Genomic DNA, 71,738 nt, shown 5'->3' on the forward strand with positions numbered 1-71,738 from the left:
TGAATTCGAATTTGGTTCTAAAATTTGAATTCCAAATTGGTGCACCTAATTTATTGGAGTTGTTAAGCATATCATAACTCAAATAGAAATCCAAATCACATTCAATGTATGCAACACTTATTTGTTAGAATTTAAATAAACGTAATTAACTAATGACATGCCATGCTTACGTGTTAACTTGGGTTGGGGTTAGACCTAATGCATTTCTTAGGTTGGGTTACTATACATGACACTCATCATCACATGGAAGTTTTAAGAAAAATTTTGTAGTTGGCATTTTCAGTGTGTGGATTTTTGGGTTGTTACAGTCCTACCCCCTTAACAGAATCTCATCCCCGAGATTAAAGCGTAACGTACTCTTCGAAAAGGTAGGGATATCATAGCCGGAGGTCAGACTCTTTCTCCCATGTTGCTTCTCTCTCAGTATGATTGCTCCATTGGATCTTGCACATAGGGATAGTCTTGCTTCGGGTCTCTTTGGTATCTCTGCCCAGAATTCTGATAGGATGTTCTCTATACTCAAGTGTATCTTGAATGTCAAGTGTATCGGTCGGGATCACTTCATCAGGCACTCTCAAACATTTGCGTAGCTGGGATACATGAAATACGGGATGTACACCCAGTCAATTCCTCAGGTAACTCAAGTTTGTACGCGAGCTTTCCAATTCTCTTGCAAATCTTGTATGGGCCAACAAATCTAGGGGCAAGCTTGCCTTTCACATGGAATCTGACCGTTCCACGTAGCGGGGATACCTTGAGATAGACGAAGTCCCCCACATTGAACTCCAGTTCTCTTCTTCTTTTGTCAGCATAGCTCTTGTATCGACTTCGAGCAATTCTCAAATTCTCTCTTACCTGAGCAACTCCTTCTTCTGCATCTTGAATCTTAGCTGGAGTCGAAGAATGATCTTTCTCCCGGTTAGGGACCACATCAAAGGTGTCTTACAAGGTCTGCCATACAGAGCTTCAAATGGCAACATCTTGATACTGGCTTGGTAGCTATTGTTGTAAGAGAACTCTGCATAGGGTAGGCATTTCTCCCAATCAGAGCCGTAATTCAGTACACTAGCATGAAGCATGTCTTCTAAGATCTGATTTACTCGTTCTGTCTGTCCATCTGTCTGTGGGTGGTAAGCGGTACTGAAGTCAAGTTTGGTTCCAATGGACTGGTGCAGAGCTTACCTAGAATCGAGACACAAACTGAGGGCCACGATCGGATACAATACTAGAGGGAGCTCCATGCAATCTGAGAATATGTTCAATGTATAGATCCGCTAATTTCTCGGCGTTGGTCTTGGTCTTTACTGGTACAAAGTGAGCAATCTTGGTCAAGCGATCAACAATCACCCAGATGGAATCATTGCCTTTCTGTGAACGGGGCAATCCAACTATGAAATCCATGGATATGTTTTCCCATTTCCACTCAGGAACTGTCAAGAGGCTTTAGCAATCCTGCAGGCCTTTGATGTTCAGCCTTGACTCTGTTGCAGGTGTCACAACGTGCCACATGTCCTGCAATATCTGTCTTCATGCCTTTCCACCAGAAGTGTTTCTTCAGGTCTTGATACATCTTTGACCCTCTAGGGTGAATACAGTATTTGGAATCATGAGCTTCTAGACAGAATTTCCTCTCATAGTGCTAGGTCAGATGGAACACAGATTCTGTTCTTGAACCAGATAGTTCCTTATTCATCTTCCTAGGTGGTTGGTCTTGTAGCCTAGTTTCATCAGACCACGGAGATACTCAATCTCTTCACAACTTTTCTAAGCTTGACGGATGTGATCTGTGAGATCATACTGTATGCGGAGCTCATTCAACAAGTCATGCGGTAGTATCTCTAGTTGGAAATCATCAATCTCTCCCTTGAGCTCAGGTGGTACTAATTCAGTGATCAAGGTGTGATAGTAACTCTTGCGACTAAGAGCATCTATGACAACATTAGCTTTTCCTAGATGATAGTGAATTTCCAGGTCATAGTCCTTGATCAACTCAAGCCATCGACGTTGCCTCATATTCAAATCTTCTTGAGTGAAAAAGTACTTCAAGCTCTTGTGATCGGTGTAGATGTCACACTTGTTGCCTATCAAGTAGTGCCTCCAGATCTTCAAGGCATGCACAACTGCTGCTAACTCAAGATCATGAGTAGGGTATCGGTTCTCGTGTTCTTTCAACTGTCGAGAAGCATAAGCTATTACTTTTCCATCTTGCATCAATACACAGCCAAGTCCTTAACGGGATGCATCATAATAGACCACAAAATCTTTGCTGATATCAGGCAATGATAGCACTAGGAGTTGTGGTAAGCTTCTAGTTTCAAGTTCCTGGAAGCTTTGCTCGCACTGCGGGCGTCCATTCAAACTCCTTAGTCTTCTTCAGAAGGTTGGTCATTGGACGGGCTATCTTGGAGAAGTTCTCAATGAATCGGCGATAATATCCAGCCAATCCCAAGAAACTTCTGACTTCTATCACATTACGGGGTTGATCCCACTCTTTTACAGCTTCAATCTTGGCTGGGTCAACTATGACACCTTCAGCTGATAGTACATGGCCTAGGAAGGCAACTTCCTATAGCCAAAACTCACATTTACTGAACTTTGCATATAGCTGATGTTGGGCTAGTTTCTCAAGCACGGTTCTCAGATGATGTTCATGTTCTTCAGCGGTGGGTGAATAGACAAGGATGTCATCAATGAATACCACCACGAACTTATCCAGTTCATCCATGAAAACCTTATTCATCATGTTCATGAAGTATGCGGAGCATTCGTGAGTCCAAAGGACACCACGGTGAACTCAAACTGCCCATACCTAGTCACAAAAGCTGTCTTCGGGATATCACTTTCTCGAATCTTCATCTGATGATAGCCTGATCTGAGATCAATCTTGGAGAAATACTTTGCACCTCGAAGCTGATCAAGCAGATCATCAATTCTTGGCAGGGGGTACTTGTTCTTGATGGTGACTGCGTTCAAGTTCCGGTAATCAATGCACATTCTCATTGAGCCATCCTTCTTCTTGACAAATAGAACGGGGGATCCCCAGGGTGAAGCACTAGGCCTGATATATCCTTTCGAGATGAGCTCATCAAGCTATTTCTTGAGCTCAGTCAGTTCATCAACTGACATGCGATAGGGTCTCTTGGCAATGGGTCCCGTTCCCAGTAACAGATCAATGATGAACTCAACATCACGGTCTGGTGGCATACCCGGTAATTCTTTAGGGAATACATCGGGATAGTCTCTGACTACTAGCACATCATGAACTGCCTTCTCCTCTTTTTGTGATTCTGAACTTGCTTTAAGGGCACATAGGATAGAGGTGGACTTTCTAGACTAGGGTTCACATCTAACGACTTGGCCTGATGGGTGGGTCACTTGGACGTATCTAGGTGAACATGATATGATACCTTGGTGAATGGTCATCCAATCCATACCTAGGATGACATCTAGGTTAGTGGAAGGTAGCAGGGTTAGGTCGGCTCTAAAGATAAGACCCTCAATGGTAAGACTCACTCCCTTACAGATGTGGGTGCACTTTAGGTCTCCTAAGGGTGAGCTGGTGATGATAGGATCTTCACGTGGGGTTACAGATAGGTCATGATCTCGTGCAAACTTGGATGATATGTAAGAACAAGTTGCTCCAGAGTCAAATAGAACTGATGCAGTATTGCCATTAACTAAAAACATACCGTACACAACAGTCAGGGGCAGCTTGTGCTTCCTCGGTGTCCAGATGGTTGAGACGTCCACTGAGTAGCTGATCCCTTGAACTGAGACTTCTGTGCAGCTGAGTTCTGAGGGCATTCAGCGGCTTTGTGACCTAGTTGGCCACAAGCAAAGTAGGTGAAGGGCGTACCGCCTATAGGGGTTGACGCGGGTGCCTTCCAGTTTTCAGTGCTTGGTGCGGAGCAGTTCTATGCTGGGTGCTCATTCACTATGCAGGGACGGTTGAAACGGTCCTGACTGTTTCGGTCGTGAACATAACGGCCCCGGGTGTAACGATCCTGAGCAGGGCGGGAGTATTTGGCGGTGTAGCCTCCACTTCTCCTACTTGATCCAGGGTTGTCATCCCTATTATGGCGAGAGCGTTCCCTGGATGGTGCATCTCTGCGGAACCTCTTGCGATCACGATCATGACCATGGAGAGACTCCTTAGGCTTATGCTTCCTATCCCTGTACTCTTCTCCAGCTTCAGCATGGTCCTTCTCAATCTGGATGCAGCGATCCACCAGAGCATGCAATGTGTTGCTCTCAATACCGCCAAACTTCAGCTTGATGTGTGGGTTAAGTCCCTTGCGGTAGTAGTACAGCTTCTCCTTCTCAGAGTTCACAACATAGTAAGGTGCATAGCGTAGAAGGTTGGTGAAACGAGTAGTGTACTCAGTCACCCTGTCCTTTCCCATCTTGATGTTGCGGAACTCCTCGGCTTTGGCCTCCATGATACCCTTGGGAATGTGATACTCAGTGAATGCTTCAGCTGAACTCATCCCACGAGATGTGGGTAGGGTCCTCATGGGAGTCACTGAAACTATCCCACCAGGCGCTGTGCTGCACCTGTGAGCTGGTGTGTGGCATGCTCCAACACACTCATCATCAGTGAAAGTAGTGAGGTCAAGCTTCTTCTCCATTTCCTTGAGCCAGTCATCGGCTACAAGCGGGTCAGGGTCGGATGCCATCATAGGTAGGTGGCCTTAGCTTTAGAAATCCCTCTAGCTTCCTTTGGAAGTCATACTACTGACCTCCCTGGCTGATGGTTTGCTCCTTCAATAAGAGCTGCAAGAAGCTGGGTCTGTTGTGCCATCACTTCTGCCAGGTTCGGTGGTGGTGGTGGTGGAATGTTCTCCTCAGGCGGCGGAGTATTCTCCAGGTGGAAGGGTATCCCTCCATGTCCACAGCCACGGCCACGACCACGGTTGTTGCCACCACGTCCCCCATTGGGTTCAACTGGTTCAGGGGTGGGCGCACGTCCTCGATTCATTAGGCGATTTGAACGGCGGTTCGGCATCTGCAACGCGGATCATAGAAAGTTTAGTGCTTGTGCCATAGGTGCTTATAATTCAATATGATTACATGATTTTGACGATTTAAAGAAAAACATTTATGCTATCCAACACTCATTACAAAGAAGCAATAAGATTCATAAAGATGCAATAAGATCCGAAACATTCATTACATGGTTTTTATTACATAGCATCATCTCCAGTAGCTACACTTGAAGACGTGCGAGAATCGTTCTACTCATAGTGTCTCATAATACATCTCATAAGGGGTACATCATGGGGTACAACTTACGGAAGCTACTAACATGACTCATGACCATGTAGGGTCATCTACTCTAACTCGTACACCGCAGCTAGGATACGACTGTTCTCGATCTCGATCTCCTCGTCAGACTTGTGAAGTCGGGACACGTACTTCAAGGCCTCGGCGAGCTCCTCAGTAGGCTTTGCTCTAGGTAGGGTAGGGTAGGCGTCTAGGTTGAGGCGAGTCGGGGCTAACTCAAACTCCTCTATCCTAGGCTTCGTCTTGCTGCGAACCTCCTTGGGTAGCTGATCCCACATACCCTTCATCTCCCTGAGGCGCTTCCTGTCAGACTTCTACCAAGCCTGCCATGTCCTCTCACACTTGTCCTGTAGGTACTCGGTCTGCCTGAGTGCCTCGATCAGGTGACCCTAGTTGCGAACGGCCTTCTTCCTGAACTCCTCTAGCTCCTGAGTCAGGGTCTTGTTCCGAGATTGGATCTTCAGCATATCAATCCCCTTGGATCTCTCTCTGTCTCCTCTACGGTTGAACTCAGCCTTCTTGTCGTCCAACTCACTCTGCAACTCCAAGACCTTGCTGTCGAGGTAGCAGTTCCTGTTGCCTAGGTTGGCCTGCTTTGTCCTATAAGTCAGCGACCTTGGCTCTAGTGGTCCTCCTCACTGACGGTTGAGCTCGTCCTGTAGCTTGGCAACTGTCTCCAGTAGACTAGCTCGCTCCCTGTGCTCCCTGCGAGTCTCGCTCCTGGTACTCCCACCGGAGGGCCTGGTCCTGATGTCTCCTCTGCTCTAGCTGGGTCACGTACCTGTCCTGCTCCAGTAGGTGAATAGCTGAAGACACGAAGGCATCTATCCTCCTCGGCAAGGATAACTCTGCCTGCTGTGAAACTCTGCTCACTGGGGGTAAGGCTAAGGTCGAGGGCCTAGGGGAAGTAGACTGAACTCTGTCGTCTTCAGGTGCTATAGTGGTCCCTCATCACTCTGCGAAGTGCCTTGTGTGAGATAGCTCGCAGTCCCTCCTCGACTGTGTCCTCTATAGTCAACTCGGTGAAAGCTAGGACAGAAGGTAAGGTAGTGCTAGCTAGGAACTCCACTGAGGTGACAATTGGTCCTTCGATTCCTCCTTCCTTAGCTAGCTTCCTAGTGCAGGTGACCTTGACAAGCTCGTCGGGGACACCTAACATGACGAGAACTCGGCAGAGGGTCTGTGCAAAACCCCCGAGCTCACGTAGGTCAAAGGTAAGCTTGGCGTGGTCCAGAGGTAGCGGTCCTAGTGGCGGCCAAGTCGACGTTCGTTGCCAGTCTGCATGTTTCAAGGGGACAGGTGTTAGCAAGGTCCATAATAGATAAGCCTTGCATAAAAGTAAATGCAGGGTCGGTATATAACCGAAAGAAGGGCTGTTACGTCCTATTCTATCATCCATTTCTAAGGGTTTCGTCCTATGGTCAAGTATGGCTCTGATACCAACTGAAACGACCCCATTTTCCGCGAAGAGAAAACCACAGCGTCGAAGTGTAATAAGATCATTGTAGATCATATTACCCAAATTCCAGTCGAATATCACATCCATACAACGATAATATCAGAGTACAAATAGTGCGGAATTACATACTTTATTACATCGCCGCATTGGCGGAATCAATAGTAGCATTCATTCAGAACAGCTTGAAGATAAGATCGCCAAACTCGAGCATAGGTACGAACCCCTCATCCGTCAAACTCCTCGGAGCTATACTCCTCAGCAGAACCTGTGTGCCAAAATTTATCTGTACGATTTGTACTGGCCACTCCCAACCCTATGAGCATTGCTTTGTGGAAATTGGATGCAAGTTAGACATAGTCAATAGGAACCTATAAGGCTGGGGTCTCCTATTTATTTAGCATATCATGTATATATATATATATATATATAAAAGTATAGTCAAGTTTTATCACCCTTTCCACCCCATTCCACCCCACTCCCTTTTCTGAGCCAGGTTTCGATCCTGGGATCGATATACCACCATCTCCACACCATCGCTCAGTCGACAGGCCAACTCCCTCTCGGCACTGTCTCAAGGCTCGTAGCCCCTGGCTACGTCCGAACACTCACTCCCAGGGGAGAAAAGAAGGACTCATCTCACTATCTAGTTTAAGCGAAACCTAGGAAAGGTCCATAGCCGACAAGTCGGCACATGTATCGATCGATCAACCATACACTTTGCAGAGGTTTTACATAACCACAAGATCCGCCTTCCTCGCTGACCATCATCAACTAGGCTAATTCTGGCTGCTTGCTAGCCTAGGATAATGCCACTCTACCATTCAGCCCTGGTTCACCCCAAGTCAAGTCTGGGGTGGCTGAAACTGTGAGTCATGAGCCGGGTCCACAAGGTCTCCATGAAGTCTTAGAAGGGTGTGTGGGGGGGAATCCTCCGTGCCTCGTACCTCCTTACACTATCCGCTATCAACCTAGCAGTAGTGGCAATATCCTACCAAGTAGTCCAGCCGTCCCGCACCATATAGGGCGAGTGGTACGTAAGGCTTCCCGATGAATCTGAGTACTAGTAAGTCCTTAGGGGTGACCAAGCTAGAATGTCTCCATCAGGGTTTCCATTCATCGTGCCACCACAGCACCTCCATCCCGGGCTCCACCTGTCATAGGTTCACACCTAGGTCCACGTCATATACCATTTTACCCACCATAGGTATCCATTCCAAGGGTGCCTAGGTAGCACCCCATGGCAAGACTTGCCCTAGGCTCATCATATACTCCAACTTGGTCGACACAACCCTCACCCTCCACACACCCAAGTCACACACGCAGCACTCTCCCCATAGTCTAGGTAACACCAGTTCCCACCATGCACATAGTATAAGCATAGTAGAAGTATAAGTAATGAAATATATAGTAGCAAGCGTGTGTCTAGCCTAATAGCAGGGTATGCAAGGGTAAGGTTGCGTCAAGGTAAAGGCTTTTAAGCAAGCATACGACCATGCAAGTCCTAGCATAATATGATTGTAGTAGTAAAGTAAAGCGATAGCAGTTCTATATTAGCCATGCGTAATAGGTGCTACGAGATTTGGGTGGGATGTGGCACCTTCAGTGTAGTCATCTCTGTACTCCTCACGGTACTCCAGGGTCCCTCGTCTATCCAGTTGTTTCTCCTCCGAGTCCTACAACGTTTACATTGATAGTCGCGTGAGCGACGTCCTATAGAGTAGCACAAAGAAGCAATGAAATATTCAAAAGAGTATCAAAATCTGCACTCAAAACCATGAAGTTCACATTGCATAGAGCTGGATTTTTTATATGATTTTAGGTCCTGGTCCCCCCCTGGTCATAGTTCTATATTTTCCGAGGTTCATATGAATCTAGTTATAGAATTCTGAAAGTTTTAAATCCAATATCCTTTTCTGAAATTGAATAAAGTCTGAATTAATTCCTGGGCTTGACACAGTGTCACTTGTGTCCACTGGTCAACGTGGCATGCGAATGTTTAGCATGACAATCAGCATGACGTCCATCGTATGGGTTTCCGAGCTTGATAGGTTGGGTCCAGCGTGTCCTATGCTGCTGACAGATGGTGGGCCACAGGCAAGTTCAATGATTCATATTTGTATCGCTTCAACGGTCAATTACTGTGCCGGGTCCTCAAAAACGGGCCCTTGGTGGGCTTGGGTCGGGAGCCCCCCGAACACATGGACGTGCTGTGGCGCATCATATTTTTCCGAGGTCATATGAATTAGTTATGAATTCCTGAAGTTTAAATCCTTTCTGAAATTGAATAAAGGCTGAATTAATCCTGGGCTGACACGTGTCACTGTGTCACTGGTCAACGTGGCATGCTAATGTTAGCATGACATCAGCATGACGTCATCGTCTGGGTTCCGAGCTGATAGGTGGGTCCAGCGTGTCTATGCTGCTGACATGTGGGCCAGGTCAATGATCAATATTGATCGCTCAACGGTCAATACGTGCCGGGTCTCAAACGGGCCTTGGTGGGCTTGGGTCGGGCCGAACACATGGCGTGCTGTGGCGCAACCATGTCACAGCCGTGGGCTCTTATTGGGCTTCGTGCACAGCACGGCTCACACCGTGTGGCTCACGGTGGACCAGCGCTCCTGATCCATGGTCCTAAGGCAGGGTCCATGGTGGACCGAGCCCATCGTCATTTCTCCTCGGCTTGGCTCATGTGCACCAGGTGCAGGGCTGCGTGGCTCAACTTGCCCCTTCTCTGTTTCTTCCACGGTGCGCTCCCACCGACGACATGCTCACCGGCGAGCTCCCACAACGGCTCAGGCATCCAATAGAGGTGGGGAAAAGCCTCCCTGTGCCGTGGCGACTGCAATGGTGGAGTCCGGGCGACGGACGGTGCATCTTAAGTCACTGGTCACAGCGAACAGCGGCTCGAGCACAACCTGCGTGCGGGAGTGGCATGGGTGCAGCGGCAATGGCCGGCTCTATGGTGTGCATGGGTGTCACAATGCTCCAGCGGGCATGTTGGGTAGGTCGAGGGATCCTCCAGGGCCTCTGGTGGCTTTGGCCATGGCGGATGGCCTTCCGATCACGTCGGCAGCATCGGTGTGGGGGCTATGGCCTCAGAGGCATCATAGTGGGGCATGTAGGCTCCTACGGATCTGTGTGGACGCGGCGAGGGCGTCTAGAGCTTAGGGTAGGACTTCTAGTTTCTAGGTGGCCGGTGGGGTCTTCCTAGTGGCCACGGTGACATGGTGTCAACGGCGAGGCGCGCGGGTCACTGCGGGCTCCTGTAGGGTGGTCACGGCATGGGTGTGATTTACCCGTGGCTTCAGCGAACAGAACGGGTGAATCAAGGAGGCGCCAAGCGCTCCCAACGGTACTGGCCACGGCGGTCGGTGCTCGGACCGGTGGTCGGGTGCTCGGACTGGTGGTCGGGTGCTTGGACCGGTGGTCGAGTGCTTAGACCAGTGGTCTGGTGCTCGGACTAGTGGTCAGGTGCTCGGACCTATGGTTTGGTGCTCGGACCTGTGGTCTGGTGCTCAGACTGGTGGTGGCTGTGTCATGGCGGCGGCGTTGCGAGCATGGCATGCGTGCTCGGCTACGGCGTCTGGGGAACCTAGAGAGGCCTACAGCGTCCAAGGGCTCAGGAATGGTCACGGTCAACATGAGCGTGCTGTGCTGGTGTGCCTAGAGGCCGGGGATGGCCTTGGCCTATGCGCTCATGGTATGGAGCGCCATGGCCAGAGCAGCAAGGTCCAGTGGCGAGTAGGGAATGAACTAGGGCTCACCGTAGGTGTTGTGGAAGAAAGGATGGCGGTGTAGTGTCGAGTTGCGGCCATGTAGCTCCAGAAGCAGTGCCGTGCAGTGCCGACCCACGATCGTGATGATGACGACGGCGTCGCCCTCGGCTCCGACGACTTCGGCAGCGTGCAGGGGCTCCGATTCCCCCCTCACGATCTCCTTCTCGGCCCTCTACTCTCGATGTGGTGCGGCTGCTGGGCCACTAAGCGGCGGCGGAGGCTGAGGGAGAAGCTAGGGCGCTAGGCGTGAGCGGTGTGCGGGCTGGCTTTATAGCCGAGCGCCATGCCTCCCAGGCTGGTGGCATCGTGCGGTGGAGGCGGATGCATCGCATCAGACGGTGGTGTGGGGTTGCATGGGCGCGGCGCAAGGGGGACAGGGTCATGCCCTAGGCGTGACCCCCTCGCCCGCCCCTGCCACAGTTGTCGGGCACCGGTCGCGTAGGCGGCTGAGGCGTGGGTGAGGAAGACAACACTGTAGATGGGGGGTGCGGCTGACATGCGGGGTCCAGCGGCCAGTGGCTACGAGTGAGGCAGACAGGTGCGTGAGCGTGGGTGACGTGCTGGGCCGGCTCGTGGGCTGCGTACGGGAGCACCGGTGCAAGGTGGGCGCGGTTGGGCTGGCTGGGCCACGAAGCCGAGCAGCCTGGGTTACGAGGCCTTCTTCCTCATTTCCTTTTTCTGTTTTTCATTTCATCTCTTTTGTTTGAATTTGAATTTGGTTCTAAAATTTGAATTCCAAATTGGTGCACCTAATTTATTGGAGTTGTTAAGCATATCATAACTCAAATAGAAATCCAAATCACATTCAATGTATGCAACACTTATTTGTTAGAATTTAAATAAACACAATTAACTAATGACATGCCATGCTTACGTGTTAACTTGGGTTGGGGTTAGACCTAATGCATTTCTTAGGTTGGGTTACTATACATGACACTCATCATCACATGGAAGTTTTAAGAAAAATTTTGTAGTTGGCATTTTCAGTGTGTGGATTTTTGGGTTGTTACACCGGACCTAGGCCAGCACATTCTTGGTACATACTTGAGCGCACTTCTTCGTGAACTCTTGGAAACGAGTCAGAATCCGAGGAATGAACTGAGCCCAAGATTGCTCGTCATCCGTTGGTGTCCAGAGAACATCAGCTACTGAACGAAAAGATTTCCACAAAACGTTCCAATTTTCAGTAGCCGTCGCCAGCTTCCCGGACAAGCCTTCAATAGTTTTTTGGGCATGCACAAGATCTCTATCAGCTCCACGCCTAATCAGCTTAGCAAGGGCGAGTTCTTCCTCAGCATGAGTAATTACCTCCTCAGCCTTGTTATGACTAGAGCGGACAAGAGCCTTCATTTCATCGATACTCTCTGAGAGCTTCTGCTTTTCAACTCGGAGAACTAGATAAGACACCAAAAAACAAGTCAGCGAAAAAAGAAGTCAAAATACAAGAAGAAACAAGCAGAACCCGCGACACCTTTGCATTCATTCTTCGTAGACTCCACCGCGGCATCCCTCTGCTTCTCCGTCTCTACTACCCGGGCACGAAGGGTCTTCTCCTCCTTTTGGTGCATTTGACGCTCTATCTCCAACTCAGCCCGGAGGAGGTCCAGATCGGCTTTCAGAGTGTTCACCTTAGAAGACAACTTTCTCTCATTTTTAGATGAGAAAAAGAAGCCAGAATGATCACGAGAGAAAGACTAAGCAAAAAGAGACAAAGAGAAACAAGGCGTAAGGATAGAAGAAAAACGAGCATGCAAAGGAGCAGTGGCAGTAAAACTTACCTGGAGCTTTTCACCAAAAGAAGTCGCGAGGGTCGACAAGCTCCCCTAGGCTGCAGTCAGCTCCGATAGCCGATGGGTGGCATCGAACTGTTGCACCACGTCACCGGTAAAAGAGGGATCGCCGAAAGCAAGAGAAGGGGAAGGAGAGGCCGGCTGGGGCGAAGAAGGAATGACCAAAGCAACCTCTAGGGAAGCCAGAGCCAATCCCTCAGAAGGACCCGACGCGATGGCTATAGTCACCTCCGGGGCGGCCAAGTCCGCAACTTCGCCAGGTAGCTCCGAAGCCCCCACAGCAACTTCATCAACAGTATGTTGCGAGTCTTGAGGCTTGGAACTCGATGGCATGGCGGAAGGCTGAGAAGAAGTCGATGAAGAAACAAGAGAAGACGAAACACTGAAAATTGATAAAAGGAAGCACCGATGAGAACTAGAAGAAGGAAGATAGAAGCAAAAAAGATGAAGCCAGAATCTACTCACCCAACCACTTTCTTCTTCATGAAGCCAAAAGAAGGCCTCGCAGGGGGAACCACGACGGCGAAAACGTCCCCGCCACCCAGCGACGAGAGCGGGATAGCAGATAATGGAGCTGTGGAAGAACCCTGCATTGGAGGAGCGGTAGAGCTCGGTACTAAGGCTACCAAAGAACTCGACACCGGAGCTTCAGAAGAAGTCGGCGCAGAAGCCTCAGAAGAACTCATACCCGATGTTCGATTACTTCAAAAAGTTCAAGACTAAAAGTCAAGACAAAGAAGAGAAATTCAATGCAACAGGAATATGAAAAACAACTCGCCGCCGCATGATGAGGGGTACTTTGTCATCCTCCTCTCCCTCAGCCAAGGAAACCAGAGCACCTGCTGAAAAAAGAATAAAAAGTACTCAGTTCAAGATAGAAACAGGAAAACAAAGGAACAAAGAGTATTAAATGTGCTCACCTAAGAGCATGCTAGCAACAACTAGAGTACCTGAGGGAGTACTTGGTTTGCGAGGCTTCTTGGAGATGGGCAGGCCAGATGAAGACCCATCCATTCGCCCCCTCTTTGAGACACTGCGAGGACCGCAAGGGACTAGACGAGGAACATATTCTTCATATACATCAACAAATCCAGAAGAAACCCCAGGAAGGGCTGTAGAGGTTTGGAACTTACTAGTTGCAGAAGTTCCAGCAAGTTTATCCCCAGTCCCCGCCACGGCAGGGAGAACATCAAGAGGGATCGGGTCGACAAAGTTCCGCCCAAGCTCCTGCGAAAAAGGATAAAACAGCAAGACAAGGAAAAGCTAAGCAAAAATGGATGCAGCAAGAGTACATAAAGTACCCAAACAAAGAGATAGACAACTCATAGCTAGGGGCGGGCTGTTGGCAGAGAACTCAGAGACAACAGGAGGAATAACGCTCACTCCTTTCAGCATCTTCTGGAGACGCTCGAGTACCTCCTCACCGGTCAGCTTAAGAGCTGGGACCATGTGTGAAGGATCCTCGGCCCCAGAATACTCAAAGCCAAGATGCTCCCGCTCTTTCAAAGGCTGAACTCGGCGATGAAGAAAACTCGAAACAATACCAAAGCCGGTTAAACCCTGTTGTTTCAGCATACTAATCCTATCAAGGAGTGGCTGGATCACTTGAATCTCAGCAGGTGACTTAAGTTTCTTGTCCCATTGGTCATTCACCACAGGACTAGATCCAGAGTGGACGACAAGGGAAGGGATCAAATTGGCAGCGTAAAACCACTCGGCACGCCAATCTTTTACAGAATCGACCAAGTCATAGTCAAAAAACTTAATCTTAAGACCCTGGCAAAACTGAATCCCGCAACCGCCAAGAACGCTGGTTTCTTTGTGGTGGGGTTGAGGTTTCAGACGAAAGAAAAAGCGAAAAAGAGATAGAGAAGGAGGGATTCCAAGGAAAGCTTCGCAAAGATGAACGAAAACGAAAAGATGGAGAACGGCATTAGGGGTTAGATGGTTCAGACTAACCCCAAAATAACCAAGAAACTGATGAAGGAAAGCAGAAGCATGAAGGCAAAGTCTGGCGCGGACAAAGGAAACAAAGAGGACAATCTCACCAGGACCCGGAGCGAGAACCCGATGCTCGCCCGGAACTCTCCATTCAGCGATGACTTTGCTTTGGATCAAGCCATCGCTGACGAGCTCGTGCAGCTGATCTTCGCTTGTTGTTGGAGCCGGCCAAACCTTCTGAGCAGCCCTCATGGCCACAAACTCCTGGTTCTCGATCAAAGAAAGGGATGACTCCTCATCCACAAAGGTCGCCTGGGACTTGCTTGTGGTTTTCTTCTTTCCCATGAACTAGCGGAAGCAAAAAGGCACTAGGGAAGATGAAGCTAGGATGGTGGTGCTTGGGTGACGGTGACGATGACGGCGGCGGATTTCTGAAAGCTAGGGTTTAAAGGCAAGAGCTGGGCAGTAAAGGAAAGGAAGATAAAAAGTCTTTAAATAGATTTTTCAGTGATAAAAACGGCCCACAAGGCCCGTTAAAACACCGTGTGAGAACGCAACGGTCCATTTACCAACGCAGCTAAAACGACGGAGGGCACAAATCCACACAACGGTACAAACCAATGGGTAGATTTCAGACTTATCCGTCCAGCACCACGACAGGATTATTAGATCGCTACAAGAACAACCCGCAAACCTAGAAGAAAGAAAGGGCTACCTCGCAAGGAACAAAAGAACCTAGTTATTTAAGAAAGAACTCGGTAATCTCATGAACGACAGGGATCACAGCAGAATAGTTAAAGACAACTCAGAAGACAAGATTTGTTACATTACAAGCGACTTCAAAAATAGAAGATTACAAATCTTATAAGACCCAATGAACTCGGCACCATGAAAAGCAAAGTATCAAAGAGGAACACGGATACGGCTAGGCTCTAGAATGACTACATGTCCCAAATTGCTACTCGGAAGGACAAACTGCCATCAGCTACACTGTTTTCTTCAAAGGACGGACGCAGTGCATCCAAGGCGGAAATCGGCAGCACGGCAAGACAACATGGAGCAGAGAAGGCTGGCGGGCATCTGTCTACCCAAGACCGATGTGATGCTAGATATGGTGTTGATCTGCACCGGACAGTCTCAGGACAGGCAATGAGGATCAACCCAGAACTGCCCGATGAAGAAACGAAGCCCACATCACAAGACTTCCTCCAACTACCACCACATACATCCTGGCACAATGCTGTCACGGGATTAGCCTACCTCTAATCCCTATCACAAGACTTCCTCCAGCTACGACAAGACACACAGGAACTACAAAATATGCCCGGGGGCTGCTCTACTTCACAAACTACCATGTTCATGACCACGAAGGTTTCAACAGAATATCCACTGGATGAAAACAAGCACTCTAGGACAGTATTTATAGATCAAAGAAGCAGCGCACATGGACTAGGAGTATCAACGAAATAAGCCTAACAAAGGACACAGTGAAAAAATAGGACTCAATAATGGATGACTCAGGCGAGAGGGAACAGTACTCGAAGACGGGCATATTCGAAAGAATATACCAGCACAGTACAACCCATGAACAAAAGGCATTTACACTCAACCACCACCATACAACTACATCTAACAACAGCAGACTATCAAAGAATATCCGAGTTCTTCCTGAACAAAACAACAAGGATATACACTCGAAGGCTGCATGCTGCGAAACTACTCGGATGATGGTTTAATCCAAGACTAAAGGGCTACCTTGAAAAGATGCCGCAAAACTACTCAGATGATGACATAATCCAACTCTCAGGGACTACTTCAGAACACAAATTTTCAAACAACATAAAGATTCAAGACCCTCCAACTTTTTATTCCAAACAGCGAGAGGCTCGGAGGCTACACTCAGTGAGTGCACTTTTTCTTCAAAAAAGCGCACGTCACCAAAAGACTTCCTCAACTCAGACCACTTCAAGACATTACGACAAAAAGAACCCGGAACGAGCCATATTTGAGTTCTTTTTGATAAAACTTCAACGAACAAACAGAGCAACTTCAAGACAAGATCCTCCAGCTCCTTATTCCAAATAGCAAGAGGCTCGGGGGCTACAACCAGATGGATGTACTTTTTCTTCAAAAAAGCACTCACCACTCAAAGGTCCCAAGAAGCGCTACAAGGTTTCACTCCAGAAAGCACTCGGATGACATTTGTTCCTACTCAACAAGACTTGAAGGAGCAAAGCGAGACTTTCAAAGCTCAACCATGAAGTGCTCGAGGGCTTGTCGATGCGGGACCCATAGGATACCCCGCAAGGGAGAGAGAAGATCTAGTCCAACTAAGATTCTTCCTATGTAATCTTAGTAGTAGAACTATTCAGTAATCCTACTAGGAAATCTCATTGTAAACTGACTAGGACTCTGGCCTCCTGACTATATAAAGGAGGGCAGGGCTCCTGAGAGAAAAGAGACAGCAATTGTACAACACAACACAACACAATCAATACAACGCAAGGGCTAACACCGACTAGACGTAGGGCTATTACTCGACCACAGTCGAGGGCCTGAACGAGTCACCGTCGAGTTCCGCATACGCTGAAGCCTGAACATACTGCCCCGGGTACCCCTGTGGCAGGCTATCGGTGGTCAAACATCGATAGACACATGCTTAGTAATACTTTCTGCAGATGCAATAAACCCACAAGCCAAATAGCCTTGCATATCCTTGGAGTCTTTTCTTTCCTATCGGGTAAGTCTTGCTGAGTACAATTGAGTACTTAGGGTTTTATTTCCCCCTATTGCAGGTGACAGGTGATTGCTAGAGCTGACCCTTGTGTGTGGATTCCTCCTAGTGGGCTCTGAGAGGATTCCTTTATGCTACGATCATAGTTTTATTTATAACTCTCACTAAATGTTTTTATAAATGAAAGTTTTATAATCTGTTGTCATAGTTTATCTTTCAATGCTTTATCATGTTAGGAATATATATTTATTTCCGTTGTAACTCTGATCACATGTTTATATTCTGCTGTTAAATTAAATTGTTCATAACTCTGATAACATGATTACATTCCGTTGTTATAACAATAAATATTATACTCTGATATTGCATGAAAAGTGATGTAAGAAATGGCTAAAATGTTGTAAGCTTTATTCTCTCATTTGTGATCCTGATGAAAAAATGTGGATTTTTGGGTTCTCCCTTGGGGTGTGCTCGACAGAACCACACAATTTGGTGTCCTTCCTTGAGTACTTAGTGTCTAATGGAGATGAGTACTCCTGGGGGCATTAGATTAGACAGTTCTGCCATAGGTGGTATCAGAGCATAAATAAGAAAATAAAGCTTCGAAAACCTTTCCTGAAATAAAATTTGACAACAAATTCTTTTCAAAAGAATAGGATGTTTGCATGCGAAGTTATATAAGTAGTCCTATTACTATGGTTATATATCCAGGATAGATGGCACTATGCTGACTTAGATAGACTTAATCAATTTTTCTGCAGGTACACTAATCCCAAGCATAGTCCGATAGTATCGGCTAGCTACAGGGAGAGAACGTTGTGCCAAAAATCTGAGAACGGTTGCCCTATATGTTGGCAATAGTGGAAGGACGTATAGGACGTGCATTCATGCATATCCTATTTGTGCATTGTAGTGTCGTATGGCTTGCAGATACACTATCCATAGGTGTCACACATGTCGTATTGTGCATAACTGACTCGTTCCTGTTCTGGAGTTATATTCTGCACTGTGGCTTCGTGCTCCGCGTTCACCATGGTTCACGCCGGTCGTCACCCATGTCTCCCTGTACTCTTTTTCTGCACTCTTGTTGGATCCTTGCCCTGCAGTCGTACTAGTCAGTAATGGCCTCGAACATCGCTCGCCTCGAACACGTGAAAAATTGGTCGATTCATTCATAGTGATCCCGCGCAGGAACCTAGGTGGACCGCGCTAGGACCACTGGCCGCTCTGCCTTTATAAGCAAGGCCTGGCTTAGCCATTGGTACTACCCCTTGCGCACTTTAGCTCGTCTAGCTTTTCTTTTGAGCAAGCTTTTCGCTCAGTCCTTCCTTGCAACCATCGCTAGGAATGACAGGAGCCTAGGTTAGTAGTTATTACCTGAACGTTGAGGGTTTTCCTATAATCCTACATGCCACCCTACAAAAGCTCAGAGTCAAAGATCATCCCAAGTATGAGGGCCATAAGTATGAAAAGCATGGCACTGAGCGGTGTGAGGTTACCTTCTATATTAGGAAGAGTGAAGAGTTCCCCGACTTCACTGAAGCCTAGAATGTGAACGCAATCGGATTTCGCTTCGTTGACACCTACCAGGTTATGGCCCGTAAAGCCTTGCGGTACCTTTGCCAGATCTATGAAGAGCCCATTGCCCATACCCCCATGAGGTTCTTTCCACCTTTGGACAAGAATTGGTGGGCATGGAGGGCTCGCATGGAGGCTTTGCAAGGGTGGGATGCGCAAGAAGATAGTCCAACCATGGTACACTTGACCACATACCTGCTTGCTCTAGATGAGTAGTATGACTGGCAAGCTTCGGAGCTGAGGAAGTGTCTCCAGTGCGCTGAGGAAGCTGAGATCTTCTCCAGGATGCTCTAGGTGTAGCTCGTCGAAGCACATGCTAGTGCGGCAGCCGCTGAGAGTCAAGACACTGCCATGTCGGGAGCTCTAAAGGAGGCTAAAGACTGGCATGTCCATTAGTTGGGAGAAGCCTATCTAGTCACCAGGGCCAAGCGGAGGACACTGGTTACCGAACGGTAGGATCCCTTGATCATGGAGGGAATCCCTGTCCACCCGCCAGAAAGAAGGAGAACCGGTGTTGCGGTATCGCCAGCACCTCCACCCTCGAAAGTGTTAGAAGTGGAGCCCTTGATTCCTCTCACTCAGGCTTTGCCCAGAGAAGAGGCAGATCCATAGCTAGGGTGATAGAAGAATCCACCGAGCCCAGGAATGAAGATGCGTGGTTCGGAGTAGATTAGTTGCATTGGGGTGATGTACCCGTAGTAGTAGTGCTTTTCATCGCTGTCCTCTGGTATTGTACTATTGCCGTTGTTTTTTGTCCGTAGTTGTTGAGATCGTTCGCCCATAGGTGTCGGTGTTTTGAGTAAACACCAACTAGTAAATTTGTATTTATTGTGCGTTAGGCCCGAATGGTGTGCTAAATGACATGAGGTTTATACTGGTTTGGGCAGAATGTCCCTACATCCAGTCTACTGCTATTGTTCATGTTATTAACACTAAAAGGTTCATAGTAGGGGGTACAAACGGTCGAGAGAGGGACATGTCCTAGTTCTCTTATGGAAAGGTCGAATGAGTACTGAGAGGTCGGTTGCTGCTCAGGTGTGTGTAATGTGGTGCGTGGTGTGTAGGATTGATCTGCCCCCTTAATGGGGTGCCCTGCCTTCCCTTTTATAGATCAAGGGAGAGCAAGGGTTATAGATGGGAGAAAGAAGAAAAACCAGAGGCCAGGAAGGTCCTTCGAAGGTGCCGGGTCTTCCTTTTCCTCTGAGCCAGCCCCGCTGACATGGCAGACGGTGCCAGGGATAGCATGTTCGCTGATCTTGATAGGGTCGTGCTTTGGCTTCGTTCAGCAAGTGGTCACATCCCATCCTGCCCTGGCGAGCGGCGTGACACACCAGGGTGTCGAGCCACGACCCTACGGGGAGCAGACGGGGAAGTGACCATACGTCTGTACTGTAGATGATGTGAGTTCCCTCCTAGATTATAGTGGTTGTCATATGCTTATGTTAGGATCCACGTCCGAGGGCTGATAGCGGCGCCCACAACACTGTAAGACAAAAGCCGGTGCCTACAACACTGTTCGGGCTCTGTCATGGCTGGAAGGGCTTAAAGCGCCCATCCCATCATATCCTGATGGTACTTGCCCACAGGCATGTAGGGTATGGTCCTCGGTACTGCGGTTGACTTTAGTGTCCTATCTTACCATATGCTCATCATTATGAAGGAGTAGGGTACAAACGTTGGGCGAGGCAGAGCCAGCCCCGAGACGTCGGATGAGGCGGAACCTGCCCTCGGACGTCGGGCGAGGTGGAGCCCAACCCTCAGGGGTTGGGCGAGGTGGAGCCCAACCCTCAGGGGTCGAGCGAGGCGGAGTCTGCCCCTAGACGTCCGGCGAGGTGAAGCTAGCCCTCAGACGTTGGGTGAGGCAGAGCCTGCCCTCAGATGTTGGGTGAGGTGGAGCCTGCCCTCAGACGTCGGGCGAGGCAGAGCTAGCCCTCAGCCGTCGGGCATCTACCCCCAGACATCGAGCAAGGCAGAGCCTGCCCTCAGACATCGAGTGAGGCGAAGCTAGTCCTCAGCCATCGGGCGAGGTAGAGTCCAGCCCTCAGGGGATCGGGCGAGGCGGAGCCAACCCTTAGGGGCCGAGCGAGGTGCAGCCAACCCTCGGTCGTATGAGCAAGAAGTGTAGTTGTGTTCTTGTCTGTTCGGAAGCATCAATGTTTAATGGTTATTAGCTCCACCTCTTTGGGTACCCCAGTATTTGGTCCCCGACAGTAGTCCCCGAGCCCCCGGATGATTGGGATAGAATCACTCGGGGGTGTTTTGACTTGCAAGAGGGTGCGCGCGAGCGCACCCGATGGGTATAGCCCCCGAGCCCTTAGGTGATTCGGATAGAATTGCCTGGGGGGTATTTCGATTTGCCAGAGGGTGCGCACGAGTGCACCTATCGGGTGTAGCCCCCGAGCCCCCGGGTGATTCGGATAGAATCGCCCGGGGGGTAATTCGGACCCTTAGCGGGTATGGCTGTGAGTTTTGGTGTTTTGATAACTGGATATTTTAAGGGGAACCCTGGTATCTCGTTCGCGGTGATTCATGCAGGGTCATCTCGGTTAAGACTCGATCATGGATCGAGACTCCCTTGAGGCTCGTGCGCTTGAGTTTTGGCCGTTCGTGGGCCCATCCCTCGTTGGGACGGCCGTCGAAATCATTGGGCCAGCCCTCAAACTCCTGGGCCCAGGCGGGCCGGAGAAACACTTTTTTGACCCGTATCCCTTCTGCGGGAAAAGAGTCCTGCTCTGCCTGGGAAGGCGAAATGCCTAGCGCGACTTTGGTGGGAAAGGATGGGGATTTGGGGCGCATATCCCACGCGGTGATGTGGTGGCGAATCGTGGTAGGCACGGAGATCTAGGCGGACGATTGCGCTCCTCGCATCCATCGCCCCTATAAAACCAAAGGGTTCGCCCCCAGGGTTTCGTACATTGCCTTCTTGCCTTCGCATCTATAACCTCTACCGCCAATCGCTTGAGCCTTCCGCACCCGCAGCGTAGCCACCATCAAGCTCACATCCATCCACCCTAATCGTCCGATGGAGCAATGGTGCAGATCCGATGTCACCCTCCAGCGCCTAGAGGGCCTTGTTCGCTGCGGCCTTCTTTGCGCGCGGACCACCGTCGAGGAGTGGCGGTTGCCCGGCAATGAGGATGTGCCGTCACCGCCTGATGGCTACGTTGTGTCCTTCGCTCACTTTCAGGAGCGGGGATTCGCCACCCCCGCCCACAAGTTCCTTCGGGGGTTGCTGAATTACTACAATGTGGAGCTGCAGCACCTCACTCCTAATGGGATCCGGCATATTGCGACGTTCGTCGCCCTGTGCGAGGGGTTCTTGGGGATTAGTCCCCACTTTGACCTATGACGGCACTTCTTCACTATCACCCTCCTAAAGAAGCAGGAGAAGAGGCAGGAGTTGAGCGTGCCGATAGGATGCGCCGACATTCAGCTCCGCAATAACCGGGTCAATGAATACCCATCGATGCATCTGTCAACCTCCAATAAGGGGTGATATTCGCATTGGTTCTACGTCAAGAATGACATAGCTGCCCCTTGCCAGCGTTCATCAGACGCCTCATCGAAGAGGCCCCTGAATCATGGAGGAAGTGGGGGGTCCTGGATAAAGACAAGAAGAAAATTTAGGACCATCTCACGCCATCCAAATTCTGAAGGAGAGGGGTGTGAAGGGGTCAGGGATCATCAGCGCCTACCATACGCGGAGGGTGGCGCCGCTGATGAGTCGCGTGCTTCCCCTGTACCTGATGGCGCCCGGAGCGTCACTCGATGGGACGACGCTTGCCGATGGAGCGCTCTCCCCCTCCAAAGTGGCGTAGTGCATCAAGGAGGCGATGGAGCCTTCGCGGGATGGTGCTGGCATCGCTCTTGATTTTGTGTATCTGGTGCTGGGGCACCCCCCAATGCGTTCGGAACCGGGGTACATCGACTTCGTAAGTTCTCTTTCCCCGTGCCCCATTTTTAATTGAGCTCCCGACTCCTTGATGCTGATATTGAGATAGCAGGACCAGCCAAAGAGGCTCATCCTTATGGACCGCGCGGCTCCGCTACCGAAGGATCCATTCATGGTGACGGCGAATCGCACCGTGGCCGATTGGCAGAAAAAGACGAAGGAGGTTGAGAGGAAAAAGATGCAGCAGAAATTGCAGGCATGGGAGCGAGGAGAGGAGACAGACAGTGACGACGATGACGACGATGAGGAAGATGACGAGGTAGTCACAGACACTGAGTGGGGTGATCTGGGAAGCGAGGACACGCTGACAGGTACCCACTCATCAATGCAGGGACCCTTCCCATTCCACGCAAGGGAAGGTGCGGCCATGAGGCCGGAGGAGGCAGGCTGGATCGTCGGACCATCCTTAGAACCATCAGGGGTGGGTGGATGGTGACCGCGCCCACGGGACCAATGGTGCTAAGCACATTTTTTAAAGCGAGCCCAAAACTGCTAACGATCCCGGATGAAGTTCAACTAATTTCCCTATCCTACAGCCAGCAGTGTGAACTATCTAGTGAAGCAATCACCAAGAGCAGGGAGCAACTAGAGGACTAGATGTATGCAAACATGGGCTCATCGATCTGAATGTCCGTTCAGGAACAGAGCGCCAACGACACGATTCAGACACGTTTTAACGAAGTTAGAGCAAATTTACGAGGGTATCGTAACACCCAACACCACTACCACCTAAGCCATGCTCAAGTGCACACTCAGGGACAACCAACAGTACAAGAACATGAAGTTGGTGCCTAACAATTTTTGTTAGAATTTGGATGTCAAAACGGCATTGTCTACTTCCTTTTTTCGACTTCGAAAGGTCGAAAGCTTCGATTGGAGCTAAACAACTTTTAACACTTTTGCCCTAATTTCTAAAAGGCCTAACCCTATTAACCTCGATCAACCCGTACTCCCTGCAATAGCCCATACTTCCTACTAACCCATAGGAGCAAAACATCTGAGCACCTTTTAACTATTTTACTCAATTTAATTCGTTAAAAAGATACTTTAAACACAATCCAAATTCTTGCCGATTCAACGAAAGTTCCCGTTAAATCACAGATTTGATGTTTGAGCTCCCCAAAACCCTAGTTACAATATTCACTTCCGAAAATTACAGTTGCATTCTTATCTACCCTATTCGCTCATCATTTTACATAAACACTATACACAAGTTATATCTTGTTTTTGTTTACCGAGATCGCTTTCCCATTTCATATGTGTTCTAACTTGTTAAAAATTCGAAAACCCATTGGGCTTGATTTCTCCGAGCCCTTAACTTAGGTGCTAAGTCAGCTCGTAACACCCGAGGTGCTACATAAGCTTCATCTAGTTCGCATGACTAAGGGCCTGTTTGGTTCTACTTAGTCCCTTGACTAGAAGTAAACTTTAGTTCTTCTACCTGTTTGGATCCTAAAAGCCATTAAAGCTATTATACAAAGACCAAAATGTCCTTCTCACTCTCTCTATCTCTCATTCAGTGCATTAATGAGAGGTAGGAGATTGTTTTTTCGACTGGTTTAGTTCCCTTTAGAGCAGGTACAATGATCGGCGAAACGACCACCACATCAGCGGCGTGCATGTGATGGAGGAGAGAGAGAGAGTGGGTAGCTTGGCTTGGCTTCTGTTGTCGAGCTCTATCATGGAAACCAATACTCTTCTTCCACTCTTGGAGACTATGGGAATTGATGTACGACACTAGCAAATGATCGCAGTATAAATATAAAGTACTATTTAGAATAAATGAAGAGACTAGTTATTGTATGCAATAGGCTATAAACTTATCTTATGATGACTTGTCTTGGCTTATAGCCAAGTTGTATTGGACTTGCTCTTAGTCAACCCAAGGTAATAGAGGACTAAACCGGTCTAGTCACTTTTTAGTCTATCTTATTTGGTATTTTACAGTGCGTTCGGTTTGCAGCATCACTTAGTCCTGGAAAGATTCGAACCTATATCCATACCTACATTCCTATTTGGTTTAAGTAGTGGCATGACCTCATCCGTCAACCGTCATCAACCCATTCCATATCAGCTGGCCAACATGCAAGACCAATCGATTCTACCAAAAATCGCCGGACGAGTCCATGCAGAACAAACTCATGCCGCGTAGGGTCAACCATAAAACCACACACACTAGTGACTAGGGGCTAGTTGTCACCTAGAAACATACATGGTTTGAATTTTCTTTTTTTTCGAGCGACACTGTGATTGTACACACACCTCCCTACGGCAAAATCTGCATCGTTGGTGGCAAATCCGCCTGGCCGGGAGAGTAGGCATCGGATAGGAAGCTCCGGGATGAAAATGGTACGGATATTTTTCGACCGTATTCGAGACTGAATCCGTTTAGAGGGGTTCAGATTTGTCCGTATCTAAATTCGGATATTCAACATCCGATACCGTATCTCTATCAAATACTCAAATCGTATATTCATGATGTCGATGTTCAATCATATCCTATCCGATACGGTTGACATTATCCGTATTTAAATTTGAATCCAAATCCGTGTAGAAATATAAAAACAAATATAATATCAATCCGATCCATTTTCATCCCTGCTCCGGCTCCCATGACCATCCTAAAAGAGCAGAGCAAGGCACGCGAGGCGACAAAAAGCCACAGGTGCGGGACCTGGCACAGTTGACTGCAGTTAAAAGAGGCCTCGGCCCCATAAGGGCAGTCCCAATGCTAGAAACTACGTATAGTTTTTATACCTATTAATTTTTATAGACACTATCTATAAAAACCATGGTTCCAATGGATAGTTTCTACAGAACAACTTTTTATCCAATCACATACACTCTCTCTCCATTCGCTACCAATCACATCCATTCGTGTCTTGGTTCTCGTGTAGACATGGTTTCTAACTTAGACCCGGTTTCTATGATTTTTGTTCTCTCTCTTCAATAACTACATTGCCACATCAGCAAAATGCTTATGTGGCAGTACAATTAATGCCCATAGAAACTATAGTGGTTTCTGCATTGGGAGTGCCCTAACCGCGTGTCCCTTCTTAAAAAAAAAAAAAAACCCGCGTGTCCACCAGTCGCACAAAGCCGCTCTTCTCCTCTCCTCCGGCGCTGGGACCTCCCGGACCGAGAAAGGAGTCAAGAACCCGCCCGTCGAGCCGCGCCGCGCCGACCGCCGAAGCAAAGCGTGGCAAGCGAGTGAGATCGCAGTCGGCATCGCGCGGCCGCAGTCTGGACCCGGCCGACCCAACGGCACGCACCCACCCACCAACCCAATACACACCCACCCTCGCGCATCGCAGCCCGACCGCGACTCTTCCTCTCTTTTCCGCCACGGCAGGGCAAAGAGCGAGCCGCGAGCCCGGCCCCGCGACACGCGACGGCGCCTGTCGGTCGGTCCGTGGCGTGGACCTGAAGGAGCCTCCTCATAGGCTCCCTCTGTCCTCTCACACCGCTTTCGACTCCTCTTCTCCTGCGCTCTCCTGTCCTGTCCTGCCTTCACCTGACTTGTTCGTCGCTCGCTCTCGGTCCCGGTGAGAGGCCTTGCTGCTCGCTAGCTCCGTCGCGCAGGCGGCGCCTGTGCCAGCGGGGTTAGGCAGGGCTCAGGAGTGCCCCGCCGAGCGCGCGCGAGGCTCGTCGCAGCGGCCCAGCGGCCGGGCGGCAGCGGCGGCGGATTCCTGGTGAGTGGTTCTGGCATTGGGCTTGTGCAGTTGTGCTTTGCGGGCTTCGAGTTACACATTGCGAGATGGGGGGCGGTCGTGTGGAGGAGGATGACGCTGTCGTGTGGCGATTTTCCTCCGAAATTTGGGGTTCGCGTGCGTGCTCGTGTGCTTTGCTGCCGCCTGCTTCTTCATTTCTGATTTCGCGTGTCGGCGTGCGCCAGATTTCGTCGGGGGACTTTGGTGATCTGCGTCCCCATTTCTAAAGGTGCAAGAGTATCCGAGTGATGCTCTTTCATTTTTTTTAAATTAAAAAATCTTCGAAAAGAAAATTGTCGGCGCGGTTTGTGCGGTGACGCTAGATTCGCGCTGTCTATTTTGTGACCTTTTTTTTTACGATATTTTTTTGTGACCTTTTTGTTCGACGAAGTAAACTACTATGCTGCTCGTTTTTTTTCCTCTTGCAAATATCTTGTAATTGGAACTCGGTTATTAGTAGCCGCGATCCCGCCTTTAGGATGTTGTGATAGTTTTGCTACTACTACTGATTTTTTTCCCCAAACAGTTTTATCTGTTGTTTCTTGATGTGATTCGTAGTCAGCCTTAACTCTTCCCCCATTTAAAGCGAGAATTGGATTCGGCATGTATTGCCACGAGAGTTAGTGACGTTTGTTCTTACTCGAATTGTAGTGCATGATTGCTGAGTGCTGAGTCCCTAGCCGCGGGGTTTGAGAGTTTGCCATTAGTTGCAGACTCTGATATGCACAAAAGCAAGTAGTATGCATATGGGAGTATGTGACTGGAGCCTAACCTTTTGCCTTGTATACCAGAATTAATGCTTTTATGCAGCCAACATCTCAAATGCGCAGTGTGAGAAAACGTTAATGAGCAGCCACCACCTTCTTTTTATACAGGATAAAGTTGATTCTTGTCTGCTGGTTTTCTTCTGGTTGGTAGGGCACTCCAACCTGCCTCAAGTTTCGTTGGTACGCTTCCTTGTGGTTATAAAGCTTTCTGGATACACCTGAGAATGTTTGGTTACGTTGAGTGAGTTGTTGAATACACCACATCAGGGTGACAGTTCAGCAGGAATTTGTTCAACTTTCTGATTGGATGGTTTGGTTCTGAATTTATGTGATGCTTTGGATTGAAGATATAGTGAATGCAAACTCCGGGCCAACTTGCCACAAGGTTTTGAGTGATGAAGAAATGGCATGGCGGCTTTGTCATTGTATCTTTGTTCATCATCTTGATGTTGAGATATGTGATATTGGATAGCCCACTTGCAGAAAAATCGCTTCAGTATGTTTTCCAGCAAAACAGGACGGCAGAATTACATTGGTTGGATGTTCCAAACCCACCTGCAATTCAGAATCCACAGAATTCTTCTGAAGTAATATCAACCAGACTCTTGGCATCCAACCTTTCCATTACCAGAAATCTCTCTGATAGAGAACTTCAATCTTTACATTCTTGGAATCATTTGAGACACCTATTATCTCATGCCCATATCCTACCAGATGGAGTAGAGGCAATCAAGGAAGCTGGAGTTGCATGGAGGGAACTCAATACAGCCCTTGCATATGATGATTCAGTTGTTTCTGTTAATGGCAGCATTCAGCAGAAGGACAAAGGAAAGCAATGCCCTTATTCTATCCGAAGGATGAATGCCACAAGATTAGGGGATAGGTTTTCTTTAAAACTTCCCTGTGGATTGATTCAGGGCTCTTCAATAACAATTATTGGCACTCCTGGTGGTCTTCTGGGTAATTTTAAGATAGAGTTAACTGGAGCTGCAGTTCCTGGTGAACCAGACCCTCCAATTGTCCTTCATTACAATGTCCGGCTTCTTGGTGATAAACTCACAGAAGATCCTGTAATAGTCCAAAATACATGGACAATAGCTGATGATTGGGGTTCCGAAAACCGTTGCCCATCTCCTGATTCAGATGCTAAGGACAGTGCAAAAGGTACTCTTCTTTCAGTGGCCCATATCTTATGCAGGCCATGCAAGAACCATGATATTATGAGTAATTCTTTCTGTAATCTGGCTACTTTATCCACCTGTTAAAGTATTGAAGCTAGCCATGCACATACAAGATGTAATGAAATACTTTTTCAGTTGATGTTGCTGACATATATCTCCATAACTATGCACTTTACTAAGATAATGGAGCTGCAATGTGTTGATTGATCTAGATATGCATTTTGTTTGTTTGTTTGTTTTTATTTCTTATATGCTGTTAAACAAAATGATATGGTCTTGGCGACAATCTTCTTCATAGGGTTGACATCGGTTCTTTGCTTTCTCTTGTTTCACAGTGGATGATCTAAAAAAATGTAGTAGCATGGTAGGTGAGGACCAGAAAGAAATCCTTCCCTCTAGATTGCGTTCAAATGTTTCGACCATGACAGCTGCAAGGAAGAAGAAAGTGGAACCTAGAAAGTATTTTCCATTCAGACAGGGATATCTTGCTGTAGCAATTCTTCGTATCGGAGCACATGGGATACATATGACTGTAGATGGCAAACATATCACTTCGTTTGCATTCCGAGAGGTAAGTCTTGCATAAGTATAAATAATCCATCATTCCTTTGCATCCTACAGCAATTTATAGGCAAAGTGATTTCCCCCTATGTGCTAAAGTATTTGTCATTTCATACATGCTAACATGAAACTATTTTCTTTAGTTGTGCACTCTTTTTAGTGATATCACAGTATGTTATGTGCTGCTTTATTTTATTGTTATATTTACACTTCATATATTGATCTCTCCAGGATTTGGATCCAGGGTTTGTTGGTGAAGTAAGAATTGCAGGAGATATTAAATTGCTAACTGTGATAGCAAGTGGCCTGCCTACAACAGAGGACTTCGAGCATGTCACTGACTTAGAAACATTGAAGGCTCCACTGGTGCCCATGAATAAATCTGTTGATCTTTTCATTGGGGTCTTCTCTACAGCAAATAATTTCAAACGCCGAATGGCAGTTCGCAGAACTTGGATGCAGTATGATGATGTGCGCTCAGGAAAAGTTGCAGTTCGTTTCTTTGTTGGCCTGGTAAGAATAAAACTTTGAAAGTGGACAGCTATATTATGGTAATTTGACAATATAGTTGCTGTGGCTTTTAGTTTTTAGTATGGTTCTATGCTTAGAAGTATGTACAAGACAGATTATGATGTAGAAGAACAATAGCATACTAGAAGGCATCGCTCATCTTAATAGATCCTAAACAATATGTCGAGTGCACTATTGTGGTCAATCGGATACAAATTATGCATGCAACTACCACTCCATTGAGGGTATTTCTGTCTCTGTTGATTGCTTTCTCTACAGAATTGCTTTCAATTGCAACCTATCACACCATTTTTTTTTGTTTATCATTATCAATACTATTGTTTGAACAGCCATTAAACATAATGGTTTTACCAGTCACTTTTCTATATGTTATACTTTTCAACCCTTTACTAGTTTGAATTAAATCTCAGTTTAGAGTCTATACTCATCTGGCCCTACCTTCCATTGTTAAAAGCACAAAAATGAGGTGGTCAATGAGGAACTCTGGAATGAAGCGCGAACATATGGAGACATCCAGTTGATGCCATTTGTGGATTACTATAGCCTGATTCTTTGGAAGACCATAGCGATCTGCATCTATGGGGTATATCTGATTTATTGCATTATTTTTTATTTTATTTAGACGGCACTTGATATTATGTTTGCATTTTCTAAGCAAGTGTTCTTTGCAGACAAATGTCCTGTCAGCCAAGTATGTGATGAAAACTGATGACGATGCTTTTGTTCGAGTAGATGAAATACTTTCTTCCCTCGACCGAACCAATATCAGCCATGGACTGTTGTATGGTCGTGTCAATTCTGATTCCCAGCCTCATCGAGATCCATATAGCAAGTGGTACATAACCCCTGAGGTAACTTGTGTTAAATTATATATACTTGAGTAAAATACACCAATTGTCCTTAAACATGCTCTTTGGTGTCATATATAGGTCCTAAACTCTTAAAATGCACATATGGGTCCCTAAAATTGCTAAATGTGCTACTTGAGGTCCAAATCACTCCAATCAGCACAAGCTTAGTCTATGTGGCATATCAAATGGTACATGTTAATTTTATATGCACAATACATGGTAGCGACAATGGCCATGAGCATGTAGTAGAGAACGGGGATATCTCAGACTTCATGCAAGAGTGCCACTGCCACATACATAATTACATGTTGATTAGGGTGATTTGGACCTCATGTGACACATTTAGACAAGTTTATGAACCTAGATGTAGATTTTAAGAGTTTGTCTACCTAAATGACACCCCAGTACAAGTTTGAGGACCGCAAATGCTATATGTTTATATCAAGAGATTCTGCAAAATATCATTTCTATATATATGATAAGGCTCTTCCTCTAGACCATTGCTCTGCCATGTGTTTTCTCTAATGTTCTATAAATGGTGGATTGAGACATTGCGTAAGTGCACACTTAAGCAGCTCAAGTTTTGTATAAAAGAAGCATTAGGAGGTTAGGGGCTCCTGCATGCATGTATGAGAAACATATAAAGCTGGTTAAGCACCTGCATACTGTTGCAGCACTAACTAGTGGTTGGTTGTCACTCTGCTTATTAGCATATTGGTTTTTAAGCATATTTTGCTGCCTTATTTTCAATAATTTAGTTCTGGTTTTGTCATTTTGTGCGGTGGATCAAGTGTGGTAACTGTAACTAATGTTTTGCTTGAATTAGGAATGGCCTGAGGAGAGTTATCCTCCATGGGCGCATGGACCAGGATATATTGTTTCAAAGGACATAGCTAAAGAAGTTTACAGGAAACACAAGAGTGGGGAGTTAAAGGTACTGCCAAAGTTCTGTGGAAATTTATTTTCGTGTTGTTATATGGAATAATTGGAACGGTTTAGTTGCTTCAGTTTGGATAGCATTAAAGGCAATAAATATAACAAATACTGTGATGTATGACCTGCTCAGTGTCTTAAAAACAGACGCAACCTTAGTAGCTGCTGGTTTCTAACCGCTGTGGTCATGGTATTATGAATTCTTTCTATACTGAATAGGATATTATCATCATCACTCTTGCAGATGTTCAAGCTGGAGGATGTCGCGATGGGAATATGGATCAATGAGATGAAGAAGGATGGCTTGGATGTCAAGTATGAGAATGATGGGAGGATCTTGGTTGAAGGATGCGAGGATGGGTATGTGGTTGCTCACTACCAAGAACCAAGGGATATGATATGCCTCTGGGATAAGTTTCAGAAAACAAAACGAGGAACATGTTGCAAAGAATAACAGAAATACTGCAAATCATGCTTTATTTTTCGGTGGTTGCTGTTGGCCATTGCTTGAACAGACACCGTCACGCTAAAACGTTCTTGATATATACAGCCCCGCCTAAGAGGATTCTTGCAGAACTGGAAGGCAAACAAAGTTTTGGATATCTTCAAGTTTGTTTCGTCCGCAGTTTGAAGAGTTCCAAGTCAAACTAGGGGATATGCATCGTAGACAGAATGTAGGTCACATCTGTTTTTGGCATAGGTAGGAGGGTACTGCTCTGCTTACTTTGTGGCTTGTAAAATAGTATCTCGCTATGATGTAGGATACAGCGGCGGCAGTTTACGTTAGGATAGATTGAGCCAGTCTCTCTTGCCATTCTTTTGAAAGGAATGCATTTTGCTTCTGATGTAAAGCAATTTGACGGCCATTCTCTTGTATAATCCATTCAATGTTCACTCCACGCCTGATTTTTCTTTTTGTCCCAAGTCCCTTTATGATCCAGTCTGAAGAAATTTCAAATCGGTACTGATTAAGATAGGATCACATCACATCCAAGTTTTTACAGGTGCTTAGAAAACATGAATGAACCATAAAAGGATCAAGACACCATTTGATCACAGATTCACAGGTACCGAAGAAAGTTACACTGCCATACTCTCTATTCTGGTCTCTGCTGTTTCTACGCAGCCAAGCAACCGATGCCGTAGCGGGTGTTGGGGAGCACCAGGAAGAGGCCGCTGCACACGGTGCCCACCATGAGCGGGCAGCTCTCCATCACCTCGTCCATCTCCTTGCGGTGCCCGGCGACGAGGCACCCGGAGACTCGGTAGTCGGCGAGCGCGACGGCCGCGAAGACCAGCACCGACATGACCGCGTGCACGACGTCGACGAAGGCGAGCCAGTACCTCTCCTCCCTGGGAACCTCGACGCCGAGCCCGGTCCTGAACAGCGACAGGCCCCGCGGCGTGACGAAGCCGTAGTACACCTTGCCGTACGGCGCGCGGAAGCTGTCGGTGAAGTGGGAGAGGAAGCAGGACGCGGCGCAGAGCGCGAGGAGCGCCCTGAGCATCGCGACGCTGACCGCCGAGCAGGTGCCGTCGCCTGAGGCGGCCGGGAGGAGCATCTCGAAGGTCAGCAGCGTGCCCGTGGGGAGGAAGTTGGCCAGCATGGACGTCTTGGAGAGCGTGCTCTGGACGCCCCTCGCCACCAAGCGGCGCTTCCTTCCGCCCGCGCCCGCCGGCGGCGAGCCGCCGCAGCCGCGCACGTCGACGGACACCGCACCGGCCGCGGCGACGTTACTGCGGTCCATGGGAAGCGTTCTTGGCCGGAGAGCGTGGAGTGGAACTGTTTTCGCGACGTTCCCAGACTACCAGAGACTGGAAAAGCAAGCGGTTGGTTTGCTGCTCGGCTGTCCGTGGGCGCGTTCTTATGTATATGTACGGCGCGCGCGTAGTTGGCGAACGTTGGGCAGTGCTTGAGTTCAAATGACGTGCAAACTGCTGGTACACATGACTGTTCCTTCCGATCACTTCAAATCAAAATTTCAAATGCGTGAGTGCTTGCCACGTGCGTCTACTGGCGAGAGCGCTGGCCTCCTGGCCGAGACTAGCAATCGATGCGTGACCTGCGTCTCGCACGACTGCCCAAGCCGTGCAACGGTGTGAGGTTGCCAGGTGTTGGATATATTATGGACATGTCCATATAATATTTAATAAATTAAATGCGTGATTTATGGTTTAATATTATACGGGATTTTAACTTAACGTTGACTTAATTTATATGGTTGGACATTGTCTATCTATATTGAGAAGCTGAGAAAAGGATGTTGGTGTGCCACACGCGCGCGCGTGGCCGTCGGCCGGGCCCGTGGCAGGCGTCGAGCGGACAGGACGGGACGGGTTTTGCCAATCAAATCACACGACGGGTTTTGCCAATCAAATCACATAATTACAGGAGTTACTTCATTTTTGTGTTAGTGGCGGCTTCATGATGGACGTTTCGCTTGTTACTGCCGTCTTCGTCCTCTGATCTCATCCTACGCCCGTTTACTTCCCTGGCCACGAGTTTATAATCTCGGCTCCTCTGTCGGTCATCTTTTTCGCTTCCGAGACAACTACATATTCAGCTGCCCCAAAGCTTCTCCGTCCCAGTACTTGCACGCACGAGTCCTAGGAGAGTAGGCCTCCAAAGTATGAGTTCACCTGCTCGGGTGGAAGGCGGCAATCATATTTTTGGGGAGTGTCACTGGTGGCATGACTACTCGCTATTGGGGAACTCCATCTTCGGTGATCGGCACTGCTACTCGTCTGCACTGTGTCGAGCGGGACGACTACACCGGCAGGCACTATGTCTTCGAGTGCATCCGCTCTACCACTGGGTATGTTATTCTCAATCCAACCTTTCCCGTAAGGTTTTTGGCTTCAATCTCGTTTCTTAGTATGTTCTACATATTAGTCACAATAAGATCACACAAGCACATACATGATGTCACAAAACTTTTGATTATTGCTATTTTCTGGATTAAACTATTACTGAAATTGCCTAAAATTCTAACAATCCAAAAATGTGATAGGCATTTTTCGGTAGTCGGCTTTGCGGGTATTGCTGAAACCAAATGTCTTTGAGGGCACTCATTACAAGATGTGGCGACAGAGGTGCATTCTATGGTTGACTGTTATGCACTGCTATTTTGTTGCTGAACCTAGAGCTGTTGGGCCGCATATTCCTAAGGACGAGCATGCGTTTCAACATGTTGATACTACGTTCAAGGTTGCAATTCTGAGCATGCTAGGAGACTCCATAGTGGATGCATATTTGCCGCTACAGACTGGTAAAGAGATGTGGGATGCACTTGAGGCCAACTATGGGGTTTCTGATGCTGGTAGTGAGTTGTACGTCATGGAGCAGTTTCATGACTATAGGATGGTTGATGACCGTTCTGTGGTAGAACAAGCTCATGAGATACAAACATTGCCAAAAGAGCTCAAATTTTTTGGTTGTGTATTGCCAAATAAGTTTGTGGCAGGATGTACCATTGCAAAGCTGCCACAGGCTTGGACAAAGTTTGCTACCTCTCTGAAACATAAGAGACAGGAGTTTGGCATTGCCGATCTCATTAGCTCTTTGGATGTTGAAGAGAAGGCGAGAGCAAAGAACGTTCATGGCAAGAAAATTGTTGAGGGAAGTTCTAGTGCCCATGTGGTGTAGAAAAATCAATCCTCAACACTCCTACAAGAAAAAATTCCAGCAAAAACTCAAGCAAAAGAACACTACACCTTTTAAGAAGAAGAAGAAGAAGGAAAAGGAGAATTGTTTCACTTGTGGCAAGCCTGGGCATTATGCAAAGGATTGCCAAGAAGAAATCTACAAACATGATTGAGGCTGATGGAGGAACATCGGGGTATGGTAATTTATTACATACAGTTCTTTCAGTTTTCATTCACTTGATTGGTGGGTGGATACATGAGCTAATATTCATGTATGTATTGATATTTCTTTATTTTCTTCTTATCAGGTCGGGCGGACTTCCTCCTTGTTGATGGGGAACGGGGCGCGTGCGGCTGTACGTGGTGTTGGTACGGTCGATCTGAAGCTTACTTCCGGCAAGACCGTGCAACTGAAGAAAGTGCAACATGTCCCTTGAAAGGTCCTAATATGGTTAGAGGGGGTAAATAGCCTATTTAAAAACTTTACAAAGCACTAGAGCAATTGATTAGTATAACAAACGGTGTAAAGCATTTTGCTCTAGTTCTATAAGGGTTGCAAGCCACCTATCCCAACAATTCTAGTTACTATGATCACTAGGCACACTCAAGAGCTAAGTCACTACTCACTAAGAGCTCTCAACAAGATTACACTAAAGAGCTCCACTAGATGAAACTAAGCAACTAAGCAAGCTCTCAAAACTAAGCTACACTAAAGAGCTTGCTACAACTAGTTTGCAAGAAGATAATGGAGTGAGTAGAGTGATTATACCGCCATGTAGAGGAATGAACCAATCACAATATGATGACAACTAATCACCAGAAGAAATCCAATCACAAGAATGACACACGATTTTCCTTTCGAGGTTCATATGCTTGCCGGCACGCTAATCCCCGTTGTGTCGACCAACACTTGGTGGTTCAGCGGCTAAGAGGTATTGCACGAACCTCGTCTAACAAATGGACACCGCAAGAACCTACCCACAAGTGAGATAACTCAATGACATGAATAATTTACTAGAGCTACCTTGTGGCTCTGCACAGAGGAAGGTGCAAGACCCCTCACAATCACTAGAGCCAGCCACAAACAATCACCAACATATGCCAAAGCTCCTCCGCTGCTCCAAGCCATCTAAGTGGCAGCAACCACCAAAAGAAACAAGAAATCTACAGCCACAACGATCCCCAAGTGCCACTAGATGCAATCACTCAAGCAAATACACTTGGAATCACTCTCAATCTCACTATGATGATGAATCAATGATGGAGATGAGTGAGAGATGTTTGCTTAGGCTCACAAGGATGTCAAGTATGTCAAACTGCTAAGAGAGTGAGCCTAGGGCTGGCCAAACACTATTTATAGATGCCCTCAGAAATAGAGTCATTGCTCTGCTCGTGGGCTGACCAGACTCGCCTAACTGGACGCACCCCCACATTCAGTCCTCGGATGGCGTCCATGTGGCGCCCCTTCAAACCTCAGTTGTCGGATATCTATACCTAGGTATCCGAGCCAAAGGATTAAAGAGCGTCATGTCGCCTCATCCGATGGTTAAAGATGCAACTATGGCCTCGTCCGACTCTGAGGGCGAAGTTTCTGCCTCATCCGACCCACAAGGGCTGGGCCACGCCTTGTCCGATGCCGAGGACAAGGTTTTCGCCTCGTCCGACCCCTAGGGGCCGAGCCCCGCCTCGTCCGACGTCGAGGATGAGGTTTTCGCCTCGTCCGACCCCAAAGGGCAGGGCCCCGCCTCGTCCGACACCAAGGATGAGGTTTTCGCATCGTTCGACCCCCAGGGGCCAGAACATACCTCGTCCGGTCCCACTGGGAGGGCCCCACCACGTCCGACCCCTGTGGGTTTGATTCTGTCTCGCCTAGCTCCTAGGGAGAGATTTCTGCCTCGCCCAATCCTTGGGGATCGAATCTACTACCAGACCAAAGTAGTGGTCCTAGGGTAGGGCTCGAACCGCTTCAACCACTACGGCATGGAAGCGCACACCCAGAAGCACGTCTCGGACATGTCCTGATGCGACTGACAGTCGCATCAGGCCATGCTAGGAAACTCACATCGCCCATCGCGTCGATAGACCAGCACTGTGCTGCCAACTCCTAACCTGACCACCATCCAACTTTAGTCAATCGGCGTCAGTTGACTAGCACTGTACAGCTAGCCCCCCGAATGGCTCCTGTTAGGGGACCCTTTAACCATTCCATCCACTTGGATGGAATGGAAGACAAGAAAGGCGCACGATGCCCGCACGTAAGCTGCAGCGGCCAATAGGACCCTAGTACGACGCTGCTGCCACCATGATCTACAGGGTCAGCGGGACCCATGCGAAGAGGAGGACGGTGCACCTTCAGGAGCCTTATTTCTTTTTTCTTTTTTTCCTCTTCCCTTTGGTTGTAACCCCTGCTTTTCCTTGACCTATAAAAGGGAAAGTAGGGCATCCCACTAAGGGGATCGATTCATCGGACAAAACATACCACATCACACCAGAGACTTGGGGGCTACCTCCCTCTCTCGCTAGTTTGTAACCCCCTACTACAAACTCAGTGCTAGTAACACGAGCAGCTCAAAATTGGACGTAGGGACATTCGATCCGAACTAGTATAATTCTTGTGTCCTCTTAGCACACCATCCGGGTCAGACGCGCGATATACAAATTTACTAGCCGGTGCTTACTTGAAACACCGACATCAGTCGTTCATCTCCAACGGTCAAGTCACTGTGCACTCATGAGTTAAGTACCGACCGAACGCACCTATGTGAAAGATCGAACTCTGAGCCAACCAGCATCAGGTCAACAATAGAGAGCATCTAGAGCTGGTTTTTGATGACCAAACATGTCAGGTCAAGAGTGACTACACGCGTCGGTGTGTCCATTCTTCTCTGCACTCGCATATGGAGCTAATGTTAGCGTATGTCATCATCGACCTAATGCACCCCCTGCGCGTCTGATCTTCGACACCGAGCAGGGTCCGGTTGTGAGGCCAAGCGCTGCCCTCTCTAGAACCCCTGACCGAACGCACGGCCTGCGTCCGATGCCAGCGTCCAGTCACATTTGGTGTGTTTGTTAGTATTAGCTCGTGACACTACTAGAGTAAATTGATCTACCTAAGATGTCTAGTAAACATGTACCCTACTTTATTATATCTAACCTGCTAGTAATATGATGCTAAGCTTAATTAACTTTTGATTGATGAATGCTTGCAATAGCTGAACGAAAGTTAACTTGTGTGCCACGCATGATGTGTTTGCTATATTTCTATAATAGATTGTGTGATGTTTAGTTAAACAACTCTAGGTGTTTATGCCTTCTCGTGTAACCTTATGCTTGTATTGAATGCTTGTATGTGATGCATCTCATGTTGCCATTCTTTGCATTCATACATCTGCATTGTGCATCTCATCTAGGTACGCTAGATGAACCACATGAAGGATGGAAGGATGTGATGTTGCAACCGAACCCGGAGATGGTGTTTGGTGGATCTATCCTGAAGATGGAAGGACTAATCAAGTGCAAGGATAGGAGATGCTCACCAAACGAGTATCATCTAACAAACATTGACCTAGTGTTGAAACCCGGGCAAGCCTTAGAGCATTCTAAGCCTTCTACCCTCTCTTTTTACAAATGCACTCGAGTCTATCTTTTATATATTGTGCATTGAGTTATAGGAGTTGGATAAAACCGTTGATGCATGACTTACCTTGTCCACCAGATATATATACCTAGACCCTCACTAGTATGTGTAGGTCTATTTATGCTTAGCCATACTTAGACCAGTATAAGCCGGGTGATTTCCTGTCACCTGCAAGATATAGGCGGATACTCGGTCACGGTTGGCTATATTTGCTATCATGAAAAATAACCATGTGATTATTATATAAAAAGAGACCGGATAGGATCTTATATGCAAATGGTGATGGTTGTCTATGTTGATCTCGTCTGTGTCATTTAAGGACCATACCGTTGTTGGACCTTCTGTCGAGATTGAACACAACCTTTCACTTAGCTGGCCAGATAAGTCGTTCTGACCGTGAAGCCGAGTAGCTCAATTTAGGCTGGAAATTTGAGATGTATGGCGTGCACACTGGAGGGGAGGATGTATGTTCGGGGACACAAATAGGACCTTGGGTAGACCATTGTCTGAACATCTTGGCTTCCGGTTGGTCCCTAAGTGTGCGGCTCAGGTCAAACCCATGACTATTCCTAAATTGTACCAAAGGTGACCTAAGGATGCCTTCGCGCGATATGCCTTGGTTTGTGTTATGGATTTTCTACCCAGATGGTTGCAATCGATTCGAATCGCTATCTCTCCTAGATAGCGAGAAACTTGACTAGCTTTAGCATCATAGTAATACTTGATGGAACATGATGGTTATGTTGATTATTATGATAAACTAGATACGGTTATTACTATGATGCTTATTAATGATAATCAAGTGATTGCTTTAGAATATGTGCAAATATAGCTATAATAAGCTTCACTGAATTTGATGCTAAAATATTGACTAAAATGTTGAAAGTAAGGACTTATGATAGTAATGCTCTTTTGCAAAGTCATGCTATCCAACCAACTCCACCAAATAAGCATTACATATTCTTGAGAGTCATTTTATTTCTCTCCTATCGGGTAAGTCTAGCTGAGTACATTCAAGTACTCAGGGTTTATCCCAACATATTGCAAGTGAAGTTCTCGGCCTGCTGAGGATGGTGGCTAAGTGCCGGTGGGCTCGGTGACTCCGTATTCTGGGTGTATATAAGAAGAGGTAGGGGTCCCCTAGCGGGGAGGATCTATCGGGAGGATCTATCAGATCTCATTTACATACAGCAATGCAATCAGACGCAGGACGTAGGTATTATGCCTTCACGGCTGCCGAACCTGGATAAAACCCCGTGTCTGTCTTGTGTCACCATCTCATTCGTAGCTTACGCACCTGTCTGCCGATAATCTACTACCTTGAGCATACCCCTAGATAGACTACCGACTATATTTTGTCGACAGTGGTGCGCCAGGTAGAGGGTGTGCGTACTACTCCCCAGACGAACAAGATGGTCATCATCCCCGGTTCCATGGCTACGCCGGACGGCCTCACGTTCACCATCGGCCAGATCACCTGGACCACTAGCTCCGACAACTTCATCGCCATGACCATGGAGGAGGCACAGATCCAATCTGCATCAACCACTGCTTCACCAGCATCAGCTATGGCTCCGACAACATTGGATCTAGCTCCGGCCACACCAGCATCGTCTTCAGCCACGCCGACAACCCGTCGTTCGCTTCCTCGCTACAAAGGGAGGCACATCAACAACACCGACCTGCTTGACTCCATCGATCAGGTTGGCACCAAGCTTGCTGAAACCCTAGCTCTGGTAGATTCGATTCAAAATCAACCTACCGAGCAGGTAACCACTACCCACAACAGATCTACCCGACCAGCTCAGGCCAGTCATCCGGCATGACTCGGTACGGATCTCATGGTCACGTCTACTCCTGAAGGGCGCTCCGTTCATCGCCGACCAGCCACCGCAACGGGTCTCCGGCTCTCCGAGTGCGAAGCCTTGATGGAGAATTACCAGGCTCAGCCCTATGGCCTACGAAACACTGCTTCCAACTACACGTACAATATACAATGCTGCTCGGATGTGTGTTTTATACATCGACCTCGGCCAAAGCCACGCATACATCGCCGACCAGATGCTCCATCCAAAGCTAAGTCACGCTTTAATATTTTTCTAAATATTCTCCAGTCTCCGTATATCGCCGCAATATTTCTCCAAACTATTTTCTCCATATTCGCTCTCCAAACGATTTTCTGAACCCCCGAACAGTCATGATGATGCTCGGACACCTCCAGAGACGGCCCTGTCTCCAGCTCCTCCCTACACGTGCACGAGCGTCTACCCTCTACGTTATGGGTGGTCGGCAACGTCTCCTTGGTCATGCCTATTCCTCCTACACGTGCATGGGCTCCGCGCTCGACGTTATGGACTATGGGCTAGCTAGGGCTAAAGACTCAGCTACACACTAACTGGTCGGGCGGTTTATATTAAATATAAATATATTTTCACACCAACTGATCGTCGAACTGCATACGTCATCACCATTGCTGATTTTTCTCTAGAGTTCATCTATTTTTACATCATGTACTACCCGTTCTATATGTTTGTATTGCAGGATCATCGTCCAGGTGATCAGATCACCTGGTGCTCGGACTTCTCCACCGATCAACTAGTCGGACCGCTTGGTTCATGGACTCTATTGCCGACCAGTTGATCGGACTGTTCGCCGGTCATTTTTACTCAATGTTCACTTCGCCGCCGACCAGTCTTCTAGACTATTCGTCTCTCGTGCTTTATCACCAGCGACGCCGATTACTCCTCGGCCCTCGGATTCTTCATGCTCGAGGACTAAGTGGGCACACTTCACCGCACGGACGTCGTCAGCTACGTCGGTGCTCAGACCTTGCCTACGTCGGGCACTCCTCGGTGCTCGGACCTCGCCACCTACGCCAAGGACTCCTCGGTGCTCGGACATCACTGCCTACGCCAGAGACTCCTCGGTGTGCTCGGACCTCACCGCCTACGCCGGGGACTCCTCGCTCCTTAGTGCTCAGACATGGCCAGCGATGCCGGGGACTTCTCGCTCCTCGGTGCTCGGTCATCGCCAGCGGCGCCAGGGACTCCTCGCTCCTCAGTGCTCGGTCATCGCCAGCGACGCCGGGGACTCCTTGCTCCTCGGTGCTCGATCATCGCCAGCAACGCCGGGGACTCCTCGCTCCTCGATGCTCGGTCATCGCCAGCAATGCCGAGGACTCACTCCTCGGTGCTCAGTCATCACCAGTGATGCCAGGGACTCCTCGCTCCTCGGTGCTCGGTTATTGCCAGCGACGCCAGGGACTCCTCGCTCCTCGGTGCTCGGCCATCACCAGCAATGCTAGGGACTCCTCGCTCCTTAGTGCTCGGTCATCGCCAGCGATGCTGGGGACTCGCTCCTCGGTGCTCGGTCATCACCAGCGACGCCGGAGACTCCTCGGTGCTCGGTCATCGCCAGCGACGCCGGGGACTCTTCGCTCCTTGGTGCTTGGTCATCGTCGCGGACTCCTCGCTCCTCAGTGCTCGATCATCGCCAGCGACGTCGGGGACTCCTCGCTCCTCGGTGCTCGGTCATCGCCAGCGATGCCGGGGACTCCTCGCTCCTCGGTGCTCAGTCATCACCAGCGACACTGGGGACTCCTCGCTCCTCGGTGCTCGGTCATCGCCAGCAACGCTGGGGACTCGCTCCTCGGTGCTCGGTCATCGCCAGCGATGCTGGGGACTCCTTGCTCCTCGATGCTTGGTCATCACCAGCGATGCCGGGGACTCCTCGCTCCTCGGTGCTCGGTCATCGCCAGTGACGCCGAGGACTCCTCGCTCCTCGGTGCTCGGTCATCACCGCCTACGCTGGGGACTCCTCAGTGCTCGGTCATTGCCAGCGACACCGGGGACTCTTCGCTCCTCGGTGCTTGGTCATCGCCGCCTACGTCGGGGACTCCTTGGTGCTCGGTCATCGCCAGCGACACCGGGGACTCCTCGCTCCTCGGTGCTCGGTCATCTCCAGCGACGCCGGGGACTCCTCACTCCTCGGTGCTCGGTCATCGCCAGCGACGCTGAGGACTCCTCGCTCCTTGGTGCTCGGTCATCACTAGTGACGCTAAGGACTCCTCGCTCCTCGGTGCTCGGTCATCGCCGCCTACGCCGAGGACTCCTCGGTGCTTGGTCATCGCCAACGACGCTGGGGACTCTTGGCTCCTCGGTACTCAGTCATCGCCGCCTATGCCAGGGACTCCTCAGTGCTCGGTCATCACCAGCGACACCGGGGACTTCTCGCTCCTCAGTGCTCGGTCGTTGCCAGCGATGCCGGGGGACTCCTCGCTCCTCGATGCTCGGTCATCGCCAGCGACGTCGGGGACTCCTCGCTCCTCGGTTCTCGGTCATCGCCAACTATGCTAGGGACTCCTCAGTGCTCGGATCTTGCTACGTCTCATTGGTGTGCTATCAAGCTACTCCATGCTGTTCGGATCAGGGTGCTAATCTTGGGCAGCACGTCTGGGGTCTTGATACGCACATGACAGACGACATCGGCAAGCTTTCATACTTCTTTGACCCTGCTACATGATTCATTCTTTATCTTCTAGTAGGCTCAGGGACTAAGTGGGTACACTTCACCTTACGGTGAATGTGCTTGTTCTCATCTCGAGGTTACGCTTGGGAACTGGCTGCTTGCTTGGCTGGTCTTCTACTTTATGACCCTGGCACCACGTGACTACGTCACCTACTGTTAGGCTCTAGGACTAGCTGTGGGGGTATGGCCCCCAATACATGGGCCGTACCATCGGAGGTGGCCCAGCCCACAAAATCAAGGCGTGCACGGCGCTATTCGGCGTGCACCGTAAGACATTGTATAATACCAAATAGGCTACTTTACTTATAACCCTACCTCCTCCAGAGTATATAAGGAGAGGTAGGGGTCCCCTAGCGGGGAGGATCTATCAGATCTCATTTACATACAGCAATACAATCAGACGTAGGACATAGGTATTACGCCTTTACGGCGGCTGAACCTGGATAAAATCTCATGTCTGTCTTGCGTCACCATCTCGTTCATAGCTTACGTACCTGTCTGCCGATAATCTACTACCTTGGGCATACCCCTAGGTAGACTACCGACCATATTTCGTCGACAGTTTGGGTTTTATTTAGTTCTTGATTTCCTCATAAAACAGACATCGTTTTGCTGCAACTGTGCTGCCAAAGCTGCTTACTGTGAACTAGGGCTCTAGTTCTTGATCTTGTTTGCCTGTGGTGATTAGTCCTTTTGAATAAAGACTTGAACTCCTTGTTTTCATAAGCCTCGTATTTATTTACAATTTCAGATTGCGTTCATTCCATTCTTGCTTGTGTTCTTAATTCGTTTGCAGGAAAGCCTTTTCAGCGAGGTCAATCGCGTTCGCGTGGTTGATAACCAACGAGCAGTGGTGTAATGGTTGCGGGTCTGAATCAGTCTTGGTTCGAAGCCTAGATCGTGAACGTCAAGTTTCCACCAATCGACGCTGTCATACCTATCGGAAGATCGGGCCTTGTCTACATCAAGTGGTATCAGAGACCTTGTTGTCCGTTAGGTATAACTTTGTTTTCCCCTTTAGATTGTTACTGCTTTTGCATTACCTATAGTCCATAAAAAGCCAAAATATATATACACCACCATATATTTCATGTCCTATAGCCTCTTTGTGCTGTGCAATTTCGTCTCTGTTTCGCGTTGTTGAGTTCGTGTCATAGGGCAAGTTCTGATTGCTGGTTTTAGATTATTTTTTAGTCCAGTTTGTGTTTTTTCCTTTGTTTTTATCATAATCCATGAACACCTTCAAGTCTTGCTATGTTTCCTTTGTATCCATCAAACCCTAGTCCATGTCATCTAATTTGTTACACTTGTCTTCACTGTTTATATCTATCCATAGCCACCGCAACAATTTTTGCACGTATTGTTCCTGTTTTGTCCTCTAATTCGGAGTCAGTTCTTAAAACTGGTCTACTTTTTATATACGAACTCGGATTTTGATGTTCCATATATCAAAATCGATCAGAATTTTTTTTTGAATCCATCCATCCCCTGCTTTGTTGGGTTTAGAAAATTTTATTTTGGCCAAAAACTGGTCACAAGATCATCTTTTTGTGGTCACAAGCTTTTTATCGATTTCGAGCATGACTTCTGAATTTTCCACATGCCACACCTTTCACTTATTTAATCTCATATTTTTTGTGGTTACTTCTTTTGTGCTCCTAAGTGAAAAAAAATATCAAAAAAAGAAAAATAAAAAGTCTAATAATCCCAAAAAAACAACGACATCCCAAAAATAGAGAAAAAAGAGAGGGGCAAAAGTGGAATAATATCTAGAGGAGCACATAGAGAGCGCCATTTGAGCTGTGTTTGCATGTGCTAATTTCTGCCTTGTTCCTAATCATATTCCTGCTGTTCACATCACTTGATACATCTGGTACTTAGAATATTAATAGGCCAGCAACTAAGACAAGTACTCGGGATACTTATTCAGCTTTGCTATTCAGTTGTGAATATTACTATTCCTTGCTACTATATTGTGCCTGTCTAAGCTCCACTTTCTTCTAACTAAGTACATGTTCACCTTGCAACTGTTACACTCAAGCTACAACGGTATCATAGTCATCGACCGATTGCACCGCCTGTTGCTTTGGTAAGAACACTTGTAAGACCGTGGTAAGACGCTTGAGAGTTGAGTCCCTTGTTTTTCCTTGTCCACAACCTAAGTAGTTGGTAGGGATAATACTATTTGTGTTGTCTTCTCCTTTCTACTAACCATGTCAGGAAAAGCCAGAGGCAGCGGCAAAGGAAATGGGGACACACCTACAGATTTCAATGACTGTGTTTTCAAGAATGAGCTTCGTGTCGTTCTTGATGACAAGTTGTAGGATCTACAGGAAGATAAAGAAGGCCTAGAGGGGGGGTGAATAGGCCTATAAAAATTCAACTCAAAACTCTGTTAGAACAGAGGGCGGCACTGCCGGCCTTATAGGACGGCACTATCGCTCTACAAAAAATAATCTAACATAGTTGAGATTTAACAGATATGAACCTGACCCTACTAGCTGCTTAATCCTGCAATATAACTTCAAGATCCAGTTCGAAGACTGGATACCACAGAAACTTCACACAAATGTAAATCGAGCAACTAAACCCTAACAACAGCTAACACTAAAGTAAACAGCAAGTATAATAAAGACGAAGCACACAAGACATAGGATTTATCCCGTGGTTCAGCTCACCACTAAGGTTTGCCTAAGTCCACGTTGTTGAGGAAGCCACAAAAGGCTTGAGCTTGCCACAAAGGCTTGCCTTACCCTCGTTCTTAAATCAAGAGAGTGAACTCTTGAAGTGAGGGGTGATTTCTTAGCTTTCGAATGAGGTTATAAACCTCCCAAGGCTGCCATACAAGTTGGTAAGCACAAGGGCGATGCCTAGCCGGCTAGGAGCAAGCTCCAAGAGTAACAAACCCTAGAACCACCGGCCAAACATGAACCAAATGCTCTTAGACTTTGAGAATCAGTGGATCTACTCTCCAATCGAGTTTTGCTGCCTTTTCTCTCAAGTTTTGATGGTTGGAATCAAGGATTTGCTTGAGGGATGGAGGAGCAACAATGGAGGAGAAGGATGAGCTTTGGTTCTATCTGTTTTCAAGCAGAGTGACTCAGTGAAGAAGATGACCGTTGTGGGCCGGGCCTGAGGGGTATAAATACCCCCTGAGTCCAACGGTCAGTTAAGGGCGGCACTACCGCCCTAGCCAAAACAGGTAACATGATCTGAAATTTGGTTGGCTGTTTTGACTAGGTGAGATTATGTAGATCTGTGAATTTGAGCATCTGGTTCAATAGTTGACCAACTGTCCTAAAATCTCTCTTAATAGTACGGCTTTCCCTAAACTCAAATTCAAAACATAAAAGAATTTAAACCTCTTTTGAGCTGGGTCTAGCCACCTTTCGTAATTAGGACACCTGTAATCTGTACATCATCCTTATTCTTTGATTCCCTGCTTGTCATCTCGATAAACCTCATTAGTTCTCTAATTTGGTGGTCATCAATGCCAAAACCCACAATAGGGCTTGATTGCACTTACACAAGTTCAATGAGATCCTTCAACAAATCACCAACTTGGCCAAGAGAATTGAAGATGTTGAACAATGACATCCCAAACCACGTCCTAAAGATGATGATCTCTCTAAGGAGGAGGATGGCGACGCGGAGGCTGAAGCCAAAGCTCAACGACATGCTAAGGATGCACGTAACCGTAATCGGTTGAACTTTAACCGACACAGTATGGGAGGTAATAACCAAGGTAATAATGATCCTTTCTCTAAAACCAAATTTAAGATACCTTCTTTTTGTAGTTCTATTGATCCTAAAGCATATTTAGATTGAGAGATGGTTGTAGATAAAAAATTTAGCTCCCATCAAGTACCTGAAGAATATAGAGTTAGACTTGCTACTAGTGAGTTTACTAGTTTTGCTCTTTTCTGGTGGAATGATATTTGCAATAATGTTAATGCAAATGCTAATGCTAATGCTAATGCTCAAATACCTCAAACTTGGACTATACTTAAATGACGAATGAAATCGAGATTTGTTCCTCCATATTATCAGTGTGATCTGCGATTAAAACTGCAACGTTTAAATCAAGGTAGTAAGACTATTGAGAAATATTATCAGAAGCTTTTAATTGGTCTAGCACGTAGTAACATATAGGAAGATAAAATGGATAAGTGTTCTAGATTTTTTGGAGGTTTGCGTCGTGAAATACAGGATGTTCTTGACTATAAAGAATGGACTAGATTTTCCCAATTATATCATTATGCTCTTAAAGCTGAAAGGGAAGTACAGGGATGACAACCTAGGCATTCCACGACTCTGTCCACTCCTTCATGTCCAACCGAGGTGAGTAAATTTTCTAATGTGCAGACACCACCAACGTCTATAAAGAAGAGTTCTCCAATCACACATTCTAGTGGATCTGCTACACCTTCCTCTAGCAGCTCTTCTAAAGTTGTTTGCCACCGCTGCAAGGGCATGGGACATATTGCTAAAGAATGCCCCAGTAAATGAGCATATATTGCTACTGATGATGGTGGGTATGCTAGTACTAGTGATGAAGAGAATGAATTTGCACTTGTAACTGATCTTTATGCAAATAAATATGCGGATAGTGTTGAAGATCCTGATGTTGCTAAAGATCCTGATGAGGTAATTGATAGTGTGGCATGCATTGCAAACTACAAATCAATTCTTGTTCAGCGTGTTTTGAGTACACAAGTTGAGCCAGTAGACAAGCTACAACGCCATAATTTGTTTCAAATGTTCCTCATTGTCAGTAATTTATGTGTTCGTACTATAATTAATGGATGGAGCAGCAATAACTTGGTAAGTTTTGAGCTTGTCAAGACCCTTGGTTTATCTACACATGCTCTTCCAAATTCATACCATGTTCAGTGGTTCAACAATAGTGGTAAGGCAAAGGTAACACAATCTGCTCGTGTGCATTTTTCTATCGGATCATACCATGATTATGCTGATTTTGATGTCGTGCTTATGCAAGCCTGTTCACTTTTGTTAGGCCGCCCTTGGCAATATGATAATAATGTTGTACATCATGGTAGGCAAAATAGATATACTTTTATGTTTAAAGGAAAGATCATTGCTTTACTTCCTTTAACTCCTGCTGAAATTGTGCAATATGAAAAGGAGCTTGCTAAAAAGAAAAAGAAAGACCATGATAAAGACTTTAGTAAACCAGCAAATAAACCATCAAGTAACATAAAATAAGTTTTATTTGCTCTTAAATTTGCTCTTGCTGATCATAATGAACCATGTTATGCTTTAACTTGTATATCGCCTATATGTCCACTTGGTCCTGTTTCTAGTGCTATGCCTCTTGTTGGTACTAACCTTTTGTAGGAGAAGGAGGATGAATTCCAAGCAGGGAGGCTACCATGGCAGCCACCTTTCAAAGGATTGGGCGCCAAGATAAACGTCTTCTTCTGGGGCCATCGTTGTTGTCATCCAATGAAGGAGACGATCTACTTCAGTCGAGGATGACTTCAATTCAAGAAAGGGAGGATGATGAGGACATCACTACTTCATTGCATAAAAGCCAAGGAGAGGAGGAGGTCCAGCATGGGCGTCCAATTCATCTTTCTCATGGTGGAGGCACAGTCCAACTAAAGTTGGAGCCCATCTCGGGTTCCAGGACTAGTCTGTCATAAAACTAGTCACACAGGCGCATTCGGGCTCCGTTTTTGACGATCCACATATGGATGGAATGGTAATTTGATAAGGAAGCCAATGCAAGTAGTCTCATGTCAAAAGCCCTTCGGAATCAACGGGAATCGTCGAAATAAGTCAGCGTCCAGAATCTACTAGGGTGCTGCGACACCGTCTTTTGGTCCGTTGGACCGTATATCATGTTTGGGCCCATTAGGGGGCACGTCTAGGGGGTGACGCCCAAGACTCTATAATTAGTAGCCGTTGCTCTCCTTAGGGTTTGGGTTTTGTTTTGTTCTTGATTTTCTCGTGAAACAGACATTGTTTTGCTGTAACTGTGCCGCCAAGGTTGTTTGCTATGAACCAGGGCCCCAGTTCTTGATCTTGTTCGCCTATGGCGATTAGTCCTTTCGAATAAAGACTTGAATTTGTTTTCATAAGCCTCATATTTATTTGCAATTTTAGATTGCGTTTATCCCGTTCTTGCTTGTGTTCTCGATTCGCTTGCAGAAAAGCCTTCTCGACGAGGTTAATCGTGTTCGCGTGGTTGATAACCAACAGAGCAATGGTGTAATGGTTGCGGGGGTTCGAAGCAGTCTTGGTTCAAAGCCTAGATCATGAACGTCGAGTCTCCACCAATCGACGCTATCATACCTATCAGAAGATCGAGCCTTGTCTACATCAGATCCCGTGAAGTAGGATGGAGAAACAAGCTAGTGGTTGACTGATGGAGAAACCCCTTACATTAAAGTCCAAATCGTTATGAGATGCACTATTTCTCCTATGTTGTATGGTAGGTTTGTTAATTCCTTAATGTGGTCTGAGTGGCTTATTTAATCAAGGATGTTGACCTACAAAACATCCTAGAAGAAACACACCTATATGAGTTCGACTGCTAGTCACAGTCTATGAGATATGAGTAATCTCTATATACTCATGAAAGGCATCGAATTGTGATTTGTATGCTTCAAAACAGAGGGGGTGCTTGTAGCAGCCTAGTACCATGAAAGAACTTTGGTGAAACTCATTTCGCACAAAACTGTCAATTCAAGGCCATTGTTCAGTTGTGAATGAGTGGAACTTCTGTTCTAGACAGATGCTTAACTTAACAGTCTCCATTGAAACTCTGCTATATCAAAGAAATGTGGTTTCGAGACTATCTTACAACGAACCATAGAGTTTAGTGGGGATTATTGGATATATTATGGGATTGACCCATATAATATTTAATAAACCAAATAAACTCTATGGCTCATATTAATCCATGCGTGATCTATGGTTTAATACCATATGAGATTTTGACTTGACGTTGACTCAGTTTATATGGTTGGACATTGTCTATCTATATTAAGAAGCTGAGAAAAGGATGTTGGTGTGCCACGCGCACGTGCGCGCCACCGCCGCTGGCCGGGCGGGGCTGTGGGCGTGGGCGTGGCGTGGCAGATAGGCTGCGAGTGGACGGATGGGTTTGGCCAGTCAAATCACATAATTACGAGAGTTACTTCCTTTTTGTGTTAGTGGTGGCTTCATGATGGAAGTTTCGCCTGTTACTACCGTCTCTGTCCTTCTGTGCCCGCACGTCTTCTCCGTCCTCTAATCTCCTCTGCGCCCGTTCACTTCCCTGGCCGCGGGTTTATAATCTTGGCTCCTCCGTTGATCATTTTCTTCGCTTCCAAGACAACCACATATTCAGCTACCCCAAAGCTTCTCCGTCCTAGTACTTGCACGCACGAGTCCTGGGAGAGTAGGCTTTCGAAACGCCTGTCGTCTATGAGTTCACCTGCTCGGGTGGAATGCGGCAATCACGTTTTTGGGGAATGTCGCTGGTGGCACGACTACTGGCTACCGGAGAACTCCATCTCCAATGATCGACACTGCTACTCGTTTGCACTACGTCGAGCGGGACGACTACACCGACAGGCACTATGTCTTCGAGTGCATCCGGCTCTGCCGCTGGGTATGTTACTATTAATCCAACCTTTCTCATAAGGTTTTTGGCTTCAATCTCATTTCTTAGTATGTTCTACATATTAGCCACAATAAAATTACACAAGCACATATATGATGTCATAAACCTTTTGATTATTGCTATTTTCTAGATTAAACTATTACTGAAATTGCCTAAAATTCTAACAATAGGGAAAGCAGCTCCTAGGCCCGGCCTGCATAAAAAAGCAGTGTTTACGGGCTAGAACGAATGTGTCTTTCAGCCATTTCGGGCCCAAAACCACCGCTCTAGTATCCTGGAATATATGGGCATGTTTGGGATTGCTCTACTTCATATTTTTTAGTTTTGCTCTATATTTTTTCGTTCAAACGGGTGTAGCTCCACTTCAGTAAAAAGATAGAGTTGTGAGTGCAGGGTGCTCCAGAAATTCCGCCCCTCGACCTCACGTTTCATCTACCAAGACATCGTCGAGGCCGAGGGTACGGGTAGTTAGAGCAAGCCCAACACAAACAATATTGATCATTAGCCCTAACCAAAAAGTTACAATCCACATAGACATCGATAAACGAGACCTCCATCTTCTCCATGCATGCCTATTTTCCTTTAATTCTGAGACCAGAGCCGACATACAGATATATAGAGGTTGCGGCTCTCGTCCTAAAAGAAGAGGATGCATGGACACGGAGGCATCAACGGCCGAGTCCTTAGCTAACAGGGAAAATGTACTTGTATCTGCGCCGACGAACGTATTCTATCCATATTGTAAAAGCGAGCCGGAGGTAGGATTTGAGGAGGATACTCATTAGATCTTTAAGTTGTATTTAGTACTAGTATATAGTAGAGTTATTGGAGTCAGACTTTTGTAACCCGAGATTTTCATAAATATGAGAGGAATAATGTTGCTATAAGCCTATAGCTAACATAACAAGTTCGTGAGACGGAAACGATGCCTTACCGGGACCCTGGAGCAATCGATGTTGTGGTATTGAGGAGGAGTGCCCGTAGTCATGTCCTGAGATATAGGCTTCTAAGATAATGATGACGAAGAGAAAAGAGAAAGATAGATAACCGAATGCTCAATTAATCAGAAGCGAACAAAGTTACCTGACAATACTCAACGTCTGTCGAGGTACAAAGTGGTAGAGAAGCCGACAACTTTGGCTTCTCCCTATCACTCTCACCTTGCCTCGATCCCTTTTCCTAAGTAGTAGTAGAGCAGAGCTTTTAATCTTCTCGTCTCGTGTGTTGAAAGAGAGAGATTGAGAGGTCTATTTATAGTGCTAGAAAGTGACTTGGAGGATTGCATATGATTCGTTGATTCTATGGGGACATTTCGAGGTGAAGTAGGAGTCCTTGAAGCCTCCCCATGATACTCCCATGCCTCAACCTAGCCAAAACTAATCTTGGATGGTTGGTGGAAGTGTTCTCCACGTGCTAGAGTTGAACCGGGCAAGAACTAGATCCAAAAGGTCCCGAGGGGCAAATTTGAGCTTGACGATAAATTCAGTGACCCAAAACATCTATTGTGCAATAAAATAGAAATTTCATCCCCTAAAAAAATAGAAATTTCATGATGATCTTCGTTAAGAGGTGACTGATATTCTGAACTACATGCGAAAATTAGTGCAATTTGTATCTAATGCCACGCTTGATTTCCCTTAACACAAAAAATGTGGTCGGATCTGCCCACATATATTCAGTTTGCACATGCTCGTACTGCTACTTAGGGATTTTTCCTCGCTTATTAAATGAGAGCTCAGAGGAAGGATGAAAAAAAAAATGAAAAATGAGTTTTACGATGGTTGTGAAAAATACAAACCATCTATTAGGAGAGATCGATGAGTGAAAAAAAATAAGTGGTACTGAAAAAAATACTAAAAAATACCAAATAGTTAAAAACAGTATCAAAATATGTGAGATCAGTACCTACATTTTCACATTATTTTTCTAATTTTCTTTTAAAAATAAAGGGTAACTAGGCACACCTTGGACCGTAAGATTCTAGTGTAGTTGCAGCTCCTCCAGTGGCACAAACATGACGTGCCCAAGCTCTCAACCTTCTCTGCGGCCGCGTCTTTTCGCTTTACGCGCAGGTGACCGATGGGGGCCCCCGGTGGTGATCCACGCTCGGCGCCGGCGAATTCCAGGTGGCAGGTGGGGCCCTCAGGTCGCACACGCGAAACCCCCGCCCAGGAGCATAGCGCCGTGGTGGAGTTCGCCGGCACCCAGGACCCAGCCTGCAAACGCACCGAACTACCGGAGCATGGACCGGGAGAAGCCGCAAAGGCGAGAAGGGACGCTGTTGAGACGAGAGATGCACGGGAGCCAGCGCGAGCACGTGCACAGGAAGCAGCAACGCCGAGGCGTTCAAAAGGGACGAGGAAGAAGAAGGATACGTACAAGCCAACGGACGAGGCGGAGGAACGCCGGCGAGTGAGGGAGCCGGCGGTGCAGGAGCGCGGCGTGACTCGTGAGCATCGGCAAGCGTGACAACCGAGGATTCGAGCGCTAGCGGGCCGGAGCGGGGACTCCCAGAAGGCGGCGAGGGCGCGCTACTTGGCGGCTGCGGCTTGTGGAGGTTCGCGTTCACGTTTGCCTCTGCTCCAGCTGCATGCAGCGCCGCCGCCGCCGCTTGCGCGCCGGCATCAACAATCCCAGCGGACGGGTTGCAACGATCTTGGCATGGAGGAGGCTGGACTGCTGGAGTGGACCTCCGCTGGCGAGAACTCAGTCAGAGCAATTATCATTCTACCCTTAAATCCATAAGTCTAATTCCAATAATTATGACTACTCCCTAAGAATCAATTTCTAACCTAAAAATTTATGTAAAAAAAATCGATTTCTAGAGATGAACGATCCACTTAGAGCAGGTACAATAATGGACTTATAGCCAAACTAGTCAGCATTTTTGTTGAGACGGAGGAGAAGAGAGCTTGGCTCTTATTCAAGCACCAAGCTAGGCACGGATGCATAGGCATTTGTGGGCCCAAACAAAAGTGTAAATGAGGAGGAGTAGGAAAGAGAAAGTAAGACATGGTACCACATAATAATAAAAAACTTTTTATAGACAAATAAGAGACAACTATTGTATGACTTGGCTCTAATAACTTGACTTATAGCCAAGCACTTGGCTCTATTATTGAGCTTGCTCTTATCCACATTAATCTCTCTCGTAGTTGGGTTGCATTTAACACAACATCTCTCTTCTGCACGGCTATTCGATACTCCAAACGACACTACTTAATTAAGCTTCTCGGTAACTAGAGAGCTATTAAGGTTCAGCGGTTTAATGAGTTGTAGCATGATCTTTTATCTTCTTTGCTAATCTATCCTAAAGTTGCTAGGAATTTATTCTTTTAGGGACAGAAGGAGTATCTTTTTTAAATTAATGATAAATAAAAGTAAAAAAGAAATGTAATTAAAAGTACCCGTGGTACTTAACCTCAAGGATGAAATTAGCGCAGTGGGGACGGAGGGAGTATTTTTTAAATTAATGATAAATAAAAGTAAAAAAGAAATGTAATTAAAAGTACCCGTGGTACTTAACCTCAAGGATGAAATTAGCCCAGTGTCAGTATGATGCCCCCCCCCCCCCCCCCCCCCCCCCCCGGCGGCCCAAAAAAAATCCAAATTGTTAAAACGAAGTCCGGTATTTGTATTTCTATATCGAGTGTTAAATAATAATATTTTTTTGAAGTTTGGAACCTTCTTTAGTAAAAAAAAAAGTTACTGTAATATTTTAGCTACCGAAATTTCAAGTAAGCGACCTCGTTAACACCCTTGCAAGAGGTTTTCCAGTAATCATTCCTCCGAACAAAATTGCCCCGGTCTCTCTACTTGCCAATAAGTCGCCGCCGGGCTGATAGAGACGACCAAATGAGTAAGCGAGCACTCATGTTAGGCCAACTCCTCTACTAACCACACTTCCCAGGTTGGTAGGTGCATCAAACCACCTCCAAACCTCAAGGCAACGCTTCAAAACCCAAGAACTGATCACCATCCCGAACCTCCAAACCTGCCCATGCGGATCGAGTCAAAGACCTGACAAACTACTAGAAGCACCGGCTGACCGGCAAATCGTCCGCTGCTAATAAGAGGCCTCCTTTCTCGACCGCCTACCTCCTCGTGACAGAGAGAGCCTCGCGTTTCGTTTCCTAGGCGAGAAGAGACCAACTGAACGATCGATGGCTTGGGAGAGGAAGCCGCTGGCAGCTGCCCTGGCCGTGGCGCTGCTCCTGGGGCTGTGCCGCGGCGACGTGGTGCAGTTCATCTTCGGCGACTCACTGTCCGACGTGGGCAACAACAACTACCTGAAGAAGAGCCTCGCCCGCGCCGCGCTCCCGTGGTACGGCATCGACTTCGGCCACGGCATGCCCAACGGCAGGTTCTGCAACGGCCGCACCGTCGCCGACATCGTGGGGGACAAGATGGGCCTGCCGCGCCCGCCCGCGTTCCTGGACCCGTCGCTGGACGCCGACACCATCTTCAAGAACGGCGTCAACTACGCCTCCGGCGGCGGCGGCATCCTCAACGAGACGTCGTCCCTCTTTGTAAGCTACTCATAACTGTTGCTACTTACTACTAGGAAGCAGCTAGCAGACTTGTAGTAGCAACACTAACTAATTCTGCTTCTTCACCTGAAATGAAATGGCATGCGTACGTTCAGATCCAGAGGTTCTCGCTGTACAAGCAGATCGAGCTGTTCCAGGGCACGCAGGCGTTCATGCGCGACAAGATCGGCAAGGCGGCGGCCGACAAGTTCTTCGGCGAGGGGTACTACGTGGTGGCCATGGGCGCCAACGACTTCATCAACAACTACCTCCTGCCCGTCTACTCCGACTCGTGGACCTACACCGGCGACACCTTCGTCAAGTACATGGTCAGCACCCTGGAGGTGCAGCTGAAGCTGCTGCACACGCTGGGCGCCCGGCGGCTGACCTTCTTCGGCCTGGGGCCGATGGGGTGCATCCCGCTGCAGCGGTACCTGACGTCCTCCGGCGGCTGCCAGGAGTCCACCAACAAGCTGGCGCGGAGCTTCAACACGCAGGCGGCCGCGCTGCTGGAGCGGCTGTCGGCGTCGCTGCCCAACGCGACGTTCCGGTTCGGCGAGGCGTACGACTACTTCCAGGACATCATCGACCGGCCCTACATGTACGGCTTCAACAACTCGCGGGCGCCGTGCTGCTCGCTGGGACGGATCCGCCCCACGCTCACCTGCACGCCGCTGTCCACGCTGTGCAAGGACCGCAGCAAGTACGTGTTCTGGGACGAGTACCACCCCACGGACAGGGCCAACGAGCTCATCGCACTCGAGACGCTCAGGAAGCTCAACATCACCGTCGTCAACAACGGCACATCCAGCTAGCCGATGGACGAACGCATGGCAGAATACAGTTCCTGTTGGGGTTTTGCTTTTGTAATGTAACCGAAGAAAGCAAAGTCACTGCAAGGGAAGGATTATAAATGTATACGAATGTAATTATATAGATAAACGGTTTTGTATAATATCAATAGCCAACGACTATATATGTCAACTGGTCGGAGTTGCACGGTGTTTATGCCAATGATTATGATCTAGCCATTTCTGTTGAATTTAATTGGGCTTTTCTCAACCTTAAATAAAATAAATTCTATGACCTATAATAAATGCTAGTGTAATAAAGGATAAATCATATATAGAAAATTATACTAAACTTAAGTAGATGACTATTGTATGCACCTGTTATGAGTCTAAGAAAGGTGAAATGTGAGCCTCACGCCCGCACACGCGCCATAAACGGGCTTGGGTGATCAGGTAAGAGATGAGTGGCGCAACATCAATGAATGTTTTATAGCTCCAATCTTAAATTGAGAAGGGTGAGAGTGAGAGAAACGAATAGGAAAGAGATGAGAGGTGGAACTTTTACTATTTAATATTAGGTAATGAGTGGTGCGACACGAACAAAAATTTTGCAGTTCCAAACTCAAGGCGAGTAGGATAAGAGTGAGGGATGACGAACCATGAACGAGGCATCGATGGATAGGGAGGAGAGTGAGAGACATGAACGAGGCATCGATGGATAGGGAGGAGAGTGAGAGACAGGAAAATATATTTTTTGCTCTTTAATATTTGGTATATAGAGATATAGCAAGTACATTTTGTTCATAGAAAGGACCGAATAAGCCCCATGTGCACATGTTTATCATGAATCCCATGGAGCAACCGTGCGCATTTATCATGAATTTGCCATACGTGTCCATGTGCATACATCCAACACATGAGGTTGTCGTTTAAATTTAGGAGAAATAGTTGAAAAAAGCAACTCCTCTCTAATACGTTGGATGCATCTATATAAACACGTTTCACGAATTTATGGTAGGTGCCCACGCCTCCATATGGTTGCTTTATAGAGACTATTTTGATTGATTTTTTTTCGGAGCCGGTTCGCAATAAGCACCGCCACACCCCCAGTCCACCACCACCAGGCACCAGAGATGACGTGAACTAGCTCCCCACGAAGGACGGCTAGCGACCAGCGTGCTACGGCACGGAGGGGTACGGCCAGTTGCTCGTGTCACGCAGTTACGCAAACGCGTTGGTGGTGCCCTCCAAAACGCATTCTCCCACCGCCGGTCCACGGGGCGCGGCGCTGTGTTTGCCGTGGATATCTCATCGGACTTGCCCTCATTGTTATGATTCACTTCATCACAGATCAACCGCTCTTCGAGAAGGCACCCCTTCAAAAATTGTCCTTTCACATGTGTATATATACATGTACAACCATAGATCAATGGAAAACATAAAATTTCACTCTCATTTTGTCTCTTAAGTCTCTTACTTTACATCAAAGCACACGCTTGGCTTTCTCTGCGTTCACCCGAAAGGGAAGAAGCAGAGGCCGATTGCCGGCGACAACAACTAACGATGCAGCGTTGGCTGCAGCACCGGCAGAATGCTCACCGGCACCCTGACGGCTTCATCGGAGACACGAACCACAAAGTACCGATCTGTTTCTTCGGCAAAGAAGAATGACGATGTCAAATCGGGTTCGTACGAGATGTTGCGATTTCGAGAAGGAAACACTGGATTGAGGTAACTGCCGCGATTCGAACCTTCCCGATCTCCATCGGGCTCAACGTCACAGTGTTCTTCGCCGCACTGCTTCACGCATTCACGTCGGCAAGCGACCCGTGCTCGCAACCTCGGTCAGCAGCGCTCAGGCGCCGCGCAACAGCGGCCGGTGACCCCCGCAGACGCACTCGCGGCAGCAGGCCGCGCAGCCGGGCACGCCCGCGGCTGGCGCCCCAGTGCCTGTGACCTTGCGCCGTGGCCGGCGCCCCTGATCCCGGTCCCGTGTGCTGCCCTTCGTCGCGGCCGGTGGCTCCGCGCCTCGCGGCTGGGCGGCCCCTGCGGCGGCCTCCACGCCCGCGGCTGGCTGCCCCCGGCGGCCGGAGCCCGCAGTCAGGTCTTCCTGGTGGAAGCGCCCGCGGCCTGCGGCCCTACGCGGCAAGTGCGCGGCCACGCGCCCCGACCGGCGGCCTCTGCGCGGCTCCAAGCCTGCCCTCGGCGGCAGACTCTTCTCCCGCGGCGCCTGCAGCCGGCGGCCACGCGCGGCTCCGAGCCTGCGACAGGCTGTCCCCGGCGGCCGGAGCCCGCGGCCGAGCGCTCGCGCCGTCGACTCGGCGCGGCTGCGTACCGGCCTACGGCCGCGTGCTTGACCGGCAGTCGGATCCGAGTCCACGCCTCTTCAAGGTGGTGGCGATGGCAGCTGGCCCCAGCGCCCTGCGCCCCCGTCGGTGGCGGCGGCGGCGGCGGCCGGCCAACAGCACGCATGGGAGCAGGCCGTGAGGCCGAGCGACACTTTCCTCCCGAGAGACAACCGTCCGTGGGGAATGGATAAGATTATGCATTTTCGCAGAAAAATCTTTTTTTGTGTGAATTTCACGATAGTCGATTATCAATGTGTTCTAGAATTATGTCTTAACCATCAGGTTTTAACGTAACTGCAGCGTACTATATATTTACTGCACAATGTTTACCTCATGTAAATAAATAATTTTTGAGACCATGCACATCAAAAATTACGTCATGAGTTTACCATAGTAAATTCACACATTCCAGTTCCTATATTTTCTGTTTGTAGTAGTGTTCAAAGAGTTTGCCCAACGGCATTCCCAATAACACGCACTACTATCGTTACATTGTTCAACATGTTTGCCCATGACAATTCCCAATAACATATAACTAAAGTGTTGAATATATTATTCAAAGTGTTGTCGTATGGCATTCCCAATAACAATATATTCCACTCTATTTTTCTATGCAATTTACTTTTTTGCACTTTTTATTAAGCCCATTAGCTTATATCCTAAGCTCCGAGTGCTTAATTCATTTCATGCAAATATTTTATGTGATTACCTCATCATTTTTTTATAATGTTCTAAAACTTTGCATATTGGCCATACACAATGTAGTACCATAGTACTACTGCGGGATCTACACTATGTTATACATAGTGATTATCCTCAACGTGCGTACCCAATATCAATTTTTGAAACAAATGACCTTCACCTTCACGGTAACTACTTTTGTTCATTTTTCATAATTGGCCATACACAATGTGTACCACAGTACTACCATGGGATTTCATCCTCAGTGTGCGTACCCAATTTTGAATATGAACTGCAAAAGGGTCTACACCTACAGGTGATTGTCGTAATTCATCTTTTAGATTGGCCATACACAAGCTAGTATCCCAATACTACTGCAGGATATACACTATGTCCATCACATAGTGACTATCCACATGTGATTATCCAATCTAAATATGAATTGCATAAGGTTTACACCATTTGGGTGTTTACTTTCAAAGCAATGGTCTCACAATTTGAGGTCTACACCGTTTCTATAAACATAGTGACTACGTCTGAGTTGAATCACCCAATAAGGTCCATGTCATGTTCCTTAAATATGACTACCTTCAAAGTGTGATCAACCTAATTATTATTAGCATCGCACAGGTAGTGGGATGACATCTACTGCACATATTTGCAGATTATGCACCTCTACTACAAGGTCACCAATTTGGTTTGCGCCTTTGTGTGTTAACTTGCTAATACATAATTATTGAGACTATTTCTTGGCAATAAATATTGTTCATAGTGATAGTAGTAATTTTCTATCACCTATCCAATATGAGGTAAACACTACATGTGATTCAAGATTCGTCTTGATTTCATAATATTTTGCAATGTCAATTCAAAACTCATCTTGAATTTGAAGATACTTAAGTAATCATTTGCTTAAATAAATAGCAATATATAGTGCATTATTTTGGGATTCCTTTGTATCATATACAGAGCCTATGTTTTGGCAATTATTTTACATCATCTCATCTATTCCCACAGGAATGGAGTCCAAACCATTAGCAGCGACTTTTGTCGCCTGTTCTTTATAGAATGGTCGGTCTATAATCAAGTATTACCTTGAACCCAAAACTTTTACCTTTCTTACTATATAATTTATTGTCCAAGTAAATTCATACATGATCAACTCATGTAGGACATGGCTAATATTTCCAACCTCGCACTGGATGGAATTTATTTTTCTATCTTGAGCGTTAAGATATCTATTCATAATATCATTAGGGGCATATGGCATCACTGCTATTGTTGCTCAACCCCAACAAAATGCTCAGTTCATTCTGGATATTGCCACATTTGTTTTTGCATTTTTAATACAACTCCAATACTTGGATTTCTACAAATCCGTGTATACAAAGGAGTGAGATCCATCTACCTTTTGCAAGTCCCTCATAGGAATTTCTACAAAGGATGCAAGATTGCCTAAATTATAAACAAGTGTTTTACTCATTTGTTTATCAGGGATCTTTGATTCATGGCAATTTACAACATAATGGATTCTCATGAACGCAAGTGTCATTTTTCATTTAGAAAAGTGACTATGTGTGACAAATCTCATATTTTTTTCACAAAAATGTGATTGTACAGTCCATATACACAGAAATGCCAAATCAAATATTTGGCTCAACTATACCTCCAACTCATCGGAGGCAAGTGAGTTCTTTGGAACAGTTTGAAGTTCACTTCAACAAGCAAATACTTGCAAAAGTCTTCATATTTTCATTGTAAATATTATTAGCTTAATGTCGTACTACCACATGTAGTATGTTGTCCATTACCAAAAATATCATGTACCTCATACATGGTATACATATTCTATATGAGTGCAAAGTCTTTTGGATTCTGCCTCGATCTATATAGAATCACTTGGGATTCTACTGGATGGAAAGGAATCTTGTTTAGTGGACCACTGTACCACTAACACAATTATGAGAGATTACGCTCTCTCCATGGGTATTCAATTAATTGTGGATATGTCTATGTATCCTGATTCTACAAATACCCTATGATGTTTTCATGTATTCAGTTGCATAGTTTCCAAACGGGGACTCAATACTAAGGAGCGATGATGAAAATCTTCACTCAACTTAGTGCAACATATATGAAAACTATATAATTATGCAAATTTCTTCCATATCATCTGGGGTGTATTATACATACATCAATCTCATAATATGTGTTGCGTAGAAAATAATTTTCTATCTTGATCCCATCAAGATTAGGCATATTTGCCTTGATCATTCTACATCTAGGATGATTAGAAAATTATTATCAATTCTATTGGTCATAACATCAATATGAGCCACCAAATTTCTTGAAGAAATTCAAGAGCATACATGTGACTCCATTTGCCATTTTATGGACCATAACGATACTATGTAATGCATATTTATGCATCTACAATGTTGTCCTAAGTGTGTGCCTTACTCATAAGGTACAGCAAAATTTTGCCAAACTCATTGCTCAAATTCTTCAATTTAGAGAAAATGATCCTGAACACGGGGTCTCATCCATTTATATGGAAATGTTTGGTTTTTTTAGTGACTACATCATTAAGTATCTTATGTTCATACACATAAAGGCCCAACTGAATCTCTCATTGAGAGAATCAAGTTTGTTGTTTAATGACCTACAATAGAATTGCAATTTACCAACATCTAGTTGGTGGCATGCGGATTTACACAACGCATCATAAATTCAAATACATCAGCTGCTATCATACGGCTCCCTCCATTGCAGTTAGTACGTGGAAATTTGGCCCTATAGCCAAAACATTTCCCATCTGTGAATCGGTAACGTTTTGCATGTACTTATATCACCACCGCAGCATACATCAGTGGCATTGGAAGTCTACACAAGGTATCATTATCCGTCACTCAATAATACCTCAGATCTCTACTTAGGGAGTCATTCATTGCCCGTATGCTGAATACATCTTTGAGGAAGATTCTAGACATTAGGGGGAAATACTTACCACACATAGAATATAATACCAGGAATCAGAAAGAGAATGTCATTATTGATATTCGATCCTCATATCCACGTACCAAAGAATCTGAACCAATAGTTTAGAATATCTTATATTCGCAACACATTACAAAAAGTCTGCCAAATGCATTTACTTGTCATAAAGTTGTCACCAAATCCGATTCCCGTTGAATGTGCTAGAAAGAGTGAAGGTACCTAACAAAACCACTCAACTCCTGAATCTCAATAAGAGAGGGAGAAATATGGCAATACGGAGATGCAGCTTCTTGCAAGCATTCTTAGATTAGGGGTGTAGGGGACCGTGACACCTAAGAGGGGGGTGAATTAGGCAACTTAAAATTCTACTTCTAAACTATGACCTCTTTTTCTATCCTTAGCAAGACCTATGCAAAAGATAAATTATCTAAATATGTAACTATGGTTTTGCTAGTGTGTTGCTATCTCTACCGCAAAAGGAGTAATGTAAACAATGTAAATGCGGAAGCTAAAGGGCAAGGTAGAGATATGCAAACTCTCGTTGATGACTCTGGTATTTTTACCGAGGTATCGAGAAACGTGCAAGCTTCCCCCTAGTCCTTGTTGGAGCCCCTCGCAAGGGCCAAGCTTCAGGTCGGGTAACTCCGTGAATAGCCTTGGGCCTTCCCCACGCGCAAGTCGGTCTCCGACGTGCCTTCCAACAAGCCTCTCTCGGATGCTCCCTGCCGTCTTCACTATCAAGTTTCCAACCGAAACGCCGCGGGCCTTGTTCCCTCTGGTACACGGTGGCGGCCACACCTCAAATACGGTTGGTGTGATCTCGCAATACTACAAGCCCCTCCAATGTACAACAATGGTGCACACAAGCACCGAGTGGTAAGAGATATGCAAACCTCACTAAATACTAGGCCTAAACCTAGAGCAAGCGTATAAGCGGTGGTCTAATCAACCTAAGCACTTCGCAAAGCACCTACGCTAATCACCTAATGAATCACTAAGCACTATGCAAGTGAAGATCACTAAAATGGTGTATCAACACCCTAGATATGTTTCCTCAGCTCCACTATTTTCAAATGATGGTTGGGGGTCTATTTATAAGCCCCACTTAGAAAGTAGCTATTGGGGATGAAATCCCGCTTTTCTGCTACTGATCGGATGATCAGGTCGTCCTGATCGGACGCGTCCGATAGTCCCGACCGTTAGAGCCATGATCAACTGATCGGACGCTGGTACCGTCTGGTCGCAATTTCACCGCTCTAGAACCTTTCAGTACTCTATCGGACGATACAGTCCTGCGTCCGGTCGATTTGCCACCGGTATTCGGTCAGTACTGAATGTGTTGCCGGTGATGATGAACAGTGTCATCGGTGCATCCGGTCACTTTACTGTTTAGCATTCGGTCGCTGCTGCTGACGCCTGCTGCTGCCGAGCCTTTTGATTGGAGCGTCCGGTCGCTGTAAGACCAGCGTTCGATCACTGCGTCCGATCACCACTGTGAGCTCGTTTCTTCATGATCTTGCGTCCAGCTTGGTTCCTATCTTCGTGCTTGGACTCTACTTAATATCTTGGGTCTTCTCTTGTGTTTCTAGGGTCTTGCTTAAGGTGTTGATCATGGGATCATCACATCACCTTCATCCAAGTCACGTCTTGCACCCTATTGAACTACAAAACAATCACTTGCAAATTCATTAGTCCAATTTGGTTGTGTTGGTCATCAAACACCAAAATCCAAAGTAAATGGGCCTAGGGTCCATTTTCCTTACAATCTTCCCCTTTTTGGTGATTGATGACAACACGACCAAAGCAAGCAAATAATAAAAAATTGCAATTTAAAAACTATCTACTTTCTAGGATGCAATGCAAAAGGGCAATGTTATATGATGCTAAAAGATATCACTTGTAAGACTAAAAGATACTACTTGAAAACTTATCTTGCCCTTACAAATGTCTCCATGTGGTATTATGGATTTAAGCATTGTTTTTTATCCTACAAATTCTCCCCATTACATAGATTAATCCATAATCCACTATCCTCCCTTTCTCGGACCATTACCACTTGTAGACCATTACCACTTATAAATTATTATGATCTTGCTTTTGGTCCTATAAATTAATGCTTACTTTTGGTCCTCTAAATTCTCCCTCTTTGGAATCAAACACCAAAAAGGAATACATTAGTAGCACAAGAGAGGGTCAAACTTTGTGAACCTTTGTATGTGGAGTGGAATAGGTCACAAAGTTTGACTCTCACATTACATAGACTAAGCTCCCCCTAAATATATATATACATATGATGGAGAAAGTAGTTTTATGCATAATCGGCAAATTAATGCTCAAAGGAGTTTAATCTATATAACGCATGGAGAAAGCATATAAATACCAAAATGAAATCAACATGTTGATATCGGTTTAGAAATGCCACATGTGGAAACCAATTTAATTTCTACCACTTGCAATAGGTGGTGAATATTTGAAGTATGATGCTTAACTCCGGGAACTCTATTTTCCTTGCAATGAGACTACTACACACATGATAAGCTTTAAAAGGTGTTAGTCTCAAAGCATCCAACTTGTAGAGTAACCTCTCCCTAAATTTGTGCACACAAGCATGGAATACTTGTAGGAGACATGCACATTGATTTTAGAATAAAAATACCACTTGAAAGATGACATCACATGAATGTGAGATTCATTTTCGAATGTGATATTCGGAAGAAATTATCTACAATTTAGACTTTGGTACATATTAGATGCATAATTGTAAAACAAGCTATGTGTCGTTCCCATATACAATTTAAACCATATAGGTTTGCTCCAAGGGTTAAGAATGAAACCAAGCAAGCCTACCATAAGATTTACCTAGTGTATGCATGACAAAAGATTAAACATGCAAATACAAACCTAGGCATAAAAAGGAACTAGATGCTAAAAGATATCACTTGAAGGAAATTAAATCTAGTTACCTAACATGGGAAGGAGAATTTGGGTCCATAGTATTCACTAACCCACTTGGCAATATCTTTGTCCATCATGATGCACCCCATGAAATGCACCCATACTTTGCCAAAGTCTCCAAATTCCCCGATGTTCGTTGGACTTCTCACTTCCCTTTCAGAATCCAAACCTTCTTAGTGCTCTTCATGTTGGAAATGATCTACTTTGGCATCCAAAAGCATTTGACCCCATTATTGGCTTGCTTGTTCACCTTGATGACCACCACCTTGTCATTTTTCTTCTTTAACAAGTATGGTGTGGAGGCCTTCTGGTCCACCTTGTTGGTGTAGGTGTTGGAGAGCTTGCTTGTTTGCTTTTTGTTTTTCTCTTTCTTCTTAGTTTCTCCCCCATTCTTCACCTTACACTCATAGGACTTGTGGCCTTCCTTGTGGCATACGTAGCAAATCATGGTTTGTCCTTCATCAAGCTTTACTCCCTTGACGGTGTTATCTTGATGAAGTTGGACTTGCTCCGTCTTGCCTTTCACTTTAGTCAAGTCCTTGGTGAGGCGAGCCACTTCTTACTTGAGTTGCTCATTCTCCTTTGTGACCTCTTGTGTGCATGTTTCTACAATAATTTTCTCAACACAAACTTGGTTTCACAAGGGTGAGTCTAAATATAAATCATTATAAGAAATAGAGACATCCTTTTTAGGCATGTCAAAGATTGAATCTTTCCTTTTAGGTGTCTCGGTGGGGGTAGAACCGATGGCTTCAAGATTAGCAACTTTATTAGCTAGCTCGTCACAATGTTTGCACATAGTTTCCATTTTAGCAAGCAAACTTTTATAAGCATCTTGTGATCTAGCTAACTTTTCTTTTAATTTTTCATTTTCTTTATAAGTTGCTCATCATTGATTGTGCAAGTATTTGTTGTTGTACTAGCCTCAAGTTGCTCAATTTTAGTAGATAGTTCAATATTGAGATTAACAAATGTCTCATTATTCAAGAAAAGTTTTATATGCTTCTTGTGAACTATATAGCTTTTCTTTTAATTTTTCAAGCTTCTTTTGTTGACTAGTGCAAAATTTAGCATAGTTAAAATTTTATTGCATAATTTCATCATAAGAAGGCATTTCATCATCACTATCACTCTCACTAGAGGATGAGCTTTCGTTACCTCGTGCCATAAGGCACACATGAGAATATCTTGATGATGAGTGCTTATGCCCTCGTCTCTTGTGATCGTCTTCTTCTTTACTTGAAGAATCATCCTATGACCTTACTGATGTGAGGGCTTTGTCCTTACACGCCTTCTTCTTTGTCTTGGGTGCGGGCTTGTTTGGATAAACTTCCACAAAGTGCCCCAACTCGCCGCATCTATAGCATCCTCTCTTTCTTTGCTCATTTTTTTGATTGGTGAAGATGATATCTTGAATTTGGATGGGCACACCCTTGACATTGAGCCTTTGGATCATCTTTTCCACCTTGTTGATTAGTTTGATTGATTCTTCATCAAGATCGGAGGTGGAGGAGGAAGATTGATCATCATCACTTGAATCTTCATCATCATCATCCTCATCTTCTTCTTCATCTTCACTTGAGGAGCTTGAGCTTGTCTCAACTTGCTTGCCCTTCATCTTCTTTTTCATGCTACATGCAAGAGCTTTGCCTTTGCTTGATGAAGAGGCTTCTTCTTGACCCATCTTGTGTGACATTTCAAATGCCACTATCTTGCCAATAACTATGGCTGGAGTCATGGTGCTCAAGTCCTCCATGTTGTGAAGGATGGTGATGGTGCATGTAAATTTCTTTTGTGGTAGCACGGAGATGATCTTCCTCACGATGTCCGCATCATCTAGCTTTGTTAATCCTATTGAATGAAGCTCATTGATAATTAGATTCAAACGAGAATACATATCATGAACAAGCTCATCATCATTCATTTCAAAGGAATCATAATTTTGCTTAGCTAGACAATGTTTTTGCTCACGGACATTACTTGTGCCATCATGGAGCTCTTGGAGTTTTAACCAAATTTCATGTGCCGTATTTAATGTGAACACTTGGTTAAACACATCCATGCTAAAAGGTTCAAACAAGCAATTCTTAGCTCTAGCATTGAAATGAATTTTTTCTTCTTCACTCTTTGTGGGTATATCGAGATTCTTAATGGGTTTCATCCTGCCACGAGTGACTCTCCAAACACCTAAATCAACCACCTCAAGGTGGCAAGCCATTCTAGCTTTATAATAGGGGAAGTTAGTGTCGTCAAAGTGTGGAGGCCTAGAGGTATCGATCCCAACCACTCTAAATGCGTTGGCTCAACGGCGGTTAAACCAAAGGTCCAAATTGAGCCAACCGATTTTGATACCACTTGTAGGGGACCGTGACACCTAAGAGGGGGTGAATTAGGCAACTTAAAATTCTACTTCTAAACTATGGCCTCTTTTTCTATCCTTAGCAAAACCTATGCAAAAGATAAACTATCTAAATGTGCAACTACAGTTTTGCTAGTGTGTTGCTATCTCTACCTCAAAAGGAGTAATGTAAACAACATAAATGTAGAAGCTAAAGAGCAAGGTAGAGATATACAAACTCTTGTCGATGACTCTGGTATTTTTACTGAGGTATCGAGAAGCGCGCAAGCTTTCCCCTAGTCCTCGTTGGAGCCCCTCGTAAGGAATCCCTCATAAGGGCTAAGCTCCTGATCGGGTAACTCTGTGGATAGCCTTGGGCCTTCTCCACGCGCAAGTCGATCTCCAATGTTCCTTCTAGCAAGCCTCTCTCGGATGCTCTCCGTCGTCTTCACTATCAAGCTTTTAACCAAAACGTCGTGGGCCTTGTTCTCTCCGATACACGGTGGCGGCCACACCTCAAACGCGGTTGGTGTGATCTCGTAATACTACAAGCCCCTCTAATATACAACAATGGTGTATGCAAGCACCGAGTGGTAAGAGGTATGCAAACCTCACTAAACACTAGGCCTAAATCTAGAGTAATCGTATAAGCGGTGGTCTAATCAACCTAAGCACTTCATAAAGCACCTACGCTAATCACCTAATGAATCACTAAGCACTATGCAAGTGGAGATCACTAAAATGGTGTATCAACACCCTAGATATGTTTTCTTAGCTCCACTATTTTCAAATGGCCGGTTTGAGGGGTCTATTTATAAGTCCAACTGAGAAAGTAGCCGTTGGGGATGAAATCTCGCTTTTCTGCTACTAACCGGACGCTCAGGTTGTCTTAATCGAACGCGTTCGGTCGTCCTGACTGTTAGAGCTGCGATCAACTGATCGGACGTTAGTAGCGTCTGGTCACATACCACTGGACGTGTCCGGTCATAATTTCGCTGCTCTAGAACCTTTTTATACTCGATCAGACGCTGCAGTCTTGCGTTCGGTCGATTTGCCACCAGCGTCCAATCAGTACTGAGTGTGTTGCCGGTGATGATGAACAGTGCCATCGGTGCGTCCAGTCTCTTTACTGTTTAGCGTCCGATCGCTGCTGTTGACGTCTGCTGCTGTCGAGCCTCTTGATCGGAGCGTCCGATCGTTGTAAGACCAGCGTCCGGTCACTACGTCTGGTCACTACTGTGAGCTCGTTTCTTCACGATCTTGTATCCGGCTTGGTTCCTATCTTCGTGCTTGGACTCTGCTTGATATCTTGGGTCTTCTCTTGTGCTTCTAGGGTCTTGCTTAAGGTGTTGATCATGGCATCATCACATCACCTTCGTCCAAGTCACTCTTGCACCCTATTGAACTATAAAATAATCACTTGCAAATTCATTAGTCCAATTTGGTTGTGTTGGTCATCAAACACCAAAATTCAAAGTAAATGGGCCTAGAGTCTAATTTCCTTACAAGGGGAGAGAATTCTCCAAGATAGTACATGCATATCAACACCAAGTTGATAGACACTATGGATATTTAATATCTAAAGCCTATGGATATTTAACATCCAAAAGCTCAGCACAACTTGTGCACAAATTCAGGCACCAAGTCATTGGAACGCCCTAACTCTGTTATTATGGGAAATGCCATGGAGTTTAAAGGGTATATATTTCCACATGCTTAATTGGTTCCATTGAATCAATCATACAAAAGACTACAAATTGTCGACATACTCCTCAAAATTGCTATGCACCTTATCTAGATCCAGACCACAAGTCCTAGACAGAGTGTTCAAATACTCATATTGGGTCAACTAAAGATGGCAATTAAGGAGAATTGCTTTCACTCAATAGTGAGAAGTCATTACCTCTGAAATGACTTCTCCTCACAATGCATTCCCTATGAAAGCATTATGGATTTTTCAAATCCATAAGGTGGTGAAATAGTGAGAGCTTGAAGCACATGGTTTCTGCAGAGACCTAGCATAACATACCCATTGGTATGTGTGGAAATTATGTTCCTATATCGATAATTGGCAGATGAAATTTGATTTGGATAGATTCAGATTATAAGTCACAATGGACTTTGTATTTTGAATCAAAACACAAATCACAACATACATTTGTGTACAAATCAAGTCACTCTATGACTTGAAATAGTCAAGTTGATTGTGGTACAACTGACTAGGTGAGTTCCTTCCACAGAAGGATGGCTCCCATCTTGATGATTTCGCCTGTGTGATCATAATGAAATCCCAATTGGATTTCGTACATCTCAAATGACACATATCAAGCAGGTACTCATCATATAAGACGGAATTTAAGATGTAATATTTGGGTAAAACTAAATTACGCTTAAGTCTATAGCTTAAGCATGTACATCAGTCATCCAATATTCAATTGATATTGTCTACTAATATCCAAATAATATTGAACAATTATACTTCCAGCCCTAATGGTCATTTAATCTCTAAATATGGATCAATATCCATTCAGACCCTAGGATGATAACCTTAGTGCTATCAAAGCGTTTATATATCTTGCATATCGCAACAGGCCTGACATTGCATCTGCAGATACTTGCTATAGTTTGAAATAGCGCAACTTCTATAACACCGAAAGGTGGGAGTCAAAGAGGATATCCACAGAGATCTATATGGCACAAAAGATCTTGATTTATTGTTATATGAATTAAGATATGATCATAGTTGGTTATAGAGATATTGGCTATTTAATCCCCATAAAGCCATATCACATACTGATGTATAGTGGTGAAGTTCTCATGGGAGTCATCAAACTTGACTCTAGTGGCTACTTCCACTCCTCATTCTGAAGTATCACATTAACATGTATGACTTTATCGAATGGTCACTTTTGATTCCATCGAATCACTAGTCATTATCTTCAAAGATAATGCAACTTATGTTGCTTGGACATAAACAGGTTACATAGGAGCAATATCACTATATTGCCTTCTGGAAATGTTTTATTCTCACAAAAGTGAGAAAATAAGCACCTTGCAACTAAATCAAGTGATAACTCCACGAGATTTATTCACAAAGTCTCTACCATTTTTCACATTTCACAATGTATTATTGAGATTGGTATGCGATGACTTTGAGAGTTGCAAGGTTCAGGGGGAGACTCCTCTTGAAACTATAACTTGTTCAAAACACCATATTGTACTCTTTTCCTCTATGAGTTTTTCCTTACACAGGTTTCTCATAGAAGGTTTTTAATAAGGCAATATCAATACAAGTTTATATGTCATATCTTTTATTTTCTCCACCAGGGTTTTTATATGGAGGTATCTTAGACATATACATGTCATATCTTCTGTTTTTTCCCACAGGGGTTTTTGAGAAGGTATCAAAGACATATAATTACAATTATGATCCTCAGATCATATTTATTGTTCTCTAAACTTGGTTATGGGTTTTTTCTTCCGATGTTTCCCATATAAGTTTACGATGAGACAATAATCAATATATGCCATATCATTTTCTCCTTATTTTTTTCACTGGGTTTTAAGGAGTTTTAATGGCATATCCACACATATTTCTCCGTATTTTTCCCACAGGGTTTTTGGAGAAATTATCCAATATATTGATCTAAGTGATGGACGACGCTATTGGTCAAGAGGGAGTGTTATGATTCACTTTATTAGTGATCAACCGCTCTCCGAGAAGGCATCTCTTCAAAAGTTATCTCTTCACATGTATATATATGTACAACCATAGATCAATAGAAAACATGAATTTCCACTCTCATTTTATCTCTCGAGTCTCATCGGAAAGCACTCTACGCTAAACACTCATGACTCGTGTGCATTCTTCCATCACCGATCCACGGCACCACCCTCCGCCGTCGGCTGTAGCCGTGTACATAGCCGCGTAGGCTTGTCATTTTCGATCATGTTTCCTTCCAAGGCACAGCCCGACCGTCTGCACGCCACTCTATTGCTCTTCTACAAAGTGGGCCCCGCTGCCAGTACCAAAGGTTCGAGAAGATCAGTACAAGAGGATCCATCGATCCCCCGGAGCACGGCGTTTTCCGCTCATCGTGCGCCCCTTTCCAAGTAGCCAACCCCTCTGCTCCACTCGTACCTTCGACGGGTGGGACCAGTAAAACTCCGGGCCCGCGTGTCATAGGCAAAGCACGGCCTCTGGCAGGGCCGCCGTAGCCGGGGAGGAAACGGCTGGCTCCTGCTCGTGCGCCGGCCGCTTCTTTCCAAGCGCGCGCGCGCCGCAGCCGCAAAAGCGCGAGCAAACGACGCGAGGCCGTTCGCGCGATCGAGGCCTGGGCTCCGTCACGCCGTCCCCGCCGTGATCCGCTTGGCCACACTCGCCACGCACACAACAAACTCACACACAGTCACAGGGTGCCGTAAACCCTCCTCACTCACCAGTCGCCACTCTACCGCTGCCCAGCTGCCCAGCGCGTGCGCTGCGCTCCCGTGCGGCACCGGCGGCGCCACCCCGTTGGACGAGCTTCCGCCCCGCCCCGCCCCGCCCAGCCCGCTCCGATCGACCGCCGATCCCGCCGCAGCAATGTCGTCGGCGGCCGTGTCGT

General features: G+C 46.4%; 4 protein-coding genes across 5 annotated transcripts in view; 3 read left to right on the forward strand and 1 right to left on the reverse strand.

The window, feature by feature from the left end:
- Window positions 1-25,916: 25,916 nt before the first annotated feature.
- On the forward strand, window positions 25,917-31,949 carry LOC136527363 (beta-1,3-galactosyltransferase GALT1-like). 2 transcript variants are annotated; one of them, XM_066520070.1, is made up of 9 exons: window positions 25,917-26,208; window positions 27,102-27,173; window positions 27,261-28,157; window positions 28,510-28,745; window positions 28,967-29,248; window positions 29,721-29,849; window positions 29,938-30,117; window positions 30,944-31,051; window positions 31,295-31,949. In XM_066520070.1, exons 3-9 carry the CDS (start codon window positions 27,389-27,391, stop codon window positions 31,502-31,504), a joined length of 1,914 nt encoding a protein of 637 aa, XP_066376167.1. In that variant the 5' UTR covers window positions 25,917-26,208; window positions 27,102-27,173; window positions 27,261-27,388; the 3' UTR covers window positions 31,505-31,949. The 2 variants fall into 2 exon arrangements, with proteins under 2 accessions (XP_066376167.1, XP_066376166.1); XM_066520069.1 differs by having other exon boundaries at window positions 27,018-28,157.
- A 152-nt stretch (window positions 31,950-32,101) lies between these two features.
- On the reverse strand, window positions 32,102-33,292 carry LOC136527364 (protein DMP8-like). Its single transcript, XM_066520071.1, has one exon. The coding sequence runs from the start codon at window positions 32,796-32,798 to the stop codon at window positions 32,169-32,171; it is 630 nt and encodes a 209-aa protein (XP_066376168.1). The 5' UTR covers window positions 32,799-33,292; the 3' UTR covers window positions 32,102-32,168.
- A 21,174-nt stretch (window positions 33,293-54,466) lies between these two features.
- On the forward strand, window positions 54,467-55,997 carry LOC136529204 (GDSL esterase/lipase At1g74460-like). Its single transcript, XM_066522296.1, has 2 exons — window positions 54,467-55,021; window positions 55,138-55,997. Exons 1-2 carry the CDS (start codon window positions 54,656-54,658, stop codon window positions 55,834-55,836), a joined length of 1,065 nt encoding a protein of 354 aa, XP_066378393.1. The 5' UTR covers window positions 54,467-54,655; the 3' UTR covers window positions 55,837-55,997.
- A 15,270-nt stretch (window positions 55,998-71,267) lies between these two features.
- Window positions 71,268-71,738, forward strand: part of LOC136529120 (soluble starch synthase 2-3, chloroplastic/amyloplastic-like) — a 4,730-nt gene continuing 4,259 nt past the window's right edge. Inside the window, exon 1 of the mRNA XM_066522190.1 lies at window positions 71,268-71,738. This exon is cut by the window's right edge and continues 233 nt beyond it. Coding sequence (XP_066378287.1) covers window positions 71,717-71,738 — 22 coding nt within the window. The 5' untranslated portion in view covers window positions 71,268-71,716.

The sequence above is a fragment of the Miscanthus floridulus genome, chromosome 19 (genome assembly GCF_019320115.1).
Source record: "Miscanthus floridulus cultivar M001 chromosome 19, ASM1932011v1, whole genome shotgun sequence".
Taxonomy (NCBI): domain Eukaryota; kingdom Viridiplantae; phylum Streptophyta; class Magnoliopsida; order Poales; family Poaceae; genus Miscanthus; species Miscanthus floridulus.

Bases quoted from the DNA above. Each gene is read 5' to 3' on its own strand.
- LOC136527363 (XM_066520069.1), top strand. From the start codon at position 27,389: ATGAAGAAATGGCATGGCGGCTTTGTCATTGTATCTTTGTTCATCATC. The intron at 29,850-29,937 runs GTATATCTGATT...TGTTCTTTGCAG, and splicing joins TAGCGATCTGCATCTATGGG to ACAAATGTCCTGTCAGCCAA. The intron at 30,118-30,943 runs GTAACTTGTGTT...TGCTTGAATTAG, and splicing joins AGTGGTACATAACCCCTGAG to GAATGGCCTGAGGAGAGTTA.
- LOC136527364 (XM_066520071.1), bottom strand. From the start codon at position 32,798: ATGGACCGCAGTAACGTCGCCGCGGCCGGTGCGGTGTCCGTCGACGTG.
- LOC136529204 (XM_066522296.1), top strand. From the start codon at position 54,656: ATGGCTTGGGAGAGGAAGCCGCTGGCAGCTGCCCTGGCCGTGGCGCTG. The intron at 55,022-55,137 runs GTAAGCTACTCA...GCGTACGTTCAG, and splicing joins ACGAGACGTCGTCCCTCTTT to ATCCAGAGGTTCTCGCTGTA.